The sequence below is a fragment of the Clavelina lepadiformis genome, chromosome 9 (assembly GCF_947623445.1).
Source record: "Clavelina lepadiformis chromosome 9, kaClaLepa1.1, whole genome shotgun sequence".
NCBI classification, from domain to species: domain Eukaryota; kingdom Metazoa; phylum Chordata; class Ascidiacea; order Aplousobranchia; family Clavelinidae; genus Clavelina; species Clavelina lepadiformis.
Window position 1 is genome coordinate 5,887,760 of NC_135248.1, and position 62,376 is coordinate 5,950,135.

The window sequence follows — 62,376 nt, forward strand, 5'->3', positions numbered from 1 at the left end:
GTTCTGCAATGATATAATTACAGTATATAGCAACCACTTTTTTACCTTAAAATGTCAAATTAGTATTTTATATTGAAATCTTGCCTTTTTTTTAATCTAAAAAAATTGTCTGGAAGGTGAATAATTCAGTATAGGCTACGAAGTAACACCAAACGCCAAACATAAAAAATGCCTTTTTGGAACCAATTTTACAAGTAAACAGGAAAACAACAAGCTGATGTGACAAATAGCAAAAGCTCTACTATATACCGTATATACCTCAGGCAATGATTACAAATCAGCTGTTCCAACGCAATGGATATGAAAGTTGCGTTTATAGACCTATATGTTATTTTCACAATTAGTGGCAGATTTTATGAAGGAATTCAATTGTCTGATGACCCCAAAAATAGGTCTTCATTTTTACTGAAAATCTTTTCTTGGTTAATTTGTGTTTTTGTTACCGCTTTATGTTCCACGTTTCCTTCTTACCTTCTTGGTCGGCGTCCCACCTTATTTATCACTTGTGTGTTTGGGCCACATTGTCTATTATCGCTTTGCGCTCGCTACCTGTGTTACAACCTTCTCAAGATTTCCGTAGATGACACGTTTTACTTGTTTCACTCTGACATTTATATATTGCACATCGTGTATTTAGTAGTTTATACACTGAGGAAGGACCAGTGTTAGGTCCGAACATGTTAGTAGTTAATAAAATATGAAGTGTGCTGCATATGTTGAAATTCTTGCGATTATTTGGTACAATAAATCTATTTCAACTCTCCCCAAGTTAGTCTAAAATATAATTTAGAATGACATATCCGTAAAGCGCAGCTATCGTAAGTAACGCAAATTTCTTAAAACTGAAAAATTTTCTTGTGAATAGCAATAGTAAATAGTTTAGTTTTCTTTAACTTGGATTGACTTTGATTGTGATTCTAATTAATCAATTCGACTCGATTTAAATCTCGTTCACCAAATGACTCGACTTGGCTTGAATCTTAGAAGTTAAATGTATTGGACTTGATTTGAGACTCGAATTTGAAGACTTGGTTACGAGTTACAATTTTGCCTTTAGACTTTTACGCAGTAAAACTTGAAGCCTATTCGCAAGAACTACTGAAACCTTTTAGTTTTGAAAGTTCAACTTTACATGGTATGAAGTCTGAAGATAAAAATTGTAATACATTTATAGGCGTGTAATCTGTAACCTCATGATTGCAGAGAAAGCCAATAAGACACACTTGAGATCTTTTCGAAAACGTAATTTCTTATATAGGGAATATAGCTTCTAATAACCTATTTTCTCTGATTCATTTTATAGCTTCAGTAAATGAAGTTTCTTTGTCTCTCTTTCCGAAATTATAGAGTAGCCTATAGCAAACAACGGGAACATGTTTCATGGCTATAAAGTCCTATTATGCACTTGCCATATGTGTTACACCCTAAAACTGCAATGTTTGTAGCATGCTATTATAAAAGTTTCTGCTTTAACCTATACAATGCAACTTGTATCAAATAACGTGCTAAACTAAAGCATATACAAGCTTGCTTGTACAGGTATTCCTGCTGGCATTAACAAAGCCCACAGGTTTATGCTGTTTCAAGGTCTTACTCGTCGAAACTATAAAATATTGTTGACGCTGTTGTGTGATCTGTTTGTAAGCCTGCTGTTGTGCTGGTTCCTATAACAACCGTTGCGCCATTAAAGTTATTACTCAGATCGTAATGATTACATTGTTAGATCCAGCTATTTACGTGCATTAAAGGTTTTATGAGACAAGATCCAACCACACCTACCCTTTCTAGCAGAGCTTTGTTTACTTACTAGCCATTGTGTTGAGGAAACATTGGCCGTCAACTTGAGATGAACTTGTATGGTGAGTAAATTATAGGCTAGGCTACAACAGATAGCTGAAAACAATTAGACTTAATGGTTCCACGACATATGGCCGCGGGAAAGTGGCCGCGAACAAACTCACCGGGGTCAACTGAACGTGACGTAAATTGACCGCAGACAAACTGACTGTGACATAAACTGGCCGGCGATCAAATTAACCGTCGATAAATTGGCCGGCGATCAAATTAACCGACGACAAATTGGCCGTCAAAAGGTCAAAATTCTAATTCACTATCTAGTCACTTCTGTTTATTTCAATAAACGTTTCAATGTGTATTGAAATAAAAAACAATTTTGTTAAAAACAAAGGAAATAGTTACAAACAAATATTTACTTTACATATCATATACTACCGAGTTTAAAATTTTGACCTTTTGACGGCCAATTTGTCGCCGGTTAATTTGATCGCCGGCCAATTTATCGACGGTTAATTTGATCGCCGGCCAGTTTATGTCACAGTCAGTTTGTCTGCGGTCAATTTACGTCACGTTCAGTTGACCCCGGTGAGTTTGTTCGCGGCCACTTTCCCGCGGCCATATGTCGTGCTCCCAGACTTAATGCGATATTGGAAACCTTTAAGTATGAGGTAGAAAGTCGAATTTTTCCAAACAAAAAAACGCAAGTTTTCCACCAATGCAACACCTTATTAGAATTAGGTTAGGAAACATTATACTAGTATTTATATAGGATTATATATGTTGTATTAGCAAACTTGGGCAAAATTCATATTCTCGTTCCACGATGTTTCTGCGCTTTTTTATCAACTTCTCTGGCAGCTCAGTTTTAAACGAGTTTTATGAGAGGTTTAACAGCTGAATATGTGACTTAGTGATTCCTTGTGTAGTCCACTGAGGATAATTACAATAACCCATGGGTTATTACAGCGGTTATTACCATTAAAGCAGACCATAACCAAGTATTTTGTTACAACAGAATGTGTTTATTAGCTGCGCAGAAGTAATTTATTGTTTGTTGTTAATAGCCTTGTAATGAAATGATTGTTTATCGTTCCTTAGCCTGTAAGGGCGACCACTTCAATTACAAAGTTTGTCTGTTGAATTGTTTAATGTCCTCGAAGTGAATGAGTCTCAGGTCGTTGTTTCGCTTTTCTTAATCTTAGAATTAATTGTACACCTCGACAACTATATATTCTGATTATATTGAAGCTTCATTGAACGAATAAATCAAGATAGAACATTGTGACAGCAACAGCATAAAGACATGTTGCGGCGTTGAACATACGACTGAAAAGTGATAACTGATAAGTGATGACTCGTAATGCACGCACAGTAACAGGGAGGCAATCGATTACGTCACGCAGTGTTATGCTTCACTGATTCGATAGACGAGAATTCTATGTCGTACACAATTTTATATTACATTAATTGATATATTTATCACAGCCTACTATAGTTGAAATCTTCAATTTACCCGTAAAAAGGTCGCGACCGCCGGTTCAAGAAGCCCTGCTTTGTTTGAAGCAGCCTCTTCATTATAAACGTCACTTTAAATAGGATATAGGCTAATACAAGCAAAATGTCATATGTGTGTCCGTTATTGCTCTAGGAGTCTAGGGTAACACATATTACCAAATCGAAGAAAAGAAATCGTCGTGTCTGTATATGTAGAAATACTACATAAGAAAGTTTTTTATTTAGGCTAATATTTTTCTCTTCACTTCAGAGGTGAATTGATTTTGAGTCTATCCACTACCCAGTTTAGATAGGGAGCACGACATATGGCCGCGGGAAAGTGGCCGCGAACAAACTCACCGGGGTCAACTGAACGTGACGTAAATTGACCGCAGACAAACTGACTGTGACATAAACTGGCCGGCGATCAAATTAACCGTCCATAAATTGGCCGGCGATCAAATTAACCGACGACAAATTGGCCGTCAAAAAGTCAAAATTCTAATTCACTATCTAGTCACTTCTGTTTATTTCAATAAACGTTTCAATGTGTATTGAAATAAAAAACAATTTTGTTAAAAACAAAGGAAATAGTTACAAACAAATATTTACTTTACATATCATATACTACCGAGTTTAAAATTTTGACCTTTTGACGGCCAATTTGTCGCCGGTTAATTTGATCGCCGGCCAATTTATCGACGGTTAATTTGATCGCCGGCCAGTTTATGTCACAGTCAGTTTGTCTGCGGTCAATTTAGGTCACGTTCAGTTGACCCCGGTGAGTTTGTTCGCGGCCACTTTCCCGCGGCCATATGTCGTGGAACCGTTTAGATATACCGCTACCCTATATTAATTGGCATCATGCTGAACATCCTGAACAACATTGTGCCTGCCATGTATCGATTTCAACAGCCTGGAAACGTCTCTTTTGAGCATGTCCAACCTAGCAATTTTGGTTCCACGACATATGGCCGCGGGAAAATGACCGCGAACAAACTCACCGGGGACAACTGAACGTGACGTAAATTGACCGCGAACAAACTGACTGTGATGTAAATTGACCGCGAACAAACTAACCGGGAACAGACTTACCGGAATGAAAATTGACCGGGAGGTAAATTGACCGTGCAAGTGCTGAATTATTGTGTTTAAGTTGATGGTAGTATATGATATGTAAATATTTGTTTGTAACTATTTCCTTTGTTTTTAACAAAATTTTTTTTTATTTCCATACACATTGAAACATTTATTGAAATTAACAGAAATATTTCCGGAAATAGGAGAAATACGAGTAACAACAACAACCTTGACTGCAATACACATACTGGATAGTGACTAGATAGCGACTAGATAGTGAATTAGAATTTTGACCTTTTGACGGCCAATTTGTCGCCGGTTAATTTGATCGCCGGCCAATTTATCGACGGTTAATTTCATCGCCGGCCAGTTTACGTCACGGTTAATTTGATCGCCGGCCAATTTGTTGCCGGTCAGTTGTCCACTACCAGTTGTCGCCGGTGAGTTTGTTCACGGCCATATGTCGTGATCCCAGCAATTTTAACTATTCAGACAAAATTTGTTTGGAATCCCCTAATTGAAACTGTGGCGGCAATCGCCACGCATTTGAACATTTAACTTTAAAGTTTTGTTTGTTTTGCCTAATTTACATTCTTTCGCTTGATTACTTTACTTTGTATACTCTTGCGTTTCTTACGTTTGGTAAATTGATTCACATTATGATTATGTTTATGCTTAGTTATAGTTTCAATTCGTTTAATAAAACTTTTAGCCGATAATTTTTGGCCGATCTGCGACGAAATTGAGTACCAAGGAGAACACGCAGCCATCTAAGGAGGTAGATGGCCGTTTCCCCGAGCCAAGAAAAGGCTCAGTTCTTGCTGATGTTATACCATGTCTGTTAGTCGTTTTCCAAACGGATACAAAGAATTTTACGACTTGTTACCCGCTGACGGTCACAAAACCCTCTAGAGTCTAGTCCAGGGGTTCCCAACCGGTGGTAAGCGTACCACTAGTGGTACGCGAGCAGCTCTCCGTTGCATGCGATATACAGTATAGTAGTATAACAATTTAATTTTGAGTTGCTAAAATATGCGAACAACACTTTTATTTCTTTCCGTACTAAATTCTCTGCACTCAGTAAGCTACTTTTGTCGATCTTGCTCCCTGCTGTCATTGTTATTAATACAATGCTGCTGTGCGAATATTGGATCAAATTAGTTGTTTTGAAAATAGTGGTACGTGTTGACAATCCGTGGTGGCTAAGTGGTACGAGAACATAAAAAGGTTGGGAACCCCTGGTCTAGTCGGACATTTTCGTTTGCAAAGTACCTTATAAAGGTCGATCGATGAAAAACAGTCCAGAATGTTCCATAATGGTAATTTCAGAATTAGTTGTTGAAGGCTAAACAGTCACAATCGTCTGCTGTCAATCCTTTACTAAACTTAAGCTAGTGTAGATGGTTTGGTGACACTTAACCACGCGACACTTAATCACGCGACGCTTAATCACCGACACATAATCACTAGGACATTTAATCACGCGACACTTAATCACGCGACACATAATCACTATGACATTTAATCACGCGACACATAATCACTAGGACATTTAATCACGCGACATTTAATCACACATTTACAATTTCAAGTTTCAAGTAACATTGTATTTTACGGTGTACCGTTTTGATGGTACTTTGGTCAAGAGCTTCGGTGACAATAGAATAATGTTAGATATTACATAGGTTATACGTAGCAATGCAAAATGACATGCTATTTCCTGATTGGCTAATGTGTTTGTATAAAAACTAAGGTTTGGTTAAAATCTCCCCTTCTTGTCTCTACACATAATATCAGTTTTACCTTCTGGACTGTTCATTACTGAATTGGAGTTATAGTTTTGTTTAAATGTGAAAAGATGATGAAAATGTTTCTATTGTGATACAACTTACTTCGGACAATATAACAATTAGACTTTATGAAGCTGGTGTTGATTTAAAGAAACATTATAGAGAAAGCCGGCGAAACGGAGTCAAAGACAATTGTCGGGGAGTTCTAAAAGAAAGACTAATAGCCTTTGGCTTTAGGCCAACCTTAAAAGCAATCCACATCGCCATTCCCACAGAGAGATGCACACGAGCTTGAATTACTGAATTTTCCTCACGCTTTTCCGACATCCAAGTGATTATGTGTCGCGTGATTAAATGTCGCGTGATTAAGTATCCAAGTCGCGTGATTAAATGTCCTAGTGATTATGTGTCGCGTGATTAAATGTCATAGTGATTATGTGTCGCGTGATTAAGCGTCGCGTGATTAAGTGTCGCGTGATTAAGTGTCGGTACACCAGTGTAGATGTCGCTGTTGGACCCTACTCAAAATTCCATTTTGTCTTGTGTTTGTGAACCAAGGACGCATTGGTGCATAGAGAAAAAACTTTGCTGCAGATGACAAACAACCGGTGACGTATAGTGGGGGCTATAAAACTTCAAGTTATTCTCTCTTTTTCTAAAATGCGTTGTCATAACTTACTCCTTATATTAGTCTTCTTTATATTTGTTGAGTAATTACCTTACGCTTTTTATTGAATTTTTGAAAGTTTTTTCCGATTTATACGGCTGTTCTTCAATAACACTGCGGTTGGTCACGCGCGGATAAAAAATTAATAAAAAAGGTTGTGTAACCTCCCAAGTTAAAAGTTAACAAGAAACTGTGAGGATGTGGGCTACTGTAGCTTCTAACGTAAGATTTTTTCTCATAAAAGCGACAGCCTGTCAGTATAGATTAAGCTCTCTTGTAACGTTTGCTTTTAATGAGACTGAGATAATTTAAAAGAAAAAAGATTTCTTGTATAGTTAAAGACCTAAATTAGCAAGCTCGGATTGGACGTCAACACCTGCGACGATAAAGATGTCAAGAATTTCCAAGTGCTGTAGGCGTAATTTGCCGCCGAAAAAGCCACTTGGCTTTCCTGTTATAGAAACAAGGAAGAAGTGATTTCCTTTCAAACGTGCCTGTTGGAGAAGTTTCCAGAACACTGCGGCCAGGCAGGGGCACAGTGGAGCCGTTTCCATTCTTATCAAAATCACAGTACAAAATTCCGGCTGTTTTTAAGGAACTATTGGGCCATTGGCTCCTCACAAACCCAATATCATTGGGCCATTGTTTTTTTACGTTTTCATTCTATTTCGTTTATTACATTTCCTTGTGTGCTACTGTAGTATACGTCGTTTCGTTAAGATCGTTGTATACGGCGTTTCAAAAGTATTCAACTTAAATTGACAGCTATTGTCAATATCTATATGAATATGACAATACGTTTTATTTGAAGGTGTTTTAAATCGGTTTATGTGGCGTAAAAAATAAATGTTGCATTTCACGCATTTTACGAGATGGGCAAACGGGAATTTTTAGACCAAAAATTTTTAAAAAGTTTTTGTCCCCAGTTAAATATCAGCCAAACTCTGTAAACTGTCACAAAAATGATGTAAATTACTTTCTTTTTTAACAATACGTTCTTCTTCCAGATGTTTTTCCAGAATTTAACGCTGAATTTTTCTTTCCGCTTCGATTCGCGCTTGAAATTCGCGCGCTTCTTCTTTTCTTCCTTCAAATTTTCCGCCAGCTATTTTCAATGTTGCCGTTCTTCCATTAGAGTCGACAAAAGTGTTTTCTTCGGTGTTGTATTCGACAACGTATCCTGCATTTTCGATTTAAGGGGTGATTTTACTGAGCGAGAATCGTATTTACCTACTGCTGTGACAGAATATATAAGAATATAGGCTATATATATACAGTTATAGTATTTACCGCTATACAGTATAGCTTTGCTCATGTGTTTCAATTTTATAATTTTTGATGTCAAAAATGTGTAATCATCAGAAGATGTTAAAAATACCATTTATCGCAGTATTGTATTGTACATAAATAAGATTAATCTATTATACCTGAATTTAATTTTTTTTTTAAAGTTTGAGCAACATTTAAAAATGGTTTGAAATAGTTAACCTATAGGTATATAGCGTATATGGGTTATATGATTTCATAGGCTATATTGTTGTTGTGTACTTTCGTCTTCCGTTTTTCTTTCATTCTCGAGATGTTTTTCCAAGAATTCAATTTGTTTCGATCGTTCGACTTCTCTTCGTTTACGAAAATCCTTCAAACCCCTTTTACCGCCTTCGAAGCGACCACGTGGTAATTTTAATATCAGGTTTTTTCCTCCACTGCTGTCTTCATATGTCACTGGGTCATAATCAGCTTCTTCTATGGAGTAACCTATGACCGTAGTTAAAAGTTTGTTTTTAATTGTAAGTTATAATTTGTATATTTGTTTGTAATAAATAAAATAAAGTTTTTGTTTGTTATATAAAAACCCAAGTTGAAATCAGCCTTCCAATTAAGCATAAAAAAATCATAAAATCAATAAATATATGCTAAAACATATCATCAAGTCTATTATAACGAGTTTGGTGCACGAGAAGATACGACCAAACTTTTTGTGAAGGGGGCTGCAACAACAACTATTAAAGGCCTATATACAAATATGTTACTTACAGTATATACAGTGCATACAGTCTATATGCTGTATACAGTATATATATATACAATGCTAAACTTCTTTCTGCAAGGGACAAATCTTTTTCCAGCAAGGATCGAGCACCACTTAGTTGTGGGTTGTTAGAATATTTACTCTAGATACACCTTTCCATGTTATTTCATGTCACTTACTTTCTCCCATTCTTTATACTTGTTTTGAGTTGTTATTATTTCATCAATTTTCACCCTCTATTACAATTTATAGTGCAAGTGCAATCCAGACAAAATAGGCCTACAGTAGTTTGTATATTATAGTAGCCTACAATATCAAGAATCATAAGCTATGGCAATGTTTAAAAACAGGATTTAAGAATCAACTAAAACAATCACAGTTTGCAAAATGGGTCCTAAAGTATTTTGATATTTTTTGATAGTAACATCCCTTTCGAGCTTTGGGTATAATCACATAAACGGGCGTACGATAGGCCTACGATTTATGATTCATTTACGTTTCCTTGTAAAGAATCTTTCACTGAAACCTTTTTGAAAATAATTTTTTATAATTTGCTGGAGGACATAGATATATAAGTCTTTGGTTAGTTAGTTTGGTTAGATATAGGTTAGTTCTGCAATGATATAATTACAGTATATAGCAACCACTTTTTTACCTTAAAATGTCAAATTAGTATTTTATATTGAAATCTTGCCTTTTTTTTAATCTAAAAAAATTGTCTGGAAGGTGAATAATTCAGTATAGGCTACGAAGTAACACCAAACGCCAAACATAAAAAATGCCTTTTTGGGACCAATTTTACAAGTAAACAGGAAAACAACAAGCTGATGTGACAAATAGCAAAAGCTTTACTATATAACGTATATACCTCAGGCAATGATTACAAATCAGCTGTTCCAACGCAATGGATATGAAAATTGCGTTTATAGACCTATATGTTATTTTCACAATTAGTGGCAGATTTTATGAAGGAATTCAATTGTCTGATGACCCCAAAAATAGGTCTTCATTTTTACTGAAAATCTTTTCTTGGTTAATTTGTGTTTTTGTTACCGCTTTATGTTCCACGTTTCCTTCTTACCTTCTTGGTCGGCGTCCCACCTTATTTATCACTTGTGTGTTTGGGCCACATTGTCTATTATCGCTTTGCGCTCGCTACCTGTGTTACAACCTTCTCAAGATTCCCGTAGATGACACGTTTTACTTGTTTCACTCTGACATTTATATATTGCACATCGTGTATTTAGTAGTTTATACACTGAGGAAGGACCAGTGTTAGGTCCGAACATGTTAGTAGTTAATAAAATATGAAGTGTGCTGCATTTGTTGAAATTCTTGCAATTATTTGGTACAATAAATCTATTTCAACTCTCCCCAAGTTAGTCTAAAATATAATTTAGAATGACATATCCGTAAAGCGCAGCTATCGTAAGTAACGCAAATTTCTTAAAACTGAAAAATTTTCTTGTGAATAGCAATAGTAAATAGTTTAGTTTTGTTTAACTTGGATTGACTTTGATTGTGATTCTAATTAATCAATTCGACTCGATTTAAATCTCGTTCACCAAATGACTCGACTTGAATCGAGTCACTTCTTCCAAAGGGATCGACTTGGCTTGAATCTTAGAAGTTAAATGTATTGGACTTGATTTGAGACTCGAATTTGAAGACTTGGTTACGAGTTACAATTTTGCCTTTAGACTTTTACGCAGTAAAACTTGAAGCCTATTCGCAAGAACTACTGAAACCTTTTAGTTTTGAAAGTTCAACTTTACATGGTATGAAGTCTGAAGATAAAAATTGTAATACATTTATAGGCGTGTAATCTGTAACCTCATGATTGCAGAGAAAGCCAATAAGACACACTTGAGATCTTTTCGAAAACGTAATTTCTTATATAGGGAATATAGCTTCTAATAACCTATTTTCTCTGATTCATTTTATAGCTTCAGTAAATGAAGTTTCTTTGTCTCTCTTTCCGAAATTATAGAGTAGCCTATAGCAAACAACGGGAACATGTTTCATGGCTATAAAGTCCTATTATGCACTTGCCATATGTGTTACACCCTAAAACTGCAATGTTTGTAGCATGCTATTATAAAAGTTTCTGCTTTAACCTATACAATGCAACTTGTATCAAATAACGTGCTAAACTAAAGCATATACAAGCTTGCTTGTACAGGTATTCCTGCTGGCATTAACAAAGCCCACAGGTTTATGCTGTTTCAAGGTCTTACTCGTCGAAACTATAAAATATTGTTGACGCTGTTGTGTGATCTGTTTGTAAGCCTGCTGTTGTGCTGGTTCCTATAACAACCGTTGCGCCATTAAAGTTATTACTCAGATCGTAATGATTACATTGTTAGATCCAGCTATTTACGTGCATTAAAGGTTTTATGAGACAAGATCCAACCACACCTACCCTTTCTAGCAGAGCTTTGTTTACTTACTAGCCATTGTGTTGAGGAAACATTGGCCGTCAACTTGAGATGAACTTGTATGGTGAGAAAATTATAGGCTAGGCTACAACAGATAGCTGAAAACAATTAGACTTAATGCGATATTGGAAACCTTTAAGTATGAGGTAGAAAGTCAAATTTTTCCAAACAAAAAAACGCAAGTTTTCCACCAATGCAACACCTTATTAGAATTAGGTTAGGAAACATTATACTAGTATTTATATAGGATTATATATGTTGTATTAGCAAACTTGGGAAAAATTCATATTCTCGTTCCACGATGTTCCTGCGCTTTTTTATCAACTTCTCTGGCAGCTCAGTTTTAAACGAGTTTTATGAGAGGTTTAACAGCTGAATATGTGACTTAGTGATTCCTTGTGTAGTCCACTGAGGATAATTACAATAACCCATGGGTTATTACAGCGGTTATTACCATTAAAGCAGACCATAACCAAGTATTTTGTTACAACAGAATGTGGTTATTAGCTGCGCAGAAGTAATTTACTGTTTGTTGTTAATAGCCTACTATATAGTTGAAATCTTCAATTTACCCGTAAAAAGGTCGCGACCGCCGGTTCAAGAAGCCCTGCTTTGTTTGAAGCAGCCTCTTCATTATAAACGTCACTTTAAATAGGATATAGGCTAATACAAGCAAAATGTCATATGTGTGTCCGTTATTGCTCTAGGAGTCTAGGGTAACACATATTACCAAATCGAAGAAAAGAAATCGGTGTGTCTGTATATGTAGAAATACTATATAAGAAAGTTTTTTATTTAGGCTAACACTTTTCTCTTCACTTCATAGGTGAATTGATTTTGAGTCTATCCACTACACAGTTTAAATGTACCGCTACCCTATTCATTGGCATCATGCTGAACATCCTGAACAACATTGTGCCTGCCATGTATTGATTTCGACAGCCCCCAAACGCCTCTTTTGAGCATGTCCAACCTAGCAATTTTAACTATTCAGACAAGATTTGTTTGAAATCCAATCATTGAAACTGTGGCGGCAATCGCCACGCATTTGAACATTTAATTTTTAATTTTTGTTTGTTTTGCCTAATTTACATTCTTTCGCTTGATTACTTTACTTTGTATACTCTTGCGTTTCTTACATTTGGTAAATTGATTCACATTATGATTATGTTTATGCTTAGCTAGTTTCAATTCGTTTAATAAAACTTTTAACCGTTAGTTTTTGGCCGATCTGCGATGAAATTGAGTACCAAGGATAACACGCAGCCTTCCAAGGAGGTAGATGGCCGTTTCCCGGAGCCAAGAAAAGGCTCAGTTCTTGCTGATGTTATACCATGTCTGTTAGTCGTTTTCGGAACAGATACAAAGAAGTTTATGACTTCTTTCCCGCTGACGATCACAGAACCCTCTGGTCTGATGTTTTCATTTGCAAAGTGCCTTATAAAGGTCGATCGATGAAAAAGAGTCCAGAATGTCCCATAATGATAATTTCAAAATTAGTTGTTCAAGGCTAAACAGTCACAATCGTATACTGTCAATCCTATACTAAACTTAAGCTAGTGTAGATGTCGCTGTTGGACCCTACTCAAAATTCGATTTTGTCTTGTTTTTGTGAATCAAGGACGCATTGGTGAATAGAGAAAAAGCTTTGTTGCGGATGACAAACAACCGATGTGACGTAGTGCGGGCTATAAAACTTGAAGTTGTTTTCTCTTTTTCTTAAATGCGTTGTCATAACTTACTCCTTATATTAGTCTTCTTTATATTTGTTGAGTAATTACATTAGGCTTTTTATTGAATTTTTGAAAGTTTTTTCCGATTTATACGGCTGTTCTTCAATAACACTGCGGGGATAAAAAAAATAATAAAAAAGGTTGCGTAACCTCCCAAGTTAAAAGTTGACAAGAAACTGTGAGGATGTGGGCTACTGTAGCTTCTAACGTAAGATTTTTTTTCTCATAAAAGCGACAGCCTGTCAGTATAGATGAAGCTCGTTTGAAACGTTTGCTTTTAATGAGACTGAGACAATTTAAAAGATAAAAATTTTTTGTACAGTTAAAGACCTAAATTAATGAGCTCGGATTGAACGTCAAGACCTGCGATTATAACGATGTCAAGAATTTCTAAGCGCTGTAGGCATGATTTTCCGCCAAAAAAGCCGCTGGGCTTTCCTTTTATAGAAACAAGGAAGAAGTGATTTCCTTTCAAAGGTGCCTGTTGGAGAAGTTTCCAGAACACTGCGGCCAGGCAGGGGCACAGTGGAGCCGTGCTCAATCTTATCAAAATCACAATACAAAATTCCGGCTTTTTTAAGAAACTGCTGGGCCATTGGCTCCTCACAAACCCAATATCATTGGGCCATTGTTTTTTTACGTCTTCATTCTATTTCGTTTATTATATTTCCTTGTGTGCTACTGTAGTATACGTCACTTCGTTAAGATCGTTGTATACGGCGTTTCAAAAGTGTTCAACTTAAATTGACAGCTATTGTAAATAGCTATATAAATATGAGAATACGTTTTATTTGAAGTTGTTTTAAACCGGTTTATGTGGCGTAAAAAATAAATTTTGCATTTCACGCATTTTAAGCGAGATGGGCAAACGGGAATTTTTAGACCAAAAATTTTAAAAAAGTTTTTGTCCCCTCTCAACGCAATCCTAAACACACCTAAGACTGATGTGAAGATAAAACCTAAGTTCATCAACTGTATTTCTTTTAGGAAAGTCGATTAAGCACAAACTTAACACAATTTTTTCAAAATTTCGAAAACTTTTAGTTTTATCAAAACCAAGAGCTAAATGGAAAATTATTGTTATTGCGAATGTAACAACCTGCCCTCGTATATTAACTTATCCCATGTCTCCCCTTCTTAATCTTGCATATTACTGTACGTTACCAAGTTGGCGTTTGCAATATACTACACAGGAAAAATGGATAAAAAGCTGCAAAACAGTTTATCAAATTGAAATAAACATTATTACGAGTGACTAGTTTACAAATAGCTTAAAACACAAAAGCTGTACTTACTATAGGTAGAAAGCCTCTTTTCCATCATTACTGTTGTGTTTGTATATTCACCAAAATTTGGCGGCTCTACGACAGTGTGAGAGGTTAGTTTTTCTTTGCTCTTCCACCGTACGTACACCGAATATCAATTGGTCAGGAGCGTTTTGGTTATTATGGCATTATATATAGAAGATTTAACAAATCAACTTCGTTTTGAAGTTTTTGAAAAAGTTTCACAAAAAGTTAAAACAAAAACATTTTCTTGATCTGAACGATATGGCGGCTCGTACATTATTTTAACAATCCTTGTGATAGCAATATAGCGTCATTGCCTTAATATTTGCAACAATTGCTTTTGAGCAACTTTTGCAATCGTGTACTATACACTACCGCATTTTTTGATGTGTATTACGAAACAGCTTTCTGACTTTTGACCGATGATCAATGCTTCTATGTCACTGCGTCATAATCAGCTTCTTTTATGGAGTAACCTATATGACCGTAGTTAAAACATTAATTTTAATTGTAAGTTATAATTTGTAGATTTGTTTGTAATAAATAAAATAAAGTTTTTGTTTGTTATATAAAAACCCAAGTTGAAATCAGCCTTCCAATTAAGCATAAAAAAATCATAAAATCAATAAATATATGCTAAAACATATCACCAAGTCTATTATAACGAGTTTGGTGCACGAGAGGATATGGCCAAACGTTTTGTGAAGGGGGCTGCAACAACAACTATTAAAGGCCTATAAACAAATTGGTTACTTACAGTATATACTGTATACAGTATATATATATATAATGCTAAACTTCTTTCTGCAACGGACAAATCTTTTTCCAGCAAGAATCGAGCACCATTTAGTTGTGGGCATGTTAGAATATTTATTCTAGATACACCTTTTCCATGTTATTTCATGTCACTTACTTTCTCCCATTCTTTATACTTGTTTTGAGTTGTTATTATTTAATCAATTTTCACCCTCCATTACAATTTATAGTGCAAGCGCAATCCAGACAAAATAGGCCTACAGTAGTTTGTATATTATAGTAGCCTACAATATCAAGAATCATAAGCTATGGTAATGTTTAAAAACAGGATTTAGGAATCAACTTAAACAATCACAATTTGCAAAATAGGTCCTAAAGTATCTTGATATTTTTTGATAGTAAAATCCCTTTCAAGCTATGAGCATAATCACATAAACGGGCGTACGATAAGCCTACGATTTATGATTCATTTACATAATTGCCTTGTAAAGAATTTTTCACTGAAACCTTTTTGAAAATAATTTTTTATAATTTGCTGGAGAACGTAGATATATAAGTCGTTGACTAATCGTAATGACTTAAGTCGCTTTTCAAATTGATTTGACTTGAGTCCGATAGTTCAACGGCTGTTGATGGTCAGGTTAGCTCTACAATGATATAATTATATAGCAACCACTTTTTTACCTTAAAATGTAAAATTATTATTTTATATTGAAATCTTGCCTTTATTTTAATCTAAAAAAAATGTCTGGAAGGTGAATAATTCAGTATAGGCTACGAAGTAACACCAAGCGCCAAACACATAAAACGCCTTTTTTGAACCAATATTACAGGTAAACAGGAAAACAACAAGCTGATGTGACAAATAGCAAAAGCTCTACTATATACCATATATACCTCAGGCAATGATTACAAATCAACTGTTCCAACGCAATGGATAGGAAAGTTGCGCTTATAGACCTATATGTTATTTTCACAATTATTGGAGGATTTTATGAAGGAATTCAATTGTCTGATGACCCCAAAAATAGGTCTTCATTTTTACTGAAAATCTTTTCTTGGTTAATTTGTGTGTTTGTTACCGCCCTATGTTCCACGTTTCCTTCTTACCTTCTTGGTCGGCGTCCCACCTTATTTATCACTTGTGTGTTTGGGCCTCAGTGTCTATTATCGCTTTGCGCTCGCTACCTGTGGTACAACCTTCTCAAGATTCCTGTGGATGACACGTTTTACTTGTTTCACTCTGACATTTATATATTGTTTATTTATTTATTATACACTGAGGAAGGACCAGTGTTAGGTCCGAAACATGTTAGTAGTTAATAAAATATGAAGTGTGCTGCATTTGTTGAAATTCTTGCAACTATTTGGTACAATAAATCTATTTCAACTCTCCCCAAGTTAGTCTAAAATGTAATTTCAAATGACAAATCCGTAAAGCGCAGCTATCGTAAGTAACGCAAATTTCTTAAAACTGAAAAAATTTCTTATGAATAGCAATAGTAAATAGTTTAGTTTTGTTTAACTTGGATTGACTTTGATTGTGATTCTAATTAATCAATTCGACTCGATTTAAATCTCGTTCACCAAATGACTCGACTTGAATCGAGCCACTTCTTCCAAAGGGATCGACTTGGCTTGAATCTTAGGAGTTAAATGTATTGGACTTGATTTTAGACTCGAATTTGAAGACGTGGTTACGAGTTACAACTTTGTCTTTTAGGCTTTAGGCTTTAGGTCTTTTAGGCTTCGCTAAGGTAAGTCAAGGGCATAAAAACGAATGCACATTCGATAGCAACTGGCAAACAACCGCAGCAGTAGGCGGTAATGGGTGTAGTGGCGCGGTTTTGGGAAGGCATGTAGATTTGCGGAAATAATAGCAATAAAAATATATCCGGGAAGTAATCGCTACCTGGTAATCGCTACCTGTACTGTTTGGCTTCGAAGTGCTAGGTTCAGAGCTATGGGATTTTTGTAAGAAAAGTACTAATTGATAAACAACGCTGTAGACAGGCCTATATGGCCTTACATATCTAACGCACAAACACTAATAGAATTAATTAATCAGTATAGCCTACATGCTTTTTAATTGCGTGTAGCTCGAAGTTACATACCTTAAACAGCAAGCCAAATTTAGCATGAATATAAACATGTTACCGATTATGTCAACTGAATCAATGCCTATTAAGCGTCGTGTAGTCTACCATATCTTTGCATCCTTTTTATTAAACTTTGGCAAAACATCAAAAATATTTGTTTTGAATTGTTTTATCAAAATCACAATATAAAATTCCGGCGTATTTTAAGGAACTATTGGGCCATTGGCTCCTCACAAACCCAATATCATTGGGACATTGTTTTTATAGGTTTTCATTCTATTTCGTTTGTTACATTTCCTTATGTGCTACTGTAGTATACGTCGTTTCGTTAAGATCGTTGTATACGGCGTTTCAAAAGTGTTCAACTTAAATTGACAGCTATTGTCAATAGCTATATAAATATGAGAATACGTTTTATTTGAAGTTGTTTTAAACCGGTTTATGTGGCGTAAAAAATAAATTTTGCATTTCACGCATTTTAAGCGAGATGGGCAAACGGGAATTTTTAGACCAAAAATTTTAAAAAAGTTTTTGTCCCCTCTCAACGCAATCCTATACACACCTAAGACTGATGTGAAGATAAAACCTAAGTTCATCTACTGTATTTCTTTACGTGGAAAGTCGATTAAGCACAAACTTAACACAATTTTTTCAAAATTTTGAAAACTTTTAGTTTTATCAAAACCAAGAGCTAAATGGAAAATTATTGTTATTGCGAATGTAACAACCTGCCTCCGTATAATAACTTATCCCATGTCTCCCCTCCTTAATCTTGCATATTATTGTACGTTACCAAGTTGGCGCTTGCAATATACTACACAGGAAAAATGGACAAAAAGCTGTATTACTTACGTAGAAAAGTTGAAACCACTTTTAAATTTATTGCTTTTTCGTTTTATCGCCACGGATTTGGCCAATGAAATGGTAGTTGCAAAACAGTTTATCAAATTGAAATAAACATTATTACGAGTGACTAGTTTACAAATAGCTTAAAACACAAAAGCTGTACTTACTATAGGTAGAAAGCTTCTTTTCCATCATTACTGTTGTGTTTGTATGTTCACCAAAATTTGGCGGCTCTACGACAGTGCGAGAGGCTGGTTTTTCTTTGCTTTCCCATGCTCTTCCACCATACGTAGGCCTACACCGAGTATCAATTGGTCAGGAGCGTTTTGGTTATTATGGCATTATATAGAAGATTTAACAAATCAACTTCGTTTTGAAGTTTTTGAAAAAGTTTCACAAAAAGTTAAAACAAAGACATTTTTTTGATCTGAACGATATGGCGGCTCGTACATTATTTTAACAATCCTTGTGGTAACAATACAGCGTCATTGCCTTAATATTTTGCAATCGTGTACTATACACTACCGCATTTTTTGATGTGTATTACGAAACAGCTTTCTGAATTTTGACCGATGATCAATTCTTCTATATACAAGTATGTGTATATGTATATAGAGGCATTGGTACGATAACGCTACAATTGCAGTTCAAACATTTTTTTTTGAAGGTTACTTTTTTGATTTTCTTTTTCTTGGGCTTTTTCTCATTTAGAGTGACTGTAAAAGCTGTTGTAATTCGGAAGATTAATAGCTTTCCATTTGAGTGTTCGTTAACGCTAACCCTGTGCCCCTTTGTAAATTTCGAGCGCTCCCTCAAATTGAATTTAACCTACCAGCCTAACTGTGGTGGTACTAACACGATCCTTCTCGTTTTAGTGCCACTTTGTCATGTACCACAGTGAGGGCAAGTCCAAAAACAAGGTGGACTTAAATCAAGGAGTAGTTGTCAGTTAACATACTGGTGAAAGGATTTTTAATAAAATGTAGTGTTTAAGCAGTAATTCCCAAAATTGTATCGCAAATTTGGTCTCCTTTGACCACGAAAACAACGGCCATTATGATGATGTCACCATGTAAAAACGATACGTTTGATGACTGGAGTTTGTATTAGGTATGGTAGGTTAGCTATCTCGTTTTGGTGGATGGAATAGGTCTCAATAGGTAGGGGATAAGTAGCAGAAAACGTTTATTTCAGCATAGAAATATTACAGATGATAGTACATAAACTGGTAAAGAATTTTTGTTTTTAGTGATAATTAGTCTTTAGTCTACTTGTCTGTCACAGGATACATTTTATTCATACCTGATCCAAATACCTGAGTCATAAACATATTTTTTTTATTTTACTATATTAGGAACCGCCATTCTCAGCATAATTAAGTGATGGATTTGCGTTTTTGCTTCTTATTTTTGACAATAACTGTTTAAACACTACATGTTAAACATGTTAAAGTGATGGATTTGCGTTTTTGCCTCTTATTTATGACAATAACTGTTTAAACACTACATGTTACTCATTAATACAAATCCTTTCACCAGTGTATTGACTGACAACTACTGTTTGATTTAAAACCAACTTTTGTTTGGACTTGCCCCCTTACTTTAAACTACTCGTCATTGCCGAAGTGCGGCAGGTGCTTCTTTCAGTAATAAATTAATTATACTCGCTGCATTTTTGTTTGTTTAGTTTTCTGCTTTTGACATTTAAACGTATGCCGCAATGGATTTTGGCCCTCACACTCGTTTGGTTTACATTTGATAATTTATACGTTGTCACTAGGTTTGGATTTGCTTTTAAATATTCTGTCCTGTTACGGTGCGGACTGAAAAAAACAAACAACGCCGAGAGTTATAGGTATTTCTGCGTAGAAGTGTAAGCCTTGATATCGTGGAGTTGTTATATTATCATGCTATAATGGTACTTTCATTTTTCGTCCCCTCACAGACAATGACGAAAAATGAAAAATGTTATCACTTAAAACATACTGTAGACTTGTAGAGGTTAAAGGCAATTATTGAGCTGAAGGGCAGTACCAGTACAATACTATTTTAGACGGGGTACACATCATGTAGTTGAACCGCTACACAATCGAGGGTAAGATAAGAGGTTTTGAAAATCACCAACAGTGCTCGTGATCAAATTAAAAGGAAGTGCAAGGCAATGCACTTGTGAACTGCCAGAGTAGGTCAACCAACACGCATCTACCAAATGTAGTTGTGCCTGAAATCGGTGGTGCGTATCGGATACGGTAAGTCAAAGGTATAAAACCGAATGCACATTTCTTAACAACTGATAAACAACCACAGCCGTAGGCGGTAAGGGTTGTAGTGGCGCGGTTTTGGGAAGGAATGTAGATTTGCGGAAATAATGTCATGTATAAATATAAAGTTTGCATGGCACTGCATGTTGGCAATAAAAAAATATCCGGGAAATAATCGCTACCTGGCATTTTTACGTTGGCTTACTCCTATATCAGCAAAATCTGCCGGGCAAATTTGAATCAGCTTGTTTGAAGTTTGAATTGCAAACTATATTTTTGTGCTTGAAGTTTTGCCCCGGAGGCGTGTTGTTCATGAAATTAAACATATTCAAGATCTATTGCTTAATTAGCTCTTAAAAAGTTATTTTCTCAAATATATCATTGTTGTATAAATAGCCTTTGTTGGGCATTAACAGATTAATGAGGATATTTTGAAATAAATATTAAGTACGGTGCAGAATTCATTTTATGTATAGTTCATTAGTGGTAGGTCTATCGATTTATCGGTGAAATGCTGGGGAATGGCTTTTGTTGTATGTGGCTTTTCTTGGCATTATTTATTGCATGTGTGGATTTGGGAAATGCCAATAGATTGAAACATGTCAGCAAAGGTTTACAAATATATTTGAATGAATTTGCTGTTGAAATAAAGGGAGGAAATGATCATGCTTCTGCAATTGCTAAAAAACATGGTTTCATCAATACAGGACAGGTAAAGTAACATTAAGGTTAAGTACATAAAGTACACTTTTGTGTATCTACCATATTTAATTGATTTGATTTTAAAATAAAAAATATGTTACCTCAAGCAATTATTATAAATGTGCAAAATAATTTCCTTGCTTAAATTTTCAGTTTTTATTTCAAAACTGTAGTGTATGTTAAGTGTAGTATTTTTCTTAGGTTGGAACTTTAGAAGGATGGTATATCTTCATTGACAGGAGAATTAGAAAAAGATCACTGGAACACCATACTGGACTTCGACACAAAATTAGAAAGTTAAAACGTGATGTATGATACATAACAAATTTTTTCTATTTGGCCTAATAAAGGGAAAATGAGTTGAATGTTTAACTTAAGCAACTTTGATACTGTATTCACTATAGCAGTAATGTAAAGTATGTGCACAGTGCTATGATAGATATTTAATTACTTTAGTAGGGTTTATAAGTTTTTTAATGTGCTGTTATAATTTGTACTTACAGTATGTAACTTACAACTGGCCTTCTATAACTTCTTTTGTAATGCCAAAGCATTGTCACAGGTTCTTGCAATGGAACAGTTAAAAATCTTCCACAGAGTAAAGCGTGACCCTGTAATGTCTTTTGCAAGTAAATTTCCAAATGATCCTTCTTGGGATGAGATGTGGTACATGGTGAGTATCATCTGATGTGCTAATATTTGTTGTTAAAAAGACCAAAACTGGCGAACACTTGGCTATCAAACTGTTCTTTTGTAAAAATTGCGCACTGTAAATTTTATATAGTCAAACCCCATTAAATTCATCAAATTATACTTCAACCTTAACAAAGTGTAGTTGTAAGTACCGCCATAGGTGATAAAGTGAAATAGAAAAAATGAAAAGTTTTTTACACCCAAGTAGTCAATTTTTACACCCAAGGATTTATAACTCGTTGTAATTTTTATATTATAATTAAATTATGTTAGTATTATTTAATAATTTTGTTATTAGTTGTTCAGTGGTATTTTAGTAAGTTTCATTTTTTATTCATCTTTAAGTTTTACTATTAAATGTTGTAATAAATATAATTTTAGCACTGTGGAGAAGTCAATAGTTCTACATGTCCCTGCAGCATGAGAGTAACAGATGCATGGAGGGCAGGCTATCATGGAAAAAATGTGGTTGTGACAATTTTGGATGATGGTATCGAGAAAAATCATCCTGACTTGAGAGACAATTATGTAATATGGCTTGGTGTTTGGCAATATATACTAATATACTGTAATTATTATAGCTCATAAATGAAACTTAACATGCCGCAAAGTTTTGCTAATCGGTATAAAGCATTATTTTTTTTATTTATTGATCATTAAATGATGATAATCTAAATTATAAGTTAACCCAATTAAACTCTACCTGATATAGCGTTGACGCTCTACATTAGTTGTCTGGAACCTGTCCCCAGAGCATATCTAGCTTTTATAGGATTTTTTTTAATTTCTTCAATGAAAGTTCCAACAAGTAAAATGGCTAACAAAGTAAACAATGTACTTGTATATGGTTAGTAAGGTCTATTTGCTTAATCCACATTACATAGACCAATAGGGTCTACTTCATTAGGTTTAGGTGAGAATGTCAAAACAAATCATCTGTTTTGCAAATCTTGAACCATAGATTATGCTTATTGTTTATCAGGAGGAAAATGCTTCAATTGATATTAATGATGGAGATTCAGATCCAACACCAAGGTATGACCCATCAAATGAAAACAAACATGGAACCCGATGTGCTGGGGTAGTTGCTTCAGAGCTTGACAACCATATATGCAGTGTTGGTATTGCTTATCAAGCACGAATTGGAGGTAACGCACTTTGACGAATATTATTTAAACAAGAGAAACCAGTAAAGAGATGATTAAATGATTTGTAAATTTAACACACATTCCAATGGGACGCCCATGTTAATTTCATTAAAAAAATAAGGTTAACGCCAGAACAAAATAAAAAAAATATTGGAATAAGATCTACATCAAATTTAGTTATATGAAAAAGATGTGAGAACATACTGTTTTAGATAAAATTATTTAAACCATTTTGAACATTGTTCGCTGACCACATTACTCTGTTCTTAATATCAACACACCTCCGCTTCCAATGGTTATTATGGAAATCTTAGTAATATGAATAAGGATATCCTTTATTGCAGAATAAGTCTCATAGGAAGTATTTGGTGTTAAGATCATATTTTTTAGTAAATCTGGTTCAAATTTAAGAACTGGCATCTGAATAATTTGTTGTGCTTATATGAACAACTAACCATGCTTCAAGAAATCACATATTTCTTCACAGTTGTAAATATTATATCAACAACTGTGTGTGTATAGTCATATATAAATTCTGTTTCAATTGTATAACTCTAAATTTTTTGACTTTGCTGCTGATTCAGTGATTTTCAAAACCACTGTTGTTTTCTTTTTTTTGTTCTCAGTGCTAATAACAATTCTCAACACCCAATCCACCCATCACTGGTAGAAACCATGTTATTTATCACAAAAACACACTTCTTTCAGCACATAAACATTCACTAGACGCATCCTAAATCTACATTCTTTTATTTGAATTTATTCTTCATCTTTTGTATTGTGATGTCATGTGTTGTTGTTTAATTTGCATTCCTGTAGATATGAACGCTAGACCATGGAATTTCACACACTTAAAGAGTTGTTGTTTGCCGCATGCCTTTACCAAATTAGTTGAGCTGGTAATCAATAAATAGTTGGTGAAATAAAGCAGGGTCAGATTAGAGTGATATATACCAGTTCTTGGCATGATTTATAATGCGTGCAGCACTTGCCCATAATAGAATGCAACCAACCAAGCCCATTTTTACATCTTTTTCCTTGAAACTTGACTGAAATATGTCTGGTTAAAAATATTTCAAGCCATGCGGTTTTATTTTCAGAATTAGAACCGGTCTCAAAAAGCACTAAGGCTTAGGGCACAGTTGTTCATTCAGGTTACCAATCAGTTCACATGAAAACAGGAAATGTTACAGAATCACAAGGTTTATTTTCTAAGAAACGTTTTAAATTCAATTATTTTTTCAAATAACCATCTTTCCTTGTAAATGCAAAATATTATCATCTTAAGTAACAAATTTATGAAATTATTTCATTTCACAATTTGGTTTTATTTACATTTTGGTGAAAATTTATTTTTGCAGGTGTGCGGATGTTGGATGGTGATGTGACAGATAAAGTTGAATCGGCTTCACTTAACTTTGCCCACAATTTTATTGATATTTATAGTGCGTCATGGGGTCCAGATGATGATGGGACAACTGTGGAAGGTATCAGTGTTTTAATGTTGTTATTAATTTAGTATATCTGGCAATTACAGACATATTTGTTTAATGAGAATGTTGATTAAGAAGTGTTTTGTTTTATGTCCGGTTTAAATACAACTAGCAAGCCACTAAAATCTAAGCTTATTACAAACAAATATTTTAGGTTCAAATATGTTATCTGCAATGCTCTGTAAAATCGGAACATTTGGTCAAAGTGAAATGTGGCTGAAGTAGTAAAGAGAGAAATATGCATGATTTTAATGTATTTAAAACATCTTAACAAAAGGAAAACTCAACCATTTAACACCTCAGCTATACTCATTTAAATGCTTTTTTTCTCTAAAGGATATTTTGTTACATATAGATTCATTGGTATAACCAATATATGTTTTAGATAGATTTTGACATGTTTTTTGAAGGTCCTGGTGCTTTGGCCAAAGCTGCCTTTAAGAATGGAGCTATCAATGGCCGGCATGGCAAAGGTTCAATATTTGTATGGGCTTCTGGTAATGGGGGTCACAACAAAGACAGCTGTGCTTGTGATGGTTATATCAATAGCATATATACCATTGGCATTAGTAGGTAAAAATTGTGATGTTAATTGTAGCGTTCATGTGTAGCATTCATGTCTACTGTGTAGTAACAACTTTCCCAAGTCATGAACTATCACATAACAGCTTTTTATTTTGTTTGGTTTTGAGGTGTCATATAATTATAATCAGCTTAAGTCAAGACTGACACTGATTCTTAGAATCCAATGCATGTTGGCGCATTTGGTGGTTTTTTAATCTAACAAGAAGGTGGTGTAAAGTGATTGTACAAGTGTAGTTTTTGTTGTTTTCATTTTATAGTGTATCACAGTACGGTTATCGACCTTGGTATTTAGAAGCATGTGCCTCCACCTTAGCAAGTACTTATAGTAGTGGTGAACTGAATGAAGGAAAAGTGGTGAGTTATCATTACAAAGAAATAAAGCAAGATTCAGAACTGCATCATAATTACTGTCATTGATTTGATGTTTTAATTTGTGTTTATGTCATCAGACTAGTAAACATGTGCCACAGTTTATTACACATCATATGACACATATTTTCTTGAGGCAGGTTTATTTTATTTTTTTTATTGGAAGTGACAACAGTGTTAGTCTGTAAAAACCACTCATTTAATTCAGATTAAATCAAAAATAATGTGGCAATTTGTAATGGGTACTTGCATGTTGTATGCCTAAAGTGACCGTAATGGTGTAGGAAATGTTTTTGAAGTTTTTATAACTTGCTTAAATAAATTTTCATTTGGATCACTTTATTTTTTCATAAATTTTAGTTCATTTTAGTTATGTTCATATGTTTACTTAAATCTTCACTAAAGTGCCTTTTTTGTGGTTAAAGTGCTCTGATATCTTTTCTCACTTAGATCACAACTGACCTGCACAGCTCATGCACCCACCTTCATACAGGCACGTCCGCCTCTGCACCAATGGCATCTGGCATCATTGCTCTAATGTTGCAAGCGAACATGAATTTGACTTGGCGTGATGTACAGCATATAATTGTGAGAACAGCAAAGCCAACTGGGCTTAAAGCCACCGATTGGGTTGTTAATGGGGCAGGATATAATGTATCCCATGTTTTTGGATTCGGTTTATTAGACGCAGCTGCCATGACACATGTTGCTACATTGTGGAAGCAAGTGCCTGAACAGAAAGAATGTATTACAAACCCACAAAGATCAAACAGGTTTGCATACTATATACTTGGGATACATGCATAAATTTGGGGTTAGGGCTGCACTTTACAAAGTACGAAATCCATAAAATTCAAATCAAAATAAGTGTACAAGTTTTTGTTTTTTTACAAATTATAAATTATAGGGAGCAATTTTCTGTAAACCACAATTTTGATTGTTACAATCATTCAGTATACATGGTTGTTTGCAGTGCATGCATATGTGTTGTACATGGAAATTTATATAACATGGCCATTGTGAAACTAAACTGAGCTATCAAAAATCTGCTAATTGAAGAAAACAGAGAAGTAGCTTTCTGAAATAATTTTTTATACCTAGCATCGCTTGGAAATTTTGCTGAGGCTTATTTACAGCACCCAGTAATCTGTACATAATCTTTTGATGTTTAATGTGCTTTGATAACTTAAACAAGTTTTAACAATATAAACACTTTGTTTCACTCACTGATTAAAAATGTTATCGTTGTAGCTTTTTTGCTGCATATTGAGCAAGTTTTTTGTGCACTGATTCACAATTTGCAGATATTTTTAAGTAGTTAGGAATGCTTTTTAGTAAGATCAATATTGTGAAGTATAACAGCAGCAACTAGTATTAGTCAAATATGTCTATGGGTTGATTTTACAAAATGAAAGTGTCCTTGATTGGATTATTGACCAGTGGCCATGACCATTTGCTATCATTGAATAATTTTGTTGCAACTGCCCCCTTTCTCTAATCTACTTTGTCTGATTCCGTTTCGAATAACTGCAAAGCAACATATAAAATCCTTGTTTTTAAAGACTTTTTGTATTTACAGGCCCATTATTCCAAGTACTGATGATTCTAGGCACCTTGTGGTAAACATGGATGCCAGGGCTTGTCATGGAAGTGAATTTGAGGTTGCTTATTTGGAGCATGTAATCTTACGAATATCACTTACTCATCCTCACCGTGGAGACTTAAACATACTTCTAACATCTCCTTCTGGAACAGTTTCCAACATTTTAGACAGACGGTTAGTCGGTTTATATATTGAAATGATTTTTTTGTAATGGCTGACACTGTACTTTAATGCAATTTTCGCAGACTTGTCAGTTGTCAATAACTGAACCTGTAATTGATGTCATTGCTCAGTGGAGATGACGAAACAGTAGAATTTTCCCTTTACACTTATTAAATCAGCCATTGTAAAATCTTCCATTTCTTGCCAAAATATGTTGAATTTTTAATGTCGAGGAAGATGTAAATTTGAGTGCAAGCTTCCTTGGTTATGTTTGCCGTTTATTTTTCACTCCATGTATAAAAGTTAATATTTTTGTATCACTGTCTAAATTTATCCTCACCCTACCTCATGTAAGCTAATCAAACTATATATATCGAAATTAGAATGCTTTGAAATTTATACCTACTCACTATTTTTGAAATATGCTTAACATTTATGATATATAATTAATCAAAGTTTCAAAAATGTTGCTTTATCATCAAAATTTACCTGGCCTTTGTATTTCTTCATCTGTATTAATGCCTATTAGTTGTTAAAATTTTAAGCACTTCTTTAATGTTTCCCTTTTTTTACAAATAACTCTTAATCATATCTTAGTTCAAATAATTCTTTGTGTCTTCTAATCAGATTTTCAAGGTTTGTTGTTAAAAGCAATATATTATTTACATGATTGGGATCTCAATTCCTTAATTTGTAAAGATGTTAAGTTGGTTATCTTTTTGACAGAGTTCTTGATCGATCCAAGCTGGGGTTTACAGAGTGGGATTTCATGACCACTCATCATTGGGGTGAAAATCCTATGGGTGTTTGGCATTTGGAAATTCGCGATTATCCTAGACATGCCAGGTGCGGAGACCAACATTTTTGTGAAAGGTAAAAGATTTATCTGTTTTCATTGGTACATTTATTATATTTCTTGAAATTTTGGAGCTTCCCTTTATACAATGAATGGCTTCTGAACTGGAAAAATAAAATCTGAAAAACCCTTGTCAAAATGGGATAGTTTCTATGAATCCTTTAAGTTTTTTAAGCCAACAGTTGTATGATATACTCAATTTAAAACATCTATATAATGTGTGTGTAGAGTATTTTTAAGGATTAATTTCTGGGAATCTCCACTATATCTGCAGTTGTATTACTCATATGAATTTGGTTAAACTTCATGAAAAGGCATGTTTATGTATGACATTTTTAAACTGTTCAGACTAGTTTGGCATACATATATATATATATGTTATATATGTATTTTTAGGAAGCATGGCCATCATTTTGCTCAGGCAGTTTTATAAAGCTTTTGTTTAACATTTGTTTATTTTGTTGTATCCCCTTAGTTAGGTATGGGTGTTTTGTTTGTGATAAGTTCATGTGTATATTATGTTTTTCTATTTTGCATATTTTACATATTGACGGTCTATATATTCATATAAACATATTAAGATGCAGCATTTAAGATCAAAATTAATTTTAGTGTGTAAAAGATTTTGAGAGTCTTTCAATAATGAGTTGTACTGTTTTTTTTTTGCTTACAACTTCTTGAAATGTTCTTAAAGATAAGTTTTTGCCTGTTTCATGGAATTGTTTCTCAACATATTTTTCTTTCATCTTTTTCTTCTGTGTGTTCTATCCTTCTTGAGACTCGTTGTGTGTCTTTTTTAAGTTTTGCTTGAATGTATTTATTACGTTTTGTTTGATTATGTCTCAATTTTTTTTTTTTATTCTTGGTTATGTTTTTGCTGCAAGGTAATTCAAACATCGCAAGTTATGTCCACATTTAAAACTCTTGTGATGTGAAATATATATATAATTTAGTAAAAAAACTCATTCCAGGCTAATGAAATAGTTCAAGTTAAACCTCTGGCACACAGCCGCAAGTGACTCTGTTTGACTTCTGAGGAAAGAAAAAAAATTAATGGCATTGGTAGCGACATACCTTGCTTGAATGGTAATGTTACAACAAGGAATCTTGAGCTCTTAAAATACTTTGCACTCAACTCTCATCCTTTTCCTGATTGTGAGTATAATTGTTGTGGCTTTCGTGCTGCTTTTTCAGAATTTATATCTCTTCTGTTCGTCTACATTGTAAGTTACCTGTGTTTTTACCAAGTTGAGGAAAGTTGTAAATATAATCTGTATTTACACTGCATGTAAATGTTGTCAAATGCATAAGAACTAGAACTGATGCTTTGTAAAATATTTTTAGGTTTTAGAATTCATTTATTGTGCAACATTGTGAATGTCATTTATGTTTAATGTATTTTTTAGGACCTTTAGAGGGAGAGATATTTATTTACCGTACTAAAATGCAGTAGAAAATACACTATGATACAATGCTAACAAATGCAAAGTTTATGAAATCCAATGTGGTAAAAGAAATCAATTTTTAAGCCACTTAATGGATACGTTGTGGCTTGTTCTGCCATTACTTCTCATATTTGATAGAATTGGCCATAAAATATTAATCGTCTAAATCTCGAAATTAATTTGCTTACTAATTTGTATACCAGCAGCTGTCATTATTTGATTGGCATGAAATGATAGCAAAAATTTTTTATGATTGTAAATAGTATTTTCTTTACTGCAAGAACTTGTATTCTATTTTCTTAATACATAACTAAAAATGTAGTTTTATCAGCTAACCTCTCATTTTACCCGTACCAAAACTTCACCATCGGCCTAATTTAACCTTCTTTGCAATGTAAATTTTGATTGAAACATAGGTCATATTTAGATTTAACGTGATAAGTGTTGTTGTTGTTTGCTGACTTCTAATGATATTGTCTCATATGTCTTCCTCAGTAATGCTCGGCGTGGGACCTTGGAAAAATGGCAGTTGATATTTTATGGTTCATCCACCCACCCTCAGCCCAATTTTCATTTTGAAAACTGTGATGGTAAATAAGGATCTTCTTAATGAAAACTATTTATATTTGTGTTGTTGCGTAGTTCATGTCATGCTATTGTATCAGTATCTCGACTAGTCTTTAGATGTAGCTAAATTTAACAATCATTAAATTGAAGTTAATTATGATGAAGTTAGACAGCGATTGATGTATAAAACTTCTACAGCCTTCCCCCAGGAGCACTGTCATCCAGAATGTGACGGGTGTTGTGGAGCAAGCTCATTTGAATGCCGATCTTGTCGTCATGTAGTCACTCTTCAGGGACAATGTGTTGGGTCATGCTCAGATTCTCAGTTTGTTGACGAACCCACCGGTGTATGCAAAGTGAGTCTTATCATAATTATTTGCTAATAAATTTAGGGTAATTTGTATGTTTTGATTCATTAAATTTTTGATAATTGAAGAGCTCGCGATGCGATTACGATCACGCTATATTTATGGCTATATGAGTTAATCTTGTGATGTAATAGCCATGTTGGTCAACTTGTGGGACATGCGATGATGCCGGGCCTAACAACTGTACTTCATGTAAGCGTGGATATACACTAGCGAATGGAGAATGTGTGAAGTTGTGCAGTCAAGGATTTTATCTAGAAGAGAGTAAGTATGTGTTAGCATTAAAGCTTATTTTTTGTGTTATTGTGGCAGTACATTTCACTATTTCCATTAAAGCTTAATTAAGATTACTTCCGCAAATTGCATAAATCAGTTATCATGTAAATTTGTATAAATATAGCATTTTATGAACATGCTGTGTAATATATAGATAATATTTTTGTTGGATATTGGCTTAGGTACTCAAACATGTCGAATATGTGATCAAGTTTGCAAGACCTGCTATGAACGCAGTACTCACTGCACATCATGCAGAGATGCATATATGTGAGTATTTCCTTGCTATTTCATTTCTTAGGTGGTTCAATTTACCCCCATAATTACAAAAGTAAGTTTACCACACCAAATAGAAATACAATACTTGAATACACATACGTTATTATTTTTGAAGATAATATCAGTGAAGAAGCTGTAACCTACAACAATGAAAAACGTTAACTGAGTTGTAATATCTATTCAATATTATTTTTGGCTTAATCCAGGGGTGACGAACCTATTTGCTGTCGTGGGTCACTTTGTCAGTTACTGCTGAGTGAGCGGGCCGCGCAACTTTTTAGTAACCTGTACAATTGTGCATAATAATTAGCATTCAAGCGCAACCGCTTCATTCGGCAGGTTTAGAGCTGCTCCCGCGGCCGCAAAAAACATCAGTTGTCTGCGCCAATCTATTGAAGACATACTGCTGCAATTCAATCGTTGTATCAGTTTTTGATATCGCATTGCACAAAGAATTGAAATAGGTCAAAGAAAGTTCAAGACTGCTTGTCTTGCCGGAATGATTCGCGATGCAGCGATTGTCAAACCGATTTGCGGGTCGCATGTTCGTCACCTCTGGCTTAATCAGTCACATGATTCTTAAGAAAATGCTGCACTTCTATGTGTCATCTACTGTATATAACTTATAATTCAGTAAATTTACGAATTGGTAATACTTACAGGCGGTTATGAAACACTGCTAAAAATATGCTCTGGCATATATGTCAGCCCCTAACATGCAAGTATTATCACAGATTTACTGGAAACACCTGTAGGCCATCATGTCCATATGGAACATACTTCAAGTCTGTAGCAGTTGGTTGCCGCAGCTGTAATATATCATGTGTTGGATGCTCTCACTATTCAACAAGATGTATATCATGTGCAGATGGTTATGTGATGCATAGGCAGAGATGTACAACTGATTGTTCAAGAAGATACTATCCTGATTTTCGGAAACAAATATGCAGAGAGTAAGTAACCTGTAAACTTTTCTATGATTCAAATAAATGATTGAATTGTATTAATAAACTCAACTCCAAACAACTCAAGCTTTAATAAAGAATTTCAAAGAAATCCTACTTCTAAAAATTTTGTGAAACTCAAGTGAAATTAGCAACTAAAAATGCAGAATTATGCAATGCTTTAAATAGGTATATTTTTAATGAACAACAATTTGCTTTCAACCCGTTAAACGTTTTCTTTGCGTATTTGTTATCATTGAATGCATGGACTATATCATTACATGTTATCTCAAACAATTACTAGGAAAGCTCAAACTCTGTTGTTTGGTTGTATATTTGCTGAAATGCAACAAACTTTTTTATACAAAGTGCAACAAGTATCATCAGGTAGGGATTACTTTACAAAAGATTTACAAAACCCTGCTTGGGCCAGTTTTGAATTTATCTTAGTCTTGGCTGCTAAAAATCATCAGCGACATAGGGTATACAGTTGTTAATTACTAGAATTGGTCCGTTTTTTGTGGTAGTATACAGTACAATGTATTTATTATGTAGTTATATAATACAATGTAATTATTAGTATAATATGATAATTGATGATATTTGCTAACTTCAGAAAACATTCATTTCTTGAAAGATACGCAAGTTCAATTTGTTGTAAGACAGATGACATACTGACTTAGGCAACCGCATTTGTTTTCGTCTGGCCTATTTTTTTCACTGGGTACCAGCTGCTGAAAAGTTTAGATTGATTACCAAGCTTCATATTTCGTCATAGTGCTCTGTTTTCAAAACCGCTTCACTACTTGCCACCCAAGTAGTTCATTATTTTGCACACTTTTCTGTGGGTAGTAAGATTAAGGTAAGGTCAGAAGTTAAGCCTCTACTTGATCTTTGCCTCATAGTTGTTGATCTTGAAACACCAGAAAAAAAGCTTGAATGAGTGAGTCATCAACTTCCTGTTTTTCTTTCTATTTTTACTTTGACCAAGAACTTATTTGTAATGTGTATGGGTTTATTCATAAGACAAGGATTTGTGATCCTGAAATTATTCATGCATGTTGTTGCAACTATTAGTTGGCACATAACTGTCTGAATTATTTACTTACCCAGTCCAAGGAGTTTTATGATTGGATATTTGTGTTCAAAAAACAGATTTGAAATGCTAAAGTTAAACAAAAGTCGTACTTTGCACCTCTTACAGAGGTGTTATGCAAGTTTCAGTCTCAATTTTCACCACATATTTGGGCGTAAATTAAAAAATTTCCTCATTGTATGGAAGATGAAAAAATGTATGCTTGGTAAATCAGTAGAATAGAATTAGAAAGTTCTTTATATTTACTGTCTATGGTTTAATTTTTATTTATAGATTGTTTCTGTTCAATGTTGTATATTTTTCTCTAAGTTTTGTACAATTTTCGCTTACAAAATTTGATCAGATTGCTAGGGTTGAGCTCGAAGCTTCATCAAGGAACATGAAATCTTTGCTACATCCAGCAAACTATTGTCATAGATGTACATTTCATTGTTATTATTACTGCAAACTTTATTCCAGATGCCATTCTACTTGTAAAGCATGCACTGGTCCTTTTCCAAATCAATGTACAAGATGTTCAGCAAGTCGTGTTTTACACAATGGACAGTGCCAAACTATATGTCAGGACGGTAAAGACACGTTTTTTACTAAAATATTTAATACTTTTCTGTAAACTATAGTTTCTCAATTATTTACAGCGTGCATAGGGTATCAGTTTGGTGAGAATTTTAACAGCACCGGTGCTTAATAGAGCGTTTGAAAGTAAGCTGGATATCAAAACGCAAATAGGGTAATTATTATTTGAGGAAGGTTTACATGCAAACATTTTTAAGTTAAATCGATAACCGTAACCTAGATGATTTTGCAATGTTATGTTTTGAAGCCCGTAAGGACATTTATTTCATTCTGTCATTTGTTTTTTTTGTATCAAAAACTCAACACCAGCCTAATTGAGAGTTAGTAATGCAGTAATTGTTTTGCTAAAGCTCGTTGAAAATTTAAAATTAAATTATTGTGATATATTGTACCTGTGTTAGAAGAAGCTAGCATAAGATATGTTGCTTTTTCAAAGTCTAAACTTGCCAAATTTTTGCTCATTTTAAAATGATGGCTACCAAAGTCATTAGGAATAATTCTCTTTTTCTAAATCCCCAACTAAACTTCTTATTCATTGAAACGGAATTAAATTAGTTGTAGTACATGTCATATAAAATACCTTAAGAAGTTTAAAATGAAAGTGTAACTGTAAAAACTACATGGCGAAAAGGTACTCTCTTGTTGTCACCAACATGTTAGTTTTCTATTTTTTTTTGGCAAACCTTCTACCTCAAATATGTGCCTTCTTTTATCCAACAAAATTAAGTGTCCTGCATAATAGGTCTTTATATTTTAGTGTTGTAGTTCACTTATCGCATTTTTGAACCTCACCCAATTCACTCGTGATGCTTTCTGCGCCAAACCGCTTTAAAAAGAACTACCTTTTTCCAAACGGCTCTTTGTTTATATTTTTCCTTTGAGACGTTTTCAGGGTTTTGTTTGTTGTTTAATTAGTTGATCTACAACTTCTCTTTTAGCGTTAGTTTGCTGAAATTGCGCCCCAATCATACAAAGAACATAACTATGACAAAATCATTAAACAGTTGATAAGACACAAAGAAGTACGAATAGTATTAGAACCTGTACCACCTGATCGCAGTACCATAAATGCTATGAGGTATGAGGAGCGTACAGAATCAGTCGTGAGAATTTAACACAAACAAGCGCTTGGCAAAATTCAACCTTCAATATGATACATTAATGCACTAATTCTTTGTATTTATTCATGAAATATTGTGCTGTGCTGCTTAAGATGATGCTTAGCTTAGCAACCGATAATAATAATAATAAACACAAGTAAAATTAAATTTTAATTTTGTTATGTGTATGAGTAACCGATGTTTTTTTGGTGTTTTGCATGGCTCTGCTAATCTGCATGCGGTATTGCTTACAACGGTTGGTGATGATCCAATAGCATACCAAGGACACTTCCTTAAAAATCCCTGTAGTTTGGTGCTGAGATACCACTGGTGTCAAATGGCGATATTCTCCACGATGTGTTGTCAGACGTGCTCCCAGTTCGGACCAAATAGCGTTGTTAACGATGATGACTATTACTATGGTGCTGAATACAACGAAGCTGATAATGCAATTTAACACTTTTTGCTCCCAAGAGTAAATATGATTATGCACATTGCACATACACACTTATTCTATCACGCAGTATTACAATAATACTTTTGTTTTTAGCATGGATGTTACAAGTCTGCATATTGCCTGTATAGCAGTAAATGTGCCTCACACGTAGTTGCATGTGGCTATTCAGTTACCTCTGCTTTTGCAGTGCTGTTTGAATAAGCTACAAACCTCTTACAACCTCAAATAAAGCATGTAAATAAAATTTATGTAATATCTACACGCTTATCGAGTTTTGTCTTCAACTTTGTGCGTGAACTCCGTCAGGAAAAAGCATGCTTTTTATTTCATCTGTACTGAAAACAGCACTCGACTGACACTAGTAGGTTTCAATTTTGTTTTTCTTGCGTTTGTAGCAACAGCAATAATTGCGGAATGTCTATAAGCGAATATACATTTGGTAACCGTCATCTCAAAGCTATGAAGGGGATACAATTTCCACAACTCGGTGGGCTTGTGTAGAATGAGGTCGCAGCAGTATAAGCCCAAGATCCAGCAAACCTTCATCGTTAAGATATAATACAGAGTTCGACCTGCAGGTTTAGTCTAACGCATGACCAAAGTAATCTGAACCTTTCATTTGAGAAATGGTCAGTGGTTTTGAGAGATAGTATTTGACGCAATTTAGATCAAAAACCGTTTGTGCGGTTTTCGAAAAAAACTTCTCTGACGAACATTTTTCGTGTAGGCGTATACTAGTTTTTCAATTTTTAAAATCGTATTGGTCAACCATTACAATTCATCTATAACGTGCTAAACATTATCATATACCATTCATTACAGTTGGCTTCGGTTGCAATCAAATTTTAACAAGAGGGTTGTGCTCGATAGGACGATGGAATTGGCAGTGTTGTGGAACCTGCAGAAGAAGCTTTTTTTGATAAACTGCGCCCAATCTATCCTACCAGCAAAGAACATTCGGCCACTGCTATGCTGAATTCGCGACAAAAATTGGTCATAACCAATTTACCGTAGACGTATTCCACTGCTGGTATTCTTCACAATGCGTTTTCGTCAATTGCCCCAAGAGTTGACTATTTTGTGTGGCAGATTGTCGTTAATAAATTCTACTTTCCCTTCCACCAGGCATAGTAGTGCGCCTTAATTCCAGTGGTATTTTGTGTCGGTTTAGAGCAGGGGCAAGCAACTTCTTCGGTCGGCGGGCCTGATATGAGAAAATGAAGTACTTGGCGGGCCGGATTCCTGAATAGATTGGAACGCAGCTTTGTCTTATTAATGTTCATGGTCGAAAATGTTTGCTCATAAATGTATGTAGACCCGAACAGAACAAGTAGATTTATGGCCATCTTTCTCAGGTTGGCAAACTTGAACTTATTCAGTGACGCAATACAGGGATTGCGGCAGAATGTGGCCGCAGGCCACATTATCATGTAAGACCGGAAACTGTCTGCGGGCCGCTCAAAATCCCGTCGCGGGCCGTATGTTGCCCACCCCTGGTTTAGAGGCATGGGCGTTGTTAGATCCCAACCTTGAAGTCATCTATAGCAACTCCTTGCGTTAGTACTTTCACAAAACCATAATAGACTAGTTTTACACTAAATTTATTTAAGATTGTAATGTAAGTCATTGCTCTACTATCAACAGAGTGTATCCTGGTAAAACGGTACGGGTATGTCTCCACTCCTCCCTTTTTTGTTGGATGTGATGTAATGTAATTTCTTTATATAGCTAAGCCGCAAAATGGCTTATTGCATACATTCTGGAACTGCTTTGCTTTGAACGAATAGAAAACTATATGACACCAAAAAATTAAAACTAATGGATTTTTGGCAATAAACCGCCGAAGTTTAGATATACAATACGCTCGACTGAACAATTTGGCCAGCAGCAAATAACTAATGACAGCCAACTATTAACTGTACTGATACCACCTTATTCAAATACAACAACTACGAATGCCTAAAGGGCGCTCACCTAGATCATTTAATTGGAAGTCCCTTGTCCTTAAAACTACGTCGCTGGGTTTCAGAGTCGACAGATGGAAGGCAAATATATGGGTTTGTTTCTTTAAGTAGTAAACTTACCAAAAACGCGAATACTCAAAAAATCTCGCATGAGGTTTTCTGATATTTTGCTTGTCTAGGGCTACCTACCTCATATTACAACAACATTTACAACAACTAATGATAAGCATTTAGAATTGCAGTTAGGGCATGGCCCATTGGTCCTCCGTTATGTACACGCTAGTGGTTGCCACTGAAATAACATTTTGAAATAGAGAATACACAATACGTCACATGTATCGTATCGTATTTTCGTCCTTGACTGATCAGAGCAAAAAATGAAATTACTATGCTAACCGTTACAGTGTAGCGACTGTTGGTTGCTTCTTGGTTTGCCGCTGGTAGGCGCTCTTAAACAACACCGCATTTTATATAAAATTGTGTCATTTAATCACCGCATGTTCGTTCGCTATTCAGTCTGCTTATTCAACGACTGTACAGTCATGTTAGTAAACTAGTGAACCCAAAAGACCTTTTTATTTATTCTATGTATGAGCGAGGTCAACAACAGCAACCTCTGGAGTTAGGAGTCAGTCAACGACCCAACTATATAACATCGCCATAACAGTACAAAAAATGAGGTTGCTACTATTTCACCAGATAATAGTGAATATCCCGGAAAAAGCAAAATCTTGTGTAACTGTATTTGAAAATTATTTCGTCTGTGCCTCTGCAATTCCTTATTCTTTATTTTGGTGTCTCTTGCATTTGCCACATGAGCAAATCGGGTTTTGCTTGGACATGTAGCCTACATAGCCTAAGCCTAACATTTCTATAATAGTTGTAATTAAAGTTTGTTTCTAAATCAGACTGCGTTATACGATTCAAGGTTTTCAACTATTTTGAGCGGCATGAAAACTCAATGACTGAATTTATTGCTAAATTTGTTCACTATAGTTTAAACAAGTGGACTGCTGGCTGTTTATCCTAATGATAGAGGGGCAGGCCGACATCGAAGAGGTTGTCGGTTAGACGCTCACTAAGAACTTGTGTCCTGGCAAAACACTTAAAGACATGTTTGAAGATGGGCAAGAAGTTTGGCTTCATTCGGCTTCCTGCATACTTAATCCAAATCTTCACCACCTGACGTAAGTTCCTGTATAAGCAGGCTTAAGTCTGCACTTGATAAAAATAGGGCTGCTCATACAACATACATGTTGATGCATTCATTTTTTAATTTTTTTAAAAAACACGTTTATAAGAAGCTGCAGTGGCTTGAGGCTTCTTCTCGAAACGCAAAGAAACTTTACAGCAGAGATGCAAGAAGTCACGGAATCAAGCGAAATTGAAGAAACTTTTATCGTTTATTACTGCATGCCGTATTGACAGAAAGCGGTCAATTCGGCTTTTTTCAATGAAAATTGCGCTGAGAAGCTGCAGTAAGAAGCTCCAACCAGTCCGACCTTATAGTTTGTAAAAATGTTTTTTTGTATTAGCCTACTACATAAACACTTAATTCTGCTACTGTAGCCTATTGCTTTTTATCAAAACTTCAACGGTCAGCAAACTTTTCGACACGCTCAAAGTAACACAACTGTTTTTTGAACTCCGCTGTTTGAAAGGCTACAAAATGCGCAAACATCAACACCAAATGTAGGCACATAAAGTAACTGCACAAAAAGAACAGGAAATGGCACGTATTTTAGATTACTGTATGTATGTCTATATGGTTTAAATTAAATATTATTGTTCTTTGCCAAGACAGTAGACTATACTGTATGTTAATTCTTTGAAAGGAACTCTTTCACGGTAAATAGGTTAATAATTCGAATGGGTACATGTACCTCTTTTTGAGGTCCCCTGAACTGTAATTAAGTGGCAAAAAAGTTCCAACCCAAACTTTAAAAAAAAAAAAAAAGGGTATACATACAATATAATTATAGGCTCATTGTGTATTACGTTATGTCTCAGTGGATGGAGAGTTTCACAGGAAACATGAATTCCACACTACACTTTTATCATACTCTGCTGGGGTTAACTCGCAATGTTTAAAATCGATAAATTTTAAAATCCAGCAGTCAGCTGGGCATTTATTATCGTTGCTCACTCAACCATGCAGCGGCCTCTTTATCTTTGTGATCGCAGGTGATGTGCTTGTGAGGTTACTGTAGGTTATTGTGTAAACAACTTCAAGTCGAGATATTGCCTGCTAGATGGCATAGCTCGGGTAATGCCATATCGAGTCAATAAACTAGGCTGCATCTGAAATCTGGGCAAAAACGACGTAAATAAAACATATGCAAGCTTGTCAGGCGACAGTTCTGTCAGTGACTAATGGAGTACGCAGTTGCGCACACCGACTTGCAAAACAAGTTTTTCTCAACGTCTCGTCGCCCATCAGCGCATTTTTGCTAGTTGTGCTAGGCCTATATATGACAGCATTGTTGTTGTGTTATACCTGTACAGTAGTAATCTTATACTGGGTCTCTTTTACTTTTGCACTCTAACCATCTGACTTTACGAGGATTGAGTAATACTGAGGAAATCTTGCGTCATAACTTTTGTTTTATTGCCGCAGAGCCTTTTCTCATTCAAGCCTTCAAGTCGGAGTGCGAAAGTGTAAGAGACTCGAGACCCCACAAATTTATATGACACTGCAGTGCAGCCACTTTTAATTCTATAATTCCGTAATAAGGTTTTTGTCTGCCTAAATACATAAGTAGGTTACCACTGTCTGACTGAAGCAGTTTAGCAATCTAGACCAAAGAGTTCTAGGCCTGGTATACAAGTGCACACCCACAGGATGATTTTGTATTCTAATCCCAGCTACTCAAATTGTGACGTCATTTAGTCATGCACTTATATACTAGACCCGACCAAAGATTAGGCTAATTTATGGAATAAGAAATCTGAGGAATTCCTCACTGGTTTATGAGAGGTGAAGGATATTAGCAGAACTTAATGTGGGCTGTGTAGGCAAGTGGTTTAAGCACTGGAATTGTAATAAATGCGACTCAGATTCCATGTTCAATATCCAGTGGCGCCATGCGCCCATGCCGTTGTATTGCTCTTTAGCAAGGCATTAACTACACTTGCTTCTGTTCAGTGGATCTGGTGAACAGTTTAAAAATCGAGCAATATATTAAAAAAATCAAACAACCAAAATAAAAAATGTGTGACAATCGGAACTTACACAAAAGCTAGCTCCGTTACCGGATCTTGGGTGATGAGGAGGTTGATGAGGAATCATCACCAGGTTTAAATCTTGCAAAGCCTTCGCTCAATCTGAAGATAAACATTGTAATATCATACCACCCACTTCTTTACTTGTAGTCCAGATTGAAAGGTTTGTTGTTTTTGGGTGAGAAATCCCCCGTGCAACAAGATGAAACAATAGCCATTATAACCACAATTCATGTCAATGTTCACGATATTGTGTTGAAAACTAACATGTTTTGGACTTTGAATAGAAATTGTTATGTGCTTGTCATTGTTGCAACAAATTGGTATAAAGCCATTTCAAAGAGATACTGGAAAGAAGGCAGTTATATATCAAAAATCTCAAAAAACTTGAAGCTTTTAAATTGTGTTCCATTTAACACAATAAAGCGATTCGTATAATTATTTTAACTTTCCTTCAATTATACAAAAGGAAAAAAGAAAACTTAAATAACCATTTTTCTCATTAAAATAAGAAACCTACTACAGATTTCAACATGTCTTGTATAACACATTTTGAGTATAACTAAGTGTCAAAAAAACCATAAAAGAAACTTTCCAAACCAGGAGAAAAAAATCTACCAAAATAAAATTTAACATTTCAAATCATGGGAAGTTTTATATGATTTGTTTCTTAAATTTCTTTTTGGTTGTTTTGGATTTTAGTAATTATATTTTACTTTATTCCATCTTAGTAAATTGTGTTTCTCATTATTCCATTTGTTAAAATTTTGTGTTGTTTATTTCTAGTTTTGTTTTTATAGTTATTTTTTTTGGTTGACTCTGTTTGGAAATATTGCATCCTAATTGTTGTCTTAGTTATTGAATTAAATACATTTGATGTATCCCATTCTTACCATTGACCATTGCTAGACTACAGTAGAATTCGCTTTGTATGACTACCCACTTTATATAACCATTTTGGTACAGTCCCGAATTTTGCCATATAAAATTATCTGTGTATTATGGCCAGTCTTCCAATATTATGACCACTTTTTCAGGCTTTTTTATTAATTTTTCATTTCAATTATGTAACTTGACAGTGGCAATTGTGCCACGTGTATCATCAATTCATCTACTGACATTCATTTTGATGTTGCTATGTAATGTTAATGTAATAAATTATGAAATCGATTTTTTTGTCATTTTGTGCCTAACTGCATAGATCCTGGTGTGGTTAAACGGTGCAGTAGCAGTTTCAATTATTCTGACCATTAGTATATTATGACTAAAATGATCTAGTCCCAAGGTGGTCATAATAGGCGAAGCGTATTGAGCGTAATGTAATAAGTGTTGTATATTGTAGCAAATAATGTATTTAATTTTACAGAAAAATTAAAAGCTTTTAGTAGAGCCAAAGTAAGTAAGAATTTTAGTTACGTGACTAAAAAGCAAAAATATTACATGACTTTAGTGCGTGTTATCGGGAGCTACAAAAGTCACTTTATGTGTAAGTTCATCGAATCTCTCACTTTCGTTTATGGTTAAGTGATATTACTCTGGCATTTCAAAGGTCGTTGTCTTTGCATTAGACCCATGTGCCCGGTGTTTGAGGCTTAAACATAAACGTAAGATTGCCTTACATTTGCTTAAGATTGTGATGGTATATCGCTGTAAGTAGCTGTACAATCGTGGTGATTACTTGATGTACCAGTAGTATCAAAGTAATTTCAAATCTATGACTCAATATATACTAACTTATCCCAAGCCAAAATCTATGTGTCAGGTAATTTTACTCTACACATCTAACTTCTATTTGTTGCCAAGAAATTAAATACAAATTTTTACATAATATTTGTTCCCTCAACCAACCGTATGACTTGCATGTGCGTGATATACATGAGGTTAGGCAGTAAGTTCGAGTTCAAACAAGAGCTAGGTAATTGTCGATATGGGCGCATTGTCTGACACAACAGCATTAGTAAAATTTAATATTGCATACGATATAGCATACTTTAGCAACCAACAATACTTTGATTGAACATAGTTGAAAATTTTTTACAGAAGACTTGTTAGCATTAATTGCTTAGTAATTATGTAACAGTGACCGCTGATGCTTAACCATAATGTTATGTCATCTGCAGAACTTTACGTAGTTACAGAAATTTTTGAATTACATCCAACTCTAGTTTTAAAATCATTTGGGAAAACTAGAAAAATAAAGAATAAATCTAAAACTAATCCAAATCAATCGATACATATAATTATATATTGGTGCAACCACTCAAAATGTAATCCCAGTTAAGCTCTTGAAACTGATTATCTAAATTTGCGGTATGTGCTGATATGTTTTTTTCTTATCCTTTCTCATAATTTAAACCTATTTTTTCAGATTTTCACCTGTATTTTCATGGTATTTAATTTAGATGTATTATTCCTGTAGTTACATATCACAATTTCTGAATGCTAACTTTTGCAAATGTAAAAAGCAGATTTAAAACAACAAAATCTTTGGTTGATTGAGCTTTAAATACCAAGTCAGCAACTAAAAGTATTATTTCTTCTCATTACACAAAAATTTCCAAATTAAAATTTGGCACACTGCTTATAATGACAAAGTAAGTGAACAGATCATGGAAATGGACATTGGTAACTGAATGAATGTCTTTTATGTGGCAATAAAAAAGCCTGTAAGGTATTTTGGAAAGTAACTAGTGACTGTGTCGCATTTTTGCACTAGAAACTTTCAGTTTTAAGTCAAATCTAGTAGTACCATAGCTAAATCTGAAGGTGATACAATCTACAGACTTTCCATTCATTGTCTTAATGGAAATTAATTTGGATTTGAATCTTTTTCTAGGTGCCATGTTGCTTCAACTTTTATGGTAAATATTCCAGCGTTTTTTTTGACACTTTCAATATATAAAAATATATATATCACTTAAATGTACTGCAAAAATATCAGGTTTAACCGTTTAAGTATGAGAGATTACATTGGCAATATGCCATATTTTCCCATTTAAACCTTTATAATGGCTTGTATAAGTGAACTATTCTCTCATATCCTGTTATAGCCATAAGGTTTCTTTCAACTCTTCACAGAAGATTGATTATATTGGTTCATGCAAACCCTCCAGAATAATAATACTGTATAAAGATGCTTTAAAAACTCTGGTTTTTCTCACAGTTTGATCTACTGTACTATATAATCCATTAATTAAAGGACAATCTCCTGATTGTGTTGAATCCAGATTCCATTACCTTCCCTATATTTTAGAAAAATGTGATAGTTTTGTAGTTAGTACTTATTAACTTGTTAACATCTAATCTTGCATTTTACTGCAAGGTTATATGTTGCACATTGTATGATCTGTATAGACTTGACCTCATAAATGTTATATGTTTCTTATGTGAAGGTCAATAATTGACATGTGATGCTTTGCTGTATAGATAATGGATCATAATCTGCAATCACTATCGTTAGCTTTAGCAAAACATGAACGGAATGGTGTTTTATATGAGTCCTCACTTCCTGTATTGCCAACAAACTTCCGAAAACAAAATTTTAATCATATAAATGAGAAGATACGCAATAACTTTGATCAGCAGGATATGGAGAAAAAGGGAATTCTTCATCCTACGAAGACTGGCGATTGTTTTGAGCAAATAACATTTGAAGATATGGAAAGACTTTTTTCACAAATTTCAAGCAAAGATGATGTAGTTAGGAAATCTGCCTTGGCAACTTTGTTTCAAAAGGGTATTAGATGGGTGAAACAAAGCCATTACCTCCTCACGGATGATACTTGCACAGTTACTGATGCTAATTGCAAGAATACACAAAACCTAACTGAGAGCTATCATTCAGCAGTGAATTCAGTTCATTGCATTTCCTCAAAATGTGGTTTCGGCAATAACGGATGCAAAAAATTTACTTGTGTTGTGGAATACTTTCTGGCATCAATATTGCGTCTTAGTGTCTGTTGTCCATTTGGCGATGTGAAGTCAACTTGTGGGGAAATCTTGAAAGATTTAAAGGTGGGGTACTGTGCACCAGTGTATGATATTACATTTCTCTAAAATATGTGTGATAACAATTATATGTTTGAAGGGTTGACATTTTACTAATTTTTATATATTTGGTCTATTTTTATATAAAATCCTTCTGCTAGGTCTGTTGTAAAAATTTCAAATTGCAGAGGCATCATGAAAAAGAAGCCAAGTATAGTGTTGTACAGTTGCTAAGACTGTAATACCATAAAAAGATGGCTAACTCCTGCTGTGTTTCAAATGGTTTTATTCTCTGCAAAACAGAATGCACTTGGGTTAAATGTAATTATTGCTTTGTTGCTGATCTCATCATAAATAATTGCTGACTAAGGAAAATTTATTTGCTTCTACTCTCATTTACTGTAGCTGTCAAAGTGAACACATTAAGCTTGAATTTTCATATCTAAACACAGGCTCTGTTGCTCTTCTCGTGACATGGAAACACAAGTTGCCCGAAGATATATATATATAAATACATAAAAATTCCCTGCAGTGTTAGTCATAGAATTAAATCATAAAGATTGTTTTTTGTCCATGTTTTTTAGAATTTGGTTTTTTTAGAATTAGGAGATATAAAAAATCACAAAAATTCATGTTTATACACATTTTATTTTATTTGTACTTGAAATTATTTCATGTGGTGTGCAAGGTGCATTATGTATTTCAGAGGTAAGCCATAAGGTAGATGCTTTTTCCTGCAGAGGTAACGTAGCATACTACCATTGATATGTAAAAATACTTGAAACATTGAAAGCATTTTCAATTTAGTAAGAAGTAATGTTGTGTACTTGATTTATGTAATTCTTTGTTTAGGATTCCAATGTTCTTGCCTCTCCTGCTGTAGAACTGGAAGCAAGTCGTTTCATTCCTGGGGACCAGGTAAACATTGAGATAATTAAAACAGTTAAATTGCAAAAAACATCTTTTTATGCAACTTTTTATATTAATGATACAAAAATACTAATGTTTCCAAAAAGATAATACTTGGTGTTCTTCAGCTCTAATCCTAGTTTTAGTACCGTAGTTATTAGAAAATAGTCATTAGTTATTAGTAGTAGTTAATAGTTATTAGTAGTTATTAGAAAACATTGGCCAGTGTACAATTCAAACTTTGTTAACTGTGTAAATGTTTACATGAGTGTAATTCGTGACATAATTCTAACGAAGTTCAAGGTATGTATCACTTCGATACCGCACAGAAATTGGAAAACGACAGTCGCATTACTCGGAGTGAAACTTAGATTCTTTAATTTTGTTGATTTTTGTGCCTTTACCTATTTTCAACAACTTTTCCATTCACTGTGTTTAACAACGTTTTTCTATTTTTAGATTTATCCACCAGACACTGATGATGAGCATGTGAGTATTTTTGTGGTTCTTTGACTTATTAACACAATTATATACATTATATAACCATTTTTAATAGCCTACAAGCTATAACCATAACTTATGTCCCTAACTGTGAATTTCAAACTAAAATCTGTGCTATACTACCACTCTACCAGTGTTTAATGTAAACTGATAAAAAACACTTTGCTTATTTGTAACATGAAACATGACTTTAGTGCGTATTGCTGAGGTCAGACTTGGTTTGGTGATAACTGATAAGCAAAGAAAGTATGATAATTGATTAATTAATTATCATTGCTTGATGATTATTGTTATTATTGACAGGATTACTTGACAGGAAAGCAAATTTAAAACACTGAATCGATATTCTGAATTCAAAATTTTTTAGAATAAGGAACAAGGTCATATTTAACACTGCCTCTATTCACATCAAAAATTTTGGTTAATAGGAACAAAAAAATTTTGAAATACATATAGTGAAACAAAATATTAACTACTTTTGTTAATCTGTTGTTTACAACTTCCAAGTTATTGTGGCCATGATTTATACCAAGAAAATATAGGTATATTATTCTTTTTTCTGTAGATCAGTAGTTCTCAACATTTCATGACTGTAGGTCGTTAAAACTAAAAGAAATCATGCTTTAAGGACCGCCAGCGTAAAATTGTATGTGTTGCCTATAATTTACATCTACAAGAAATTCTAAAATGATTGATTGAGATGTATAATATAAAGAAATATAACCTGAAGAGCTTGTTCCACCAAAAATTTGAGTTTTTTAGGAATTACTTCATCATAAGGCAGGCATGTGTAACCTTTTTCACTGGAGGGCCAAATACAAAATTTTGAATGACAACGCGGGCCACATGATTTTTTCAGAAAAAATTAGTATCATAAAACGACTTTCCTATGCAGTTTATATAGTTAAGAAATAGATTTAATGTAGTCCACGACACGAAAATTTCCATTGCTTTGATGTAAACTGCATCAAATAGTGATGGCTAGTATGAACTTCTAACATTTTGCTGAGCACCACGCGGGCCGCTTGGAACAACCTGGCTGCACATGTCTGTCATAAGGCAACAAACCCATAAAAAGTGTAAGACGAAAGAGAACATAAAAAGATTAACAATCAAACTAAATTTATCAAAAAGAAATTGTTGACTTTTTCCTGCAAAAATACTCACAGGTATTTCAACAAATTAATGTTGTCTCCGCATTGTATTAAAATAACAATTTTGAGAATGTGGAAGGCTTACGGTTTTGTTTCCTAGCGAAATACAGTCAGATCTCGTTAATCTGGACCACTTTGTTTCGTCATAAAATGTCGGTTTAGCGGAGTATCCGAATTATCGAAAAGCTAAAAATTAATCAATCTTGTAAATGCAGCACGGTGTTCAAAAATCCGTATACACCTTACTCCAATTCAAAGTGTGCATGTGCATAGGAGTTTAAAGAGTGAAACTGCAACATTGTTGTGTGTAGATAATCAGCTATTGTTTTCGTCAACTAACTACTATATCTAGGACAATAGTGAATTATTTTCGCTTCACTGTTAATAATCTGGTTTATCGGATTTTATTGCTATTTATTTAGCACATTTTTTCCAAAACTTTTATGTCGGAGTCGGACAACGGGGTTTCCGGATTAAAGGGGTAAAATTAATAGGAAGAAATCCGTTTCCAGCAGTTTTGTGTTGGATAACGGGATTCCGGCTGTTCGGAGTTCGGATTAACGAGGTCTCACTGTACATGATTGAAAAAATTTCCATGCGATTATTTTACAGTACATTTAACCTGAAGTAACCTTTTCCATTTTGGTTGTCACGTTTCAATATAGCATTTGGCTAAATAGAAGCAGTTTAGTCTCATATCACTATAAATACAGTGTGAAGTTATTAAGTCATAATGAAATGTCGAGATGTCATTGTTGTTTGATTTCAGATCAATTTAGATATATTGCATGATGCCCAGGTTATAATTCAAATTTGTTGTATTGAAACTGTTATTACATCTTAAGGATTTATAACTTGAGAAACACTGCTTTAGATTATACTATGCTTAACAAAATACTAAAAAATGTCCCTATCTACTACAATTTTCGGTATCATAAAAAAAATGTTAATCTAGTCTTGAATCTTGATGTTGTTACTGAATGTTGATCACCAATAAAATAGGTTTTCTTAAAAATACCAAACAGGTTTAAAGAGCAGAACTTGTCATTCAATTGGTTACAATTAACACGCATATGTCCATATATACTTGTGCATCTCAATTAGAGTTTTTAGGAATGGCAGTCACATGAACAATGTTTGCATAAGTCTGGATTCTTTGGATCGAAAATGTGATATGTCAGTAAAAGGTCATTAAAAGAAATTTTAAGTCGTTGGTTTATTGTAAAAATTCAAAGCAGTGTGTTGCTCTGTGTCCTTTGAAGAACATGTCTTGCATACTTGTATGCTTAGTTTTGCATGAATACTGTACAATTTGTCAAATTGTGAGGCAGATTAGGAATTGACCCAATATTCTAGGATTCCACTTTAAGCCACCACAGGAAGCAAAAAGTAGAAAACAAATATGTATTATTCACTCTTTATTTTATGTTATAAGTAGAGCGATTATTTTTTGACCTAAAAAACGAAAGTTTTTGACCTAAAAATTGAAAATTTTGACATTAAAAAACTTTTTTTGACAAATTTTGACAAACTCAAGTAGTTAAATTACGCATTACGCATTACACGTACAAAAAGTTAAAATTTATTGTAGTAAAGAAGGGCAAGATGTGAACACAGACCTAGCCTATTCTGAAAAGGGAAATGAGCCAATTACAAATCACTGCCAAAAAAACTGCAACTAAGACACAACAAAAACTGTTCAATACATTTGTCTAAAACTCTAAACTAAAGATACATGAAGTTATTGAACTATCTAAAGTAAAACCGAAGCAAGAGCTGATTCACAATAAGTAGACAATGGGCCATTTACAACAGTATAAAGTAGGCTACAAGGTGTACAATGTAAAATGACAAGTTCACCTACAGTGCAATCTCGATGACACCACGAAAATGCAGTTTGTAAACAATTTTGACAATTTTTGACCTAACACGGTAAATTTGACGAGTTTTTGACTTTTTTTGACAAGTCAAAAAATAATCGCCCTAGTTATAAGTTACATGCCTGCATACAAAAATTACACTAAACTATAACATAATGTGTTTATATATATGCAATCTTCTTCTAAGCTCAAATAAAAGTGGTTGTACTTCCAAGATTATGTCCTACCATTTTTTTGTTTAATTTTTTTTTATTAGATCCTATTTGTTTTATTTCACACCGTGCCTCTGGAACATTAATTTTTAGAATTTTTTTATTTCTCAATGTTGATTTAATTATTATGTGAGTTAAAACTTTGCACTTTGTCACAGCTGCATAGAAACTTCAACAAGAGCAATGCGTTTTCTTGCAGGTCTACGCACTTTATGTGAATAGTTTCATGCACAATTGTAGACTAGAACATCTGACTATGGTAATGGCATTGCATCCACATTACCTGCAGAGTTTTCTGGAGACAAATTTTCTTTTGCTGCAGTCAGTAGGAGTCCTTTCATATCAGTATAGGAACTACATTGCAATAATGGTAAGTTGTCAAGTGGAGCAAATACCATTATCATATTAACATTGAGAGTAGTGATGAGACAATTAATCGTACTCAGCATTGAAAATAGGAAAAATTGTGCATTTTTTTGAGAATTAGAACCTAAAGATTTCTTTATATACAAATCATGATTCCTCAAAACATTAATTATTTATTTATAAACACATTATCTGCATTTTTGCACCCACATTATCTGCAAATAGGCAGATATTAAGGGTTGGTTTCTTAACCATATTAATGTCACACTTTTATTGGTTTCATCATGATAATCAGCCTTGAAAACATTTGGGAATCATCTCATCACTAGTTGAAACTCTTCTTTGTTATGCTGCTGCTGCAATGCCGCATGTAATGTCATCTATTTCTCTTTAGTGTTACTTTGTGTTGTAGTTTGACTCCTTTTTCTAACGTAGTTGGTTCATAATAGTAAAAAAATTGTTTCTTATCTCTGCTATTGTATGTGTTGTATGTATTTGTATTTGGTGTAATTAACAGTTGCTAAGGTTTGAATGTTCCATATGAGTTGGTGATTTTTTAACCGATTGTTTAACTGTGTTATAAAAAGGCAACTTTAGCCAGCAACAATCTCCAATTAGACCAGTACTTTGCATGTAGATTTTGTAGGTTTCATCTTATTATCAAAATTTAACTTTTGAAATTTTTTTGGAAGCATAATAATTTTAGGGTATGAATGCTTTCTCCAGAGGTCTACAGTGTACGAGTAGCAGGTTGTTATGAAAAGACAATTAAAAATGGTATTTTATAGGCTGCTGCACGTCATCAGTGTTCTTATCTCGTTCATCTCATGGAAGCTCATTTTCTTCTGTATGGTGGTGATAGAAGTTGGCTTAATGGATTAGAGCACGTTCCCAGAAAGTTAAGCAGTTTATCTACCCTGAACAAACTGCTGGCTCATCGACCATGGCTTGTGACACAAAAGCACATAAAGGCATGCTTTAATTTTATTGTTAACATAATACAACATTGTGTTAAAAAGTAAAAGATATTATTTCAGAAATGGTACTGCATAATCTTAATACAACAAGTGTGCATTTTTTGTATTTAATCTTGTCTTGAAATGTGTGCAAGATGGAATGCTTTTGTTAAGTAGAGACTAAGGACATAAGCTTACTTCACTTCACTGTCTAGCTTTTGTGCTGTTCTGGGAACTGTAAATGTAAAACTGCAAAAGAACCTATAAAGTTAAATGTGTAACAGATTTGTCTGATTCAGCATTTTATATGTTCACTTAATCTTCAAGGTTTAATTTATTAATCAATGATAAATTTGTAATCATTTACATATGTGCTTTATTCTTTGCAGGAGCTAATTCATGGACAAAAGTGGCAGCTCCAAGAGCTGGTGCAAGCAATTGTGCTTCTTTGTCACTTCCACAGTGTTGCAATATTTTGTCAAGGTACTGGTGTCAATCTTGAAATTGATCACGATGAAATCAATTCATTTTACTGCAAAGATCCAAAGTTGTCATCATCAGATGATTTAAACAGCCTAGCATCTGAAAATGACAAGTCCTACCTTAAATTTTCTTGTGTAAACACCATGGACGCCGTACCTGTAAGTTTTTTTTCTCACTCAAAACAATACAATAAAACACGCACCTTTCCAGTTTGCTATAGCACAAGTGATAATAACATCTTCTTTTGTTTTATGATGTATAAATCTCTGTTGCAAACACATTCACTAGGTAAAAAAAACTTTTCGACTGTATTTCTCATTTCAAGAGACTTAAACAGTCTTAAATCTTTTTATTCTATTACTATTGAAATTGTATACCTATGATTTGTTACTTGTTACTTGTTATTATTTTAATGCCATCTAATATATTACTTGTGTGTAGAAAAGTAACCCAATAGACGTTGTTGAAACGTTAATGGAGAGAATGAAGAAGTTTGATGAGGTAGGATCAACCGAAGAAGTGACAAGGGAGGAGATGAATAGACGGTTTGAGAAAGAGAAGGAGGAAGCATCATCACAAAACTTTTTACCACAAGGTTTGACATCATTGTTGATCTGTTTAACCTACCCAAATAAAGCCTCCTTGTAAATACCATGTCGTACGATTACGAATGTAGACAGTTTATCAGATTGTGGTTTCTGCCTGCTATTTGCTATGAGTAGGAGTTCAGTAAGGTGTTCTGTTATTGCGTTTAATATGAAAAGGTTCTAATTGAAATTGAAGATATCAGCATTGATAACATTTATTTCATTAGATGCTAGTTACCAAAATTGGAAAATGTGTACCAAGTAAACAGCAAATGGCCAGCAGTTTCACAATATCGGAAATGGAGCTGAAATTGACAATGACTTTTTAACATGAAATCAATTTAAAACCAATTCCCCTCTTGCCTGAACTTCCACACTTGTTATCATCACCAAAAACTATTTCCCTAAATTGCAATAATCCAGTCAGCCCATTAAGCTAATAAAAATAATTTAAATTAAGCCGAGTTTTATAAACTATGTACAACCAGGCTTACTGCATTCTTTTAGCTTATAGCCACATGTCGCTTGACTAGGTCTACTTTCCTTGTCCTTGGATGGTGATTACTGATTGGTAATAGGTTCTGTGGTCTGTAGTGAAATTTACACATAAAGAATTAAAATGTTAAAGCAACCTGTTCATTTTTTAAAAAATAACAAAAAGACTGAAGTTTTAAAAGGTATAACTACAGGAGCTGTAGTTATACGGAGCTGCCACTACTGTAAAAAATTCAAAAATAAACTGTATTTAGATATAATCACTTTTCTTTATTTTTTATTATTTTGTTAATTCCCTAGTTATAGAATCTTATATCTTTGAGCATTGCTTCCTTTTTCAGGAGTTTCTACGTCACCCAATAAGACATCATACTGCGACCGATATGTGATAGATCCAGATTTCCGATATCAAGATTTTGCAAAACGTGATGACAGATCTGATGTACCTACATTTAGGGCACAGGTAAATTCAAAAACATATGTGTATTAATATCAATCTATATACAAAAAAGTGAGTATTGGAGTATGCTGAATTGGAAAATGGCATTGGTGCAGCTTGGATAGTGCTAGTTCTAATCGTAGTCTGTTTTTGTATGATTAAAGTTATTATTTATCTGTCCCACAGAGTAAAGTCTTGTTTTGATAACTGTGAGCTCCCTGTATTATAAATAATTTCCTGTAGCAAGTAAAAACACAACTTGAAAAAATGTTAAATACATGTTAAACATGGTAGGATACATGTCAAATAGAAGTGTTTTTGCAGATTCCTTTAATCGGACTGATAAATTCCAACGTATTTATAAGTTTTAAATATGATATTGTAATCCTTGTTAAATATAATGTATGAAACACATACAGTACTACGGATATGTGATTTATATCTTTGTGAAATTTCATAGGATTACAATTGGGAAGACAACGCGTTTTATGTTGTCAGTAACTATTACAATGATGTTGCTGAAATGTTGGATGACAAATTTAAGATTGCCTACAACTTGACATATAAAACGTAAGTTGTGTAAAGTTTGCTTTCAGATGATGAGATCTATGACCCAGAACCCAGGCCTTTTCAGGTCACTTTTCTCTTCAAACTTGTTTTTAATCTCATTGAAATCCATCCGTACCAGAAACCTTAATCACAATTGTTTGTTTACTGTACACTCCATTAAATGTGTTAATAAGCCAGTTGAAAACGTGGACGAAATTAACATACTGTAGGAACACATTAAGCATGCGAATAAAATAAACACAATTTGTTGACTGCGATGTGCAGTTAATTTAGCAGTTCAAAAATTTCCACCAAATTGATATTGGATCACTTATCATATGCTTATCAGTATAAATTTAATCAGTCTACTCTAATCTGTTACATTATTACTCCTTGCTGCAGTTATTTTGTCTTTGATTACCATTGCTGTTAAGCTTCAATAGAATCCATCCAGGTTTCTGTTTGTAGGTTGGCGAGTAAAGATAATGTTGATACTACTTCCTTGAGGAGGGCGATTTGGAAGTATGTCCACTGTGTTTATGGAATTATGTAAGTCTCACAACGAATCTTATATGTACCTATGGTCCAGGCTTTGTAAATTAAAAATAAGGTCTTTGTCAGTTGCCAACTGGTATGAAATCAACAAAAATTTAACCATGTTTGATATGGAATATTTCTAAAAATTTCTTATTAGTGTTGTGTAATTGCATCAATGGTTTACATTGCTGTAACCATTTTCAAAATTGAGCACTGAATAACAAGTGCATATGTGTCCTATGCTTTTTTACTTACATAACATATCGCATCCTTTCAGGTATGATGATTATAATTATGATGAAGTTAACCAACTTTTGGAAAGGTCTCTAAAAATGTTCATCAAAACTGTGAGCTGCTTTCCTGAGCAAGTGGAGCGGAATGTGTATGACGGCTTCTGGAAACAATTTCGTCACTCGGAAAAAGTCCATGTCAATATCATGTTGCAAGAATCGCGTTTCCAAGTCGGTCTTTTGTATGGCTTGCGCGCCTTGACTCAGTGCATTACGGACAGCTGAATACGATGATAATGTTATGGACGACGTCTTGTGCACTAACTTGTCGAAAATTTGATCAAGCCATTCAAACTGAACTTCACACCACCATTGTATCATAATACAGAAACAATATATCATGCAACAGTATTGCATTTTTGTGGCAAAGTTGTGCAAACATACATCGCATAAAACACCATATGTTCTCATGATTGTTAGTGCAATTAAATTTGTATGGAAGAATGCAAACCTGGAAAAAATATTGCCTTTTGTATTTTACACGATCATGATAAATTTTTGATTTTCGTTCAGTGCTATCTACCTATATTATGAAAGCGTTTTATCAAGGGGCCGTTATTTCAAAGAATTGTTACATGACTGCAAATTCGTGAACTTAAAAATGTGTCTTGGGTTTACAGATTTTATTCTCTCTATGAATTGATTTCAAACGTTCAACTTATGCCTGTCTGGTGAAGTTGCGTTGGTCACTATCGAAACATCTTTCTGCTTAAGTTAAACTGCGCTTTCAATGTATATTATATGCTTGTTGGTCTTCCCGGAATCCCAGTTGATTCTCTTTGGACTTTGAATCTGCCCCTTAATATTTTGTACGCTGTTTGTGTTTTCTGCTGTCTTTACCTTTTTGAAAAGATGTGTGTGCATCATCATTATCAAGAACTCAAGAATGGGTAGTGTTATTCTTTCAAAGAGATAGACGGTTTAGCTCAGTGGTCCTTAAACTGGAGGGCGCGAGAGATGAAAAAATGTCTATTCTATATATATGTCCATTTTCATCCACTTACCTATGTGTAAGTGGCTTTTCTACACTCGTGAATATAAAGACAAAACCTAGGAACAAACTTGACTGTGAAGCCGACCTACGATGTGCAATATCTTCTACAAATCCTCGAATTAAACGTTTGGCTTCCCAAAAACAACTACATCCTTCACATCAATGAAAGTTAATTGGAAATAAATTGTTTTGTTTAATGCATTTTTATTTTGCGATGGGGTGAGGCGCGGATTTTTTTGGTACCGTCAAGGGGGCAAGTCCCAAAAAGTTTAAGAACCCTTAGTTTAGCTGAACAGGAAATATGTCTTGAAGAGGCACGGGTTTTTGACAAATGTTGTCCATGGTTGTGATGCAAACTGCTTTGCCAAACTTCGACTGACTCTGATTCTGTACATAGAGAGAAATAATTACGGTTGAATGTATCCTTATACTCATTCGTCGACTTGCATGAAATCTGCACTTCTGTTGTCGTTAAACCCAAAATATATTGAATGGCCGGATGACCGTGCGTGGAAGAGAAGCAAATTTTTCCATATTATAAGGTACCTGTACCGAATAAGGCCCATTGCTCATATTTCGCAAACCCGTGCAAATAAATAAAAGATTTTGTCCCTACATAAAAACTAATATAAATTCATGATGGTTTACCAGATTTCATCCTTGTCACGTGATCAACCGATTCGCTAGAGCACAACAAAAATTTGATACTTGCAGTTAAGGTGGTTTTGTTATTTTAGAAAAAAAGTAAGTGAGAATTTGGCCGGTTAAATGAACTGTTGTCTGCCGGCTGAAGTTTTCATGTAACAACCAACTTAGTATTGAAAAGGATAATGCACTTTTTTTGCTAAAACGTTTCTGATGATAAAAATGTGAGGTTTTTTTCGTGAATGCCACATGCGCCTAATAAGGCCCATACAGGTTGCTTGGCTAATTGATTTCCAGACTTCAAGAGTGGTTCCAGTCATCAGTTGGCAAATTGTTGCAATTACTTTGATGCGCCTAGTGGAATCTTTTTAAACATTTGTACAACTTAAAATGTGAAATTTCTAATAATGTTATATGTTGTCTATTACTATGTTTTGAATCAAAATACTCACAAAATTGGTGGGCCTTATTAGGAGCCTATGCTCCTAATAAGGCCCATTTTTTTGGAATTTTTAATTTCTTTATAAAATTTTTTTGAGGGGTTGTCAGTTATTGTGGTTTGAATATGTTGTAGTCATATACCCTCACTAATACAATACGATTTTTCAGTCTATTCTCATTTATGGTTCTTGAGTTATTTTCAAAAAAGTGTTAGGTGGGCCTTATTCGGTACAGGTACCTTTAGTTCAAATTCGGATTTTGGGTCAATGGAAGATATGGCTGAGAGTTTCCAAATAAAACCATGTAAAAAATAGGTTTTGCATGTCTCTTCCTTATTTACGGCCATGTTGCTTTAATTCTGAATGTTCACTTTGCCAATCAATTCGCTGGCGTACTAATGGACCGCAGTGGCGTGAAAAAATAATGGAAAAATATTACATTTGCAAAGCAAAATACATTGCTTTTACAACTTCTTTGTCGCTGCCCTGAATTTGACTGTTGCATTTTGACGAAAAAAGCCGCGGCTGTATTCCTGATTCGTCTTTGTTTGTAACATGCAATTGGACCACCAGCAGAATAGATCCTTTTTCCTTGCCCTAAATGATTTCATACAACCAGCGGGGAACGCGTACTGGTTGTGCAAAGGCTTTGGTTTTGTAAAAAGTAATTTAGCACAGACAGATGGCCTAACTGATTTTAAAGGGCTTACAGCCTCAAAATAAAGTTTCTTTTGATGTCGTTTTGTTGTTACAAATTATGCACATAACTATATTTCTTTTGCAGCTTTAGTTTGTTCACGCAAAATTATTATTATTAACTGTATGATTTCAAACGAGTCGGTCACATAATTAATTAATGTAAGCTATAATGTTCTGATGTATCTTTCAATTTTATGATTTAAAATCAGCTCAAACACAGTGATTACGTAAGCTAGTCATATTTTCGCCACGACTAGCTGCATATATAAATTGTGTTGTACTTTTCCTATTTTTTTTTTCTTTGTTCCAAAACAATACCAAGAATGCAAACAATACATTACAAGGAAAAAATGAACAGTCGTAAATGGATGAAAAAGAAAATAATCCATTTTTACGATGCAACATGATTTTATTTTGTCTTACATGTGGCAACTCTCTCTAACTGACGTCTTGACCCACTAGTGACTAAGGTAATAAACCTGTTAAGGTAATACGGCCTGTTAAGTTTAATGTGCACGACGGTTGAAGTATCTCTCAACTTTGTCCGAAGACACATTACTTTCGGTGAGAGTTCAGCCTAAAGATTACTCCTAATATATCGCTCTCTCTTCTTTCACTGTTGTCTGCTATTGCAACCTTGCCTGATGTACTGGCCGGGCTTGTTGTTATCAACAGTTTTACACCATCACTATTTTCATGACTCAAACTCATTACCAAGTTTAGTTACACATTTTCTCATACAAGTGCTTTTTTGTTAACTTCAGTTTTTGTAAGTTTTATCTTAGTTCAATGTTAATCATCAGAAGCATTAAACAGAATGAATGAATGTTGTTGCAATGTCGGGTGAGCGGTAACTGATACAAGTTGCTCTATATTTTAAAATGGTATTTTATGTAAAACAGGTTATCAGTTTATGAGAACACAAAATATGTTAGACCTATTACGCTATTTGCGATGCCATTTTAACTGTAGTGAAATATTTGCCATAGAATTAATATCAACAAAAGTGAAATTCTTTTCGCGACAGGCTACTTTTTTGCAAAAAAAAATACAACGTTTTGTGCAGTCTTATGCTAGTTTCCCTTAAAACAAAATTAACAATGCATTTGAGTTCCTGTTCAGAAGCGGTGAAATATGATTCACGCTGACTTAAGGTCTCATTTGGCTAAAAGTCGGCGTTTAATGAAATTGAATAATAAACAAATTTTTTACGGGTGACATTCAATTTTTTTAGATGAAGATCGTGACTCTAAACGTAGTTCTAGAACTCCACAGTTTCGTTTGCCTGCATTCTTGCGAGAGTATAGAGGGCATTGCAGCAGATATTCAGCCGTGTCCTCTGCGAAGCTACACCTGCATTGTGTTGGACCATTGAGAAGTCTCCATTTGGCGAGTTTGCTTCGAGTTCTGACAACTTCCGTACAAAGTCTGCTGAGGTATCTCCAGGTTGCTGGGGAAGCGTTTCAGCTGGTTCGATGTTAAGACCAGCATTTGAGGGACATTCCTTGAGGCTATATTTCCACAGTTCTATTTTCGTTTCCTCGGCATGCATGAATAGAGGAGGTGTGCAAAAAGTAGTTTTTATTGATTTAAATCGTAGGTTGGTTGTCTTTCACCCATATTGCATGTGGTTCTGGCCGTTCATTACGTTATAGCTTTCTCTTCTGCTGTCCGCTTTTGGTCGGATGTCCGGAGGGGCTATTCCAACAAAGCAGTTGGTGTCGGTAGGTTTTCGGCATCCTGCAATGATGTGGTAACTATAATTCAAGTCAGGGTCGTGATTTAGACTTTTTAGGCATGAGACGATCGGGTCCATACTGAGCATGCATATTCAGCGACAAAGAAACATAAGGCTAGTGTTGATGTTCTCAAAGTGTGGGTTTGACCCCCATTGCGAGGAGATAAGCTTAAGAAGGATGTTGTTTCGTGTGTTCACCTTTTTGCAATTCTAGATACGCTCTTAATGTTTTTAGATTATTATCAGGGATGGAACATTTTTACTGCCTAGCTTGAAGTTAGCGGGATTACTTTCGTGATTGAAACAAGATTGTTTAACTTTAATCATGACCTAATGAAACTTATGCGTCGCGCAGTTTTAGCTTTGCGCTAATTCCCCTTGCAAAATCACGGCTAATGCAAAAAGTCATTTTATGCTGCTTTGTTGTCATATACAAAAACGCAGTTCAATCTTTTATTAAATTACATGTAAGCAGGTAGCGCACACAAAATTCAGTGCTTGCATATATTTATTGGAAAATTATATTTCACTTCCCTTGAAATAGAGGAAGGGTGAAGGGTTTGTCATTCTTTGCCTCTTCTCCTACTTGGTATTTATCCAGTGCATTTGTGGTAGGAACGACATTATTTGGACGATTCATTTCGGCATCCGCGTTGCGATTTCTTGTTTCTTTACATGTCAATATAAAAGCAAGTTAAATAATACGACTTTAGTGTTTTTAACTCAAACAGAATACATGCTGTCATTTCGATACACACTAAATATAACTTTATCAAAAGCAGCAAGCAAATTTAGCTCGCTTTAGAATTACCCAATTTACCAGGGAAAGCACGTTATTTAATTTTAAAATAAAGACAAACTTTTTACAAAAATATTGATGAAATGATTTTTGGGAGAGGATATATTTTTACTTTGCGCACTGTGCAATTAAAAATTATAAAAAGATAAGAAAAATTTTTTTTTTTAAATCTAATGCGGTTGTAATATGTAAAACTTACGCCACTCCTTGAACCACCGTGTGGACACATTGTGCTCCGACAAATTTTTTCGTCGCTGCAAATTATCAAGGTTGAGATGGCTTGGATCAATGGACAATATGCTACTTGCAGGCACTTGAGGCTGATGCTTGGCCCAAACGGGTATAAGACACAAGGTAAAAGCCGACAGAATCAATGGTACACCAGCTAAGTAAAACGCACCATCATAGGAACCAGTAAGTTCACGAATTTCTCCTGCGGCAAAATCATAATCGTTTAATCAAAGGAACGTGGGGCCAAGCGGGCCACTGTGATTATCTAAATAATTATGAATTTAGGTTTTTTAGGTATGTTTATAGGATAGCGGAAGGTGGGGAAAACAGGACGATGATAGCAAAAAATTCTTAACTTCGGAATTAATTTTTCTCGGCTAACTAAAGTTTGTTCAAAAGCATTTACAACAGTGCTACAAAAAAGTAGACAAAACACCAAGAATGCTAACGAATAATCGCTGCCAAAAAATTAAAACGTCCTGTTTGCCTCACCCACAAGACACTCATGACATTTCCACTCACAAAACTTTCGTCACTTTCCTAGGTTTCCCCGGTGTCCCTATGCTGAAAGTTAAATACTAGCGACCACGGGGGATCTATTTCCAAGACCGTAAACGCCAGTCCTATATATGCAATGCGTGTGGGAAATGCCAAATGCTAACAGTCTTCTAATAATAATAAATACTAATAATAAACTCTCCTCAAAGCTTTTGCGAAATCGTAAAAGTAACGAGTTTCAATTAATTCCGCATTGCGCAAAATTAAAAAACGAACCAAACGGTTTGTTGCACTTATTTAAAATTGTTTCAGTCAAAAAATGCATTGAAGTCTAACTTATTACATCTGCATTACAAGAAAAACATTTAGAATATTTGGTCTCACATCTTTTGTAACACAACATCCTGTTGAGCACATCACGTTAACTCTATACATACCTGCCAATGGTGGACCCATAGAACTAACAGATATAACAGCAAGTATACATCCCCAAGCCAGAGACAACTTTTCCGCCCCAACAAGATCCAGTGTCATAACCGGTAAAAGAATTTCGATTCCACCATCTAATATACCCAGAGACAAAGCATAGAACAATAAGCCACCTTTCGAACTGAAGCTAGATAATGAACAAAAGTTTAGGCGGTAACTCAAGCCAAGCTAATTATAGTTTACTGAATAATTAATTATAAATTATACTAATATTTCTACGACACACAATAGCATTTAGTTGCATGCAGCCTTAATAGCTGCAAAATTTGTATCAAATAAAAATTGTTTTGTGACTATTAGTTTATAGCAAACTGGATGCGATTGCGATGGTTTAAATGTCCGCTGAGCTTTATTAAGTGGATACCGATGGTTGGGAGCCCTGGATCTACCAGCAAAACACGGTATATCGTATACAAGCTCGAATTTACCTTGGTCTTGTCAGATTTATCACTCCCATTAAAAATGCGCTGAATTGAGACAAATAGAGGCGATTGACGTGAGGCGAGTCTGCAATTTTACCCGTAATTAACCTACTGACTGTCGCGCTGATGCCCATGTACTGGAGCAGTGAGGATCCAAAATGACGGGACAATTGTAGATCGGTGGATAACTTTACCTGAAACATAATTATATCGTTAATATATCACCTATAAAAAGCTTCCAGGTAACAATCAAGAGCTATACTATAGTATTACGGCAATTGCCTGCTTCTGGGCCAAAAGAAGGATATGTTGTAGTATAACCGTTGTACAGCATATGGTTATGGTAAAGAATTTTGTAACAATTCGAGATTTGCGTAATACACAGCAATGACAGCATATTGTACTGCAGAAAACGGTTGCTCCAACAAAACGCTAAAATATTATCAAAAGCGTGTCCTATAACTTGGAAATGTAGGCCAACACTATACAACTAATATGAACGTTTATGTGGTGGTTTATAGTTAAGCTGAAATGCATGCCATCAGGCAAAAATAAATTTGTTGCTTTCTGGGCCATGCATGCGATAAAGTGTTGCCTACCAATTGCGGAAATTGCTGTTCCAAGAACGTATAAGCAGTTTGCAGAAAAACGTCATATTGCAGGTACCGGTAGGTAACATCGAAAATAACCTAAGATAATATGCCATATAACTAAAATAGCGTATCGCATATACAAAAAAATGTTCGTCGCAAAATCAGATTTGGACAATAAATGCATTCGATTCATGCAGTCGGCCCCCAAATGCTGTCAACAAAGCGTCGATTTGCGAGAAATCTTTTGAAGTACTCAATGACATGGGCAAAAACGTCGGGCGCTACACTTTATACCGAAAGTAGCGAAAAAGCATAAAAAACATGATGATGTCGACACTGAAATATTCTCATTCTTCGTAAACAAAGAAAATCTGGGAATTAAAAACGATTCGTCGTTAAGTCTTACATTAGATTAGAAGATACTGCACTTCTTAAAATGGCTGGATACCATATCTACGTGTACGTCACAGTAGCATTTTATATGATATCGTTATAACACCGGGATAGCTGGGCCTATGAACATAATTATTAATTATACACCACCAGATAATTTAGTAGGAATTAGGCATTTTGCAACGGAAAGTCGATAAGAAATTTGATAAAACTCAGAAACACTCTTCGTGGAACAAGACTCACAGCTGCCTTGCAATACAGGATGTGTCACCAATTCATCAAGTGTCTTATTACCGCCGATCCCGCGCACAAACACAAGACTTCGTAATATACAGCAGTTTGGTGTCAGTACTCGATTTGTCTGGCTGTAAAATGCTGGTTGCTCGTATGGTAGGTTGCTGAATAACAGTAAGGCGAAGACAATCATTTTGAATCCATAACGATATTAAGACGAGTTTTATGACTGATTGAGCATCGTCCAAACCGACAGAGGTAAGTACTTTAATTGCCCTCTCAAAATTTACCATGAACTATTACTAAACTATTTATTAATTTGTTTAAAAGTTGAAATTTATCTGTTATACTTCTTGTTGCTGAAATGCGTAGATTAAATTCTTTGCTTCCCAGAGATTTTCGGCATATACTACAAAATTGACAGATCAGATATTTTCATGGATTACGTGTTTTCAAGGCTCTATGGCATGCGTTCTTATATAAAAAGGCATACTGTCGCTTGTCATTAGTGATATATCAGATTTACCATAGATTAATACAGACTTTTTAGTTTGTGCCCAATAATAACAAACTACGTTTACTCCAGGGAATCAAGACAAAGAAATATAACAAGAAGTTACGAAGCCTATGATAAGAATAAAATGTGCAGCTGAAATGAGCTAAGTGTGGC

General features: G+C 34.5%; 4 protein-coding genes across 7 annotated transcripts in view; 2 read left to right on the top strand and 2 right to left on the bottom strand.

Moving 5' to 3' along the window:
• Positions 1-6,912: 6,912 nt before the first annotated feature.
• LOC143470283 (uncharacterized) lies at positions 6,913-9,184 on the bottom strand. The gene is made up of 3 exons (XM_076968314.1): positions 9,040-9,184; positions 8,377-8,586; positions 6,913-8,008 (listed from the first exon to the last, which is right to left on the bottom strand). The coding sequence occupies exons 1-3, from the start codon at positions 9,047-9,049 to the stop codon at positions 7,851-7,853; spliced, it is 378 nt and encodes a 125-aa protein (XP_076824429.1). The 5' UTR covers positions 9,050-9,184; the 3' UTR covers positions 6,913-7,850.
• Positions 9,185-20,704: 11,520 nt separating this feature from the next.
• LOC143470284 (furin-like protease kpc-1) lies at positions 20,705-36,126 on the top strand. 2 transcript variants are annotated; one of them, XM_076968315.1, is made up of 18 exons: positions 20,705-20,993; positions 21,185-21,292; positions 21,546-21,656; positions 22,058-22,204; positions 22,659-22,824; positions 24,186-24,311; positions 24,728-24,890; positions 25,160-25,256; positions 25,722-26,044; positions 26,851-27,048; positions 27,763-27,909; positions 29,833-29,927; positions 30,103-30,260; positions 30,407-30,536; positions 30,731-30,818; positions 31,562-31,780; positions 33,327-33,436; positions 34,819-35,259. In XM_076968315.1, the coding sequence occupies exons 1-18, from the start codon at positions 20,793-20,795 to the stop codon at positions 34,998-35,000; spliced, it is 2,769 nt and encodes a 922-aa protein (XP_076824430.1). In that variant the 5' UTR covers positions 20,705-20,792; the 3' UTR covers positions 35,001-35,259. The 2 variants fall into 2 exon arrangements, with proteins under 2 accessions (XP_076824430.1, XP_076824431.1); XM_076968316.1 differs by lacking the exon at positions 34,819-35,259 and adding an exon at positions 35,823-36,126 and having other exon boundaries at positions 20,706-20,993.
• A 5,606-nt stretch (positions 36,127-41,732) lies between these two features.
• On the top strand, positions 41,733-54,420 carry LOC143470380 (sestrin-3-like). Of its 2 annotated transcripts, XM_076968486.1 has the most exons (12): positions 41,733-41,790; positions 43,613-44,200; positions 45,026-45,091; positions 45,542-45,571; positions 49,029-49,199; positions 49,984-50,166; positions 50,541-50,792; positions 51,076-51,229; positions 52,058-52,179; positions 52,616-52,725; positions 53,173-53,253; positions 53,519-54,420. In XM_076968486.1, the coding sequence occupies exons 2-12, from the start codon at positions 43,616-43,618 to the stop codon at positions 53,754-53,756; spliced, it is 1,992 nt and encodes a 663-aa protein (XP_076824601.1). In that variant the 5' UTR covers positions 41,733-41,790; positions 43,613-43,615; the 3' UTR covers positions 53,757-54,420. The 2 variants fall into 2 exon arrangements, with proteins under 2 accessions (XP_076824601.1, XP_076824600.1); XM_076968485.1 differs by lacking the exon at positions 41,733-41,790 and having other exon boundaries at positions 43,555-44,200.
• A 4,066-nt stretch (positions 54,421-58,486) lies between these two features.
• Positions 58,487-62,376, bottom strand: part of LOC143470975 (monocarboxylate transporter 10-like) — a 9,537-nt gene continuing 5,647 nt past the window's right edge. For both annotated transcript variants that reach the window (XM_076969276.1, XM_076969275.1), the window contains 4 exons: positions 60,493-60,680; positions 60,013-60,191; positions 59,046-59,279; positions 58,487-58,716 (listed from right to left, as the gene is read on the bottom strand). In XM_076969276.1, the coding sequence (XP_076825391.1) occupies positions 58,574-58,716; positions 59,046-59,279; positions 60,013-60,191; positions 60,493-60,680 (744 nt within the window). In that variant the 3' untranslated portion in view covers positions 58,487-58,573. The remainder of the gene's footprint in view (positions 58,717-59,045; positions 59,280-60,012; positions 60,192-60,492; positions 60,681-62,376) is intronic.

Coding starts and splice junctions, on each gene's coding strand:
- LOC143470283 (XM_076968314.1), bottom strand. Junction 8,009..8,376: donor AAGAAAAACGGAAGACGAAA/GTACACAACAAC, acceptor TCGAAAATGCAG/GATACGTTGTCGAATACAAC.
- LOC143470284 (XM_076968315.1), top strand. CDS start 20,793: ATGCTGGGGAATGGCTTTTGTTGTATGTGGCTTTTCTTGGCATTATTT. Junction 21,293..21,545: donor TTAGAAAGTTAAAACGTGAT/GTATGATACATA, acceptor GCATTGTCACAG/GTTCTTGCAATGGAACAGTT. Junction 24,891..25,159: donor TATACCATTGGCATTAGTAG/GTAAAAATTGTG, acceptor TTCATTTTATAG/TGTATCACAGTACGGTTATC.
- LOC143470380 (XM_076968486.1), top strand. CDS start 43,616: ATGGATCATAATCTGCAATCACTATCGTTAGCTTTAGCAAAACATGAA. Junction 45,572..49,028: donor CAGACACTGATGATGAGCAT/GTGAGTATTTTT, acceptor GTTTTCTTGCAG/GTCTACGCACTTTATGTGAA. Junction 52,726..53,172: donor TACAACTTGACATATAAAAC/GTAAGTTGTGTA, acceptor TTCTGTTTGTAG/GTTGGCGAGTAAAGATAATG.